Source organism: Parus major, chromosome 4 (genome assembly GCF_001522545.3).
Source record: "Parus major isolate Abel chromosome 4, Parus_major1.1, whole genome shotgun sequence".
NCBI lineage: Eukaryota > Metazoa > Chordata > Aves > Passeriformes > Paridae > Parus > Parus major.
In genome coordinates, this window is record NC_031771.1 from 37,002,760 (window position 1) to 37,063,844 (window position 61,085).

At 39.1% G+C, this 61,085-nt stretch overlaps 2 protein-coding genes across 4 annotated transcripts; one reads left to right on the forward strand and one right to left on the reverse strand.

Moving 5' to 3' along the window:
* Positions 1-480: 480 nt before the first annotated feature.
* On the reverse strand, positions 481-23,773 carry RWDD4 (RWD domain containing 4). 3 transcript variants are annotated; one of them, XM_033513362.1, is made up of 9 exons: positions 23,758-23,773; positions 23,626-23,667; positions 23,292-23,372; positions 20,749-20,858; positions 20,496-20,640; positions 19,604-19,718; positions 18,324-18,373; positions 18,154-18,156; positions 481-510 (listed from the first exon to the last, which is right to left on the reverse strand). In XM_033513362.1, the coding sequence occupies exons 2-9, from the start codon at positions 23,647-23,649 to the stop codon at positions 496-498; spliced, it is 543 nt and encodes a 180-aa protein (XP_033369253.1). In that variant the 5' UTR covers positions 23,650-23,667; positions 23,758-23,773; the 3' UTR covers positions 481-495. The 3 variants fall into 3 exon arrangements, with proteins under 3 accessions (XP_033369253.1, XP_018862009.1, XP_015481311.1); XM_015625825.2 differs by lacking the exon at positions 481-510 and adding an exon at positions 17,033-17,364; XM_019006464.2 differs by lacking the exons at positions 481-510; positions 23,758-23,773 and adding an exon at positions 15,980-17,005.
* A 308-nt stretch (positions 23,774-24,081) lies between these two features.
* Positions 24,082-47,205, forward strand: TRAPPC11 (trafficking protein particle complex 11). Its single transcript, XM_015625487.3, has 29 exons — positions 24,082-24,467; positions 25,434-25,603; positions 26,012-26,082; positions 26,938-27,052; positions 29,092-29,191; positions 29,908-29,981; positions 30,212-30,308; positions 31,113-31,246; positions 31,553-31,700; positions 32,154-32,247; positions 32,598-32,677; positions 32,773-32,851; positions 32,941-32,995; positions 34,066-34,211; positions 35,249-35,310; positions 35,406-35,538; positions 36,149-36,279; positions 36,792-36,947; positions 37,423-37,610; positions 37,814-37,962; positions 39,560-39,681; positions 40,345-40,464; positions 40,826-40,891; positions 40,991-41,147; positions 42,741-42,849; positions 43,097-43,188; positions 44,080-44,213; positions 44,587-44,754; positions 46,227-47,205. The coding sequence occupies exons 1-29, from the start codon at positions 24,261-24,263 to the stop codon at positions 46,269-46,271; spliced, it is 3,402 nt and encodes a 1,133-aa protein (XP_015480973.1). The 5' UTR covers positions 24,082-24,260; the 3' UTR covers positions 46,272-47,205.
* The last annotated feature ends 13,880 nt before the right edge of the window (positions 47,206-61,085 follow it).

Below are 61,085 nucleotides of genomic sequence, written 5' to 3' on the forward strand. Positions count from 1 at the left end.
AATGTGCAGATTTTTAGGATTAGAATACATTTCATTGATCAACAGCATTCATACTATTTGGAGCTTAATTTAAATTATCTTAAAAATCCACATTAAATTTGGTTCATATCACTCGTATTCTCACAAGAATGAATACACTTATTCACAACTTAAGCCCATCTCCTTTGTGACAAGATTTATTCCAGGACATTCAAGTCACTTGGTATTAATTTCATTAATCAAATGGCACGCTGATTTTCATTGCAACTTTGTTACAGATGTTCATGCGAAATGGTAGGAAGTGAAATAATGTGCCATGGTAAAGTGGAAGAGATTATTGAAATAGAATATGGAACAACAGTAGCAATAGTTTGAAATTTCCATTTGCATGATCCTTTCAGAAATCAGAAACAATTCTCCTTTATTAAAAAATGGCAACAGAAGTGAAACCACTCACCTCCGGGGTGAACTGAAAGTAACTGGGCCACATGCCTATGGTCTTCACATTCCAGAGAATTATCTCAGTAGTGTCTGCAACATGGATTAATGCCATGAGATGATAACCCAAATGATTAATGAAGCAGGTGCAAATAAAGTCATTGCAGCAACCCTGGAGAGTGTGAGTAGACAAAGGTGCTAACACTGAAATATTCTACCTGCTGCTCTGTAAGGAACAGCAGAGCTGTTCATAGCAGGAGGGAGGCACTTCATATCAGCAATTGTTTTAAACTCTCTAAGACTATTTGAAAAGAAAACATGCTCCATCAATAATATTTTAGGGTCTAACTTATGTCAGGGTAAAGTGAAGTCAGCCCTGCTGACCCTTCTGAAAGTAGTGGAGTACTACAGGATTTGCTCTTGGAGCAACTGCTGGGCATGATAGGATGCAGGTACCAGAATCTGGAAGGTTTCATGGAGGTGTAAAAGACCTGAAACATCCTGCTTTCAGACAACATGGCTGGATGAAAAAACCTGTGGGTAAAAGCCCAGACTTTTAAAAGCCCAGGAAGAATTAGACACCTGAAGTTGGTGAAAGGCTTCCAGTGTGATTTTCAAAAACTCCAGAAGAATTTAGAAAAGATGACTCCAAAAGAATTTAGAAAAGAAGACCTCATGGGCCACTGCCAAAATATTTTTTAAAATTGGGCACAATTTCCTTTTCTGAAGAAGCAAGAATAAAGTTTCTACACATTTATTAGCTAAAGATCACAGGGAAGTAGTCATTAGTTACAGCTTCTCCCTCAACAGCGGCCACAGAATCCTAACATACCGATTTAACAACCACATCTCCTTTGCTAGCACCAAATACCCTGGCTTCTTTTCTATTTCTGTACAAAACAAGTGTTAATTAAAACAGACAAAAACATACCTGTAGCCTTAATGTATCACACTACTAAATAAAACCTGAAGACTTAAGTGCATGTATGAGGAAGACTGAACTCTTTCCAGATGTGTATGCTCAACCCAGTGCAAGAGGTATGTGACAATGTCAGGTCCTATACTGTCAGAATCAGCGCAATGAGCAAGGTACCAAATAACCCCCACATGCTCTGATGCAGCCAGATTTGCACTTTTCATAGCAACTACGACATGACTGGAAAGGGGAGGACTGCTCTGGCAGAGACAGTTCAGGAATAAAAACTATCAAATTGCTAAATATGTCAGTTAACTGCATGTTTTAATTCTATAAAAGGTTGTCATGTATGGTAGTTGGGATTTTTAATGTGGTTTGATTTTGCTATTTTCAAAATGTTTTGCCCCATCTCCTGTCTCTGTCTGCACTGAATCTAGATGCAATGTTCATTATGATTTGCTGTCCTCTCAGTGTCATCACCATCTGCAAATCTAGTTTTATATACTTCAGATGTTCCAATGATAAAAGGACTGAATAAGGATACCAGCAGGCACTTTGGATGGCACTTTACAATCTCCTGTATGTATGGTCTATTGCTTCCTTCCCCTTGCAATTAACTCCTGGATTTACCTTTGCAAATTATTTCTGTCTTTAATATAGAGTATTGCCAGTGACTTTTGAAAAATTAAATTAATGTGAGTGGCAGACACTTGTCCTAAACCTCATCCTTCAAGTCCTGCGTAAGCAACATACTGCATAAGTAATTATGACCATCCTTTCCTGTCATTATATGCTATAGAAGTGGTCACCCTTAGGAAACGCATTATTTTTTTACATGACTACAGTATTTACACAGCAAAGATTTATAATGAACCCCCAGCTGACACTGGGAATATGACACCAACTGAGAGAACATTTCTGCATTAGCACAAACCTAGTTCTCAAAAAATTCAGTTTGACAATCTCAAGGAACATGAAGCTGCATGCCACGAAAGAATGCCCTTCAAATTATGTTTGGAAGAAGTACTTGAGTAGCAGTTTGTTAGTGGAAGATACAGAAGGCTGGTGAAGAGACAAGAGAAATCAAACGTACAAAATTTATCATTGGAATCCCTTATAAATTTGGAATTTGTTTATATAATGACAATATATCAATTATCCAGCAATGGAGTAAATATCAAGAAATTATTAACAGACCTGACTTCTCAAAAATAAAATGATGGAAGACTGATGTTCAATTGAATTATGAAGAAGAACTTTTTAATACTGAATTCTCAATGGTGAAAAATACTTTCTACCAGTCTATAAACACAAAGAATATAATCTTTGACTGAATTTCCTGATGTAAGTATGGAGAAATTCCTGTATACAGTTGTATCTGCTGAAGAAAAGGGTTATTTCATGCATCAACAGACATTAATCCATCAGATCAAAACCTTGAAATAATAAAAAAAAATTACAGAGCTGAGTATATTTCCTGACTTTGCAGCTGGCATGTAGTCCTTTCCCTTTCCTGACTTCAGAATGAAGTATGAGGCAATAAAATTCTAAGGGGAAGAGAAGTCAAATAAGAAAACAGAGAATGTGAAAGTATAACCCACACACAAAGCAAAAGAGAAAAATAAATCCAAACAAGAGAGAATTGAAACAGAGATTGAAATGACAGCAGGAATGAAGTACAAAGAGAGAAGTAAAAAGCTGTCAGAAACAATTAGGAGGAACATAAAAAGTAATGAGAAAACCCCTAAAAAAGCAAAGTGAAGGGTCATTTTATAGCTAGTTAACTTGTGAAAGAAATGATATCTCATCATCCAAAAGAGTTGTGGAATTTTCTCCCATTATATTTTCTTTAATTAAGAAAATCCTTAAGTGGACATAAAAAGTGTGTGCAATTTATCCAACAGCCACTGCTGAGAGACACAATTGTAAACTGCATAGTTTAAGGTTTGTTTCAGTTTTGCAAGTAATGAGTCTCCTGCTAATAATTTTTAAATTTTTACCTCTTTTTATTTTCTGCATTTGACAGATTCATTCCAAATGCTGGAAAATACTTATTAGGAGTCCTGACAAGTTATCCTATTATTAACTAAATTCATAAGCAAAATAAATACAGTAATAAGTCCTCCTCTCTGAAATGCTGAAAAAAAAATTGATAATGAGCCCTTCATAAGTTAGACATTTTAAGAAAAGGTATTAAAACCTCATGCTCCAGTGTATAAGGTAGCCTTTAACTGAGGAAGCCAATTAACTAAGCAAAAGTTCATTAGACAGCAATTTGATATAAACTGTCTCATACCTTCCTTTGAAGAACATGACAAAATACCATCAAGGAACAGAAACCTGAGCTGAAACTGAGGTTACTTGATGAGACTGTTTTCATTTTTGCAGGACAAGATTTTGAAACTGAAAAAAATAATGCCTTAGGAAGTCTAAGAGTCCATTAAGCCATAACTGGTGTTGTAGAAAGCAAACTGAATTACTACCTAGGGAAGTTTCTGTCTCCTGTCAGTTACAATTCTCATGACCAATAGATTAACCATGTTGCAGAAGTCAAATGATGCCATAGCACTGAAAATTACAAATGACTCCAGCAGGTAGCATAGAAGCAGTAGGGACCAGATTTGTATAGAATTGCTCAGCTATAATTAGCTGTGTGAGCTTTCCTGCCCTTTTCATATAAAGAAGTCAACTCCACCTCTTCCTAAAGACTACTTTTGTGTGGTCAGCTACAACTCAGAAATGGTATAAGAAGCTGTTCTTGACCATCTCTCTGCTGTTAATCTCTATGTCTCAACATCCATTTATTTCTCTGTGGATGAGTGATTCCAAGTGCAGAAGGAAATGTGTAGAAAAAAGTTCATTTGTCTACAAGGATCAGCACTCCTTCCATACTCTTAAGTCAAAAGAAGATTTATTTTTTCAATGAAATACAAATTGATCTTATGATTTTACAAACTAGAACAATAAATCCCCTTTCACCTTGACCAATTGTTTACCAAAAATAAACACTCCAAGGTGTTCCTGCTTCATTGCCCAAGTCAGTACTGTTTACAGTCAAGAATTTTGAGAGATTTCCTTTTAAAGACTCAGAGAACCTATTCACACTTGCTTCTACCTGGCCTAATTTTCTTAAGGATGACTATTTATTTTCAGTCATTCCTATTTTGTACAATTCTGGTGTCTTTATTCATGTCTCAAGAACAGGATACATAAAAACCAAAGAATGACATGTACATCACAAGTTTTTGCTTTGCCTGCTTTGACACTATAGTGAGGGTTCCCAAAAGAGGTAATAACTTAGCACAGGGAGTCAGACCCTATTTCCTACCTGGTCACCATCTGCTCCCAAGCTAACTTGAGGACAAATGCCCAAATCCAAGGCTCTGTGAAGTGTAAGAGATGACTTTCACCTGACAACCTCCTGGGTATTGAACGTTGCTCCAGAAAATGGCAGATTGGATTTTAGGAAAAAATTCCTCACCAAAAGGGTTGCCAAGAATTGGAACAGGCTGCCCAGGGAAGAAGTTGTGTCACCATCCCTGGAGTTATTTAAAAGACATAGCTGTGGCACTTAGGGACATGGCATAATGATGGACTTGGGTTACTGGTTGTACTCTGATCTCACAGGTCTTTTCCAATCTAAATGATTGTATGAGTCTATGAAAATCAGACTGCTTTTGGCTTCAGCTCCCTCTGGTGGGTAATGCACACTCCAGAGACCAGCAATTACTGCTAAAAGTAACCACCAAAAGTGAAAGAACCTGCAGGTTGCTATATTTTTCTTAAAATACACATAAATATACTGGATGAGCAATGATTACAACAGAGATCAGAGTTAAAGCTGCAACTTCACACATATGTGCTGAGAAATAGAAGATGCAAAGCTCCTATCAGAACAGAAGTCCCTTTGAATTCAGATAAGAGATGGGGGTTTCAGTCCAGGCAGAAACTGGTTTTCAGCATCTAACACTGATTAAAATGAAGAACTAGTTAAACACAGGGTTTTTTATGAGAACATTTGCTCGTATTTCTGTTCTTGGCTGATACTTTGAGCTGTCCTGGTTTCAGCTGGGATGGAGTTAATTTGTTTCCTGGTAGCTGGTGCAGTGCTGTGTTTGGAATTCAGTATGAGAATGATGTTGATAACACACCAATGTTTGGTTGTTGCCAAGCACTGCTTACCCCAAGTAAAGGACTTTTCAGCATCCCAGGCTCTGCCAGTGAGGAAGTGCATAAAAAGGTGTGAGGGAGAATGGCCAGGACAGCTGGCATGAACTGGCCAAAGGGATATTCCATACCATGGAATGTCATGCTCAGGACATAAACTCAGAGAAAGTTGGTCAAGGGCTGGTCAGGGACAGGCTGGACATTGGTCAGCAGGTGGTGAGCAATTGGACTGTGGACCTCTTGTCCTTCTTGGGGTTTATTATTCTCTCTCCATTACAATTATTTCTATTATTACTATTTTTAGTTGTATATTTAATTCTTTTTCAGTTCATTAACTATTCTTATTTCAGCCCATGAGCTTCGGGGTTTTTTTAGTGATTCTTCTCCTCACCATGAGGAATGGATGGAATGATCAAGCACCTGTGTGATTCTTAGCTGCTGGCTGGGATTGAAGCACAGCAATGGCATAAAGTTTGATGCTCTTCCTAAAAAGCATTTTGTTGCCAGGATTCAGAAAATATTCATTATTTGGCAAACCTCACTCCTCGGAGATTCTTCATTTGTTAAAAGGAATTTAGTTTCTGTGAAAAAGAAAACTATGCTTTTAAATCTGTGATATGTTACCTACAAAACATGTATGCCCACATATTTACCTGCTGAAATAACTGAAATTTAAGTATACTTTATAATTTATATGCTTGGGCACAAATCTAAGTCCTTCCACAAGAACATTGTGCAGACTGTATGGCAGTATCCCAAATACATTGGTTATGATAATGGCAACTTGTGATAATTCTTATGTTAAAATAAAATCAGTAACCTCTCCTCCATACAAAATAGTACTTAAATTTTGATTACCTCATAAAAATGCATGGAAATGTTGCAAACATCAGCAATCTGATAGAAAAGGCTTAGAATGAATCATAAATTTCTGCTTTCACAAGTGGCACTAGGAAATCAAACTTTAATTCTTCCATCCCTGTGTTGTTTTTTCTTTCATTCAGAAGCTTGTTTGTTGGTCTGAATCACATACTGACAGTTTTTTTGGGGAAAAAAACCCCAATGTTCCTGTCAGAAAACTGTAATTGAGTATGAGAACATTTGGGACAAGAATGGTCACATAAATTCACATTCTTCAATGGACCACAACCATACTGTTCAAGCTAAGGACCAATTTAAACTACTGTATAGCCTATTCATTAAATTGCTTATGTAATTACATTACATTTAAAGACAACTCAGTGGATGAGAGGCTGGACATGACCTGGCAATGCGTGCTGGCAGCCCAGAGCCAAACATGTCCTGGGCTGCATCCAAAGCAGTGTGGGCAGGAAAGGGGGTTCTGCCCCTCTGCTCTGCTCTCATGAGACCCCACCTGGAACCCTGCATCCAGCTCTAAGGTTCCCAGCACAAGACATGGACCTGTTGGAGCAAGTATAGGGGAGGGCCACAAAAATGCTCAGAGGGGTGGAGCACATCTCCTATAAAGAAAGACTAAGAGTTGGGGTCATTCAGCTGAGAGAAGAGGAAGTTCTGTGGAGACTGGATTGTGGCCTGTCACTACTTAGAGGGGGCTTCTAATAAAGATGGGGACAAATATTTTAGCAGGGCCAATTGTCCTAGGACAAGGGGTAACTTAAAGAGCACAGATTCAGACTGAATATAAGGAAGAAGATTTTTACAATGGGGGTGGTGAAACACAGGAACAGATTGCCCAGAGAGGTGGTGGATGTTCAGCCCCTGGAAGCATTCAAGGTAAGATTGGATGAGGCTCTGTGGAAGATGTCATTGCAGGGGATTTGGACTAGATGACCCTTAAATGTCCCTTCCAACTATTTTATGATTCCTTGATAACTAAGCTGCAGGCATGTGTTTTTACATCAAAACTTCCATTCTGAAAGAAACTGTAAAACTTACAAAAGACATTTCTTTCTTATGAACATTTTTCTCTTTTTAAAAAAGGAAACCATCCAACTTTCAGGTACAAATAATAACCTGATATCAGAAGCTTTTCCGAAGATATGTAATTCTAATTGGAATTCTAAGCAATGGATAAAATACCCTAGAAACCTCTTGCAGAATTATTTTAATTAGCTCCTCTCCCCTTATGCTGCTTCGTATGTTTGCACTTATATTAAATAACATAAGGTTTTTATGAGGTGAGGGGCTTACATGCAAGTCATATACAGTACAGACAGACATGTTTCTAGACATGGAGGACTCAACCCTCCATGTGGTCTCTGCTGGCTAATTAATCTGGAAATTTCTGAATTCTCCTGCTCATGTATCATGGACTGGGGACAGAGCACATTTGTATGAACCTGCTTACAACACTCATAGTTCTGTGCTAAGAACGAAGTACTAAGTGACTTCATTAGCTCTGATGTACAACCACTTTGAACCACTCAGAGAAAATATCTGATTTTCCTTTGTTCTTAATATAAAACCCAGAAAAGATCCATTTTAAGAAGCTCATGAAATCTGTGGCTTTGCTGTTAAATTATTATTGTGTTATTAAGACTACTCTGCAGTAGTAATTTTATTCTCTGCAGTTAAATAGCATTTCACAGCATGTGTTTTGTTTGGCCAAACTCCAGGCTTTCAGGTCCTCTAGTAGAGCCTGAAGAGTTGCCTGCAGACTGTAAAAAGAGTTGCACATGTTTAAGTGGATTAAAAAGCACATTGAAGAGGAAAAGGCATTTAGGGTTATTGAGAAGTAACATCTATATTACATATTTATTACAGTGGTGACATTCTCACTAAAGTATTGCTTGTCCTACCACAAGATTCTGAGGAGTGCCAAAACCAATGATGTCTTCTAACTTATTACCAAAACAAATCTGTCCCCTCTTTTAGGAAATAATGTATTGCTGATCATTCTGGCTGAATGCCCTTCTCCTAATTTTTGGTTTCTAGTCTCACCTGTCTCCAGAAGCTCAGCGGATGCTTCCTCTCTGAGCATACTCTTGAAATATGTTATGCAGTTTCTGGAAAGTGCTCAGCCATTTGCTCTTAGCTTGCTGCCTGTGCACAGCTCTCTGCTGAAAATATCCCTGAAGAATGTGTTATGAACATGACTAAAAGACAAGCTGTGAGAACATACTGGAAAGTTAAGAAGCTGCTCTAATCATAAAGCATGATTAAAGAACACCATTACTTTGGGTAGGTGCAGCTCTAGCCTACCAAATTGCTACACAGTTTGGCAGATGGACAGATAAGGGTTTGAGACTTATTACCTCTGTTTTAACAAGTATATATCTCAATTGGGAAAGTTACACCATCTCTAAGATGGGGATAAAATCTCATATGCCTATTTGATGGCAGTGTAACCAGCATCATCAATAAAGGCTCAGGGAATATTTTCCTTCAGATAATATCTTCCAATTCTGCACTTCATGCTATAATGAGAAAAGCAGTGCTCATTTAAATATATGATTCATATGCACGATAAAATGTTGAAGGCAACTCTTCAGACTCAGTATTTTTTTTCATGTAAGCACTTAGCAATTAGATTTCCATTGATTAAAGAAGTGAATCACCTTCAGATTAATGTAAAAATAAATTAATCTCTTAACAGATTGGAAGAAAAGAAATGCATATTTATTCTTTAATGAACAACTTCTGAACAGAAGGAATTCAACATTCACTTGGTAGGCTGCAGTTTGTAAGTATTTGCAACAGAATGGACATGGGAAGAGCACATTTCAGGTTTCTTAGGGAACTAGTTAGTGAAATCTCTTGGGAAAATGTTTTTGCAGGTGCTGGGGTCCATCAATGCTAGTCACTTTTTAAACATCACCTCCTAAGAGCACAGGAGCAACAATTCCCAAATGCTGGAAATCAGACAAGGCAGAAGACTAGTTTAGCTGAACAGGGAAACTTCTCTTGGAAATAAGGTGAATAAGGGGAGGTGTATGCCCAGCGGAAGCAAGGTCAGGTGACATGGCAAGAATACAAAGATGTTTCTTGCCACTGTAGGGAGAAAATTTGTGTAGCCAAAGCTCAGCTGGAGATGAAGATGGCCAGAACTGTCGGGGACAATGAAAGGTTTTTGTCAAATATATTAATGGCAATAGGCAGTGAAAAATAACATTGGCCTCTTACAGACTGAGGATGGTTACCTCCCAAACAGGGACAGGGACCAGACAGAAGTGTTTAACACATTCTTTGCCTCTGTCTTCAACACAGATTATAGACCAAGAGGGTTTCGGTGCCATGAGATGGAAGACCATGGCTCATCTCAAGAGTGTTCAACTCCCAGTTGACCCTGAGCAGGATCTGCTGCTTCAGCTGGATCCCTAAAAATCTATGGGGCTTGATGGGATTCATCTGAGAATCCTCAAGGAGCTGGCTGATGTCATTGCAAAACTTCTCTTGATTTTTGAGTAGTTTGGGGAATCCAGAGAGATCCCAGTGGACTGGAATCTGGGTGACACTGTCCTGATTTTCAAGAATGGCAAGAGGGAATACCCTGGAAGCTACAGGCCTGTCAGTCTCATTTCAGTGCCCAGTAAAATAATGGAAAAGATTATTCTGGGAGATACTGAAAAACATCTGGAGGACAGTGCAGCCATCAGTCCCAGCCAACACAGCTTCATGAGAGGGAAATCCTGCTTGTCAAATCTGATTTCCTTCTATTTTGGCTTCCTTCTATTACCTTCTATTGAGGGATGAAGATGAGATATTAAACTGCTCATCTGAAATGCTGGAGTCCAACTCTCTGTTAGAATGAACTTCATTTATACTTTTGATGATTTGCCAGCTCCCAAAAACTGCTGAGTAACACAGGCCTGATTACCATCTGTCTGCACTGCTTTTTTGGTCAGAACTATCTCTTTTGATACCCCATGAGATGCAACATAAGTGTCTGCTTTTGCATTATTTCAGTTAGGTTAATTCTTCCAATTATACCTTTAAGTAATCATAAGGTTTTCTTTCATAATATTCCTGAGATGATGGGATTATCAGGCTTTTGCCCCATAAGACCTGAAAACAATGAAAAAAACCCACATACTCAAGGACACAAATACAAACCTAATCTACATACAGCACAAACGAACCAGGTTTCTTATGGTGTGCATCAGTCAAGACTTTCTATTACTGTCCCTTCCTCTTTTGCATTCTAGATTTACAATATGCCCTTTCTTTACATACCAAAAATAATAATGCACTTAAAGTACCCTAAAAGTATAAATTAAATACAATTCCAAAATTAAAAGCAAATATCTGGAAAACCTTACAACAAATCTTTGATATCTCATTTTGATACTTCAGAATTTCCAGATGTGGCAAAACACGATGGTGATAATTTCTGACACCACCTGGAAGCCCCCCCACGTCAGATCCATCAGCTGGAATTAAAACTTTTATCTTTACAGTAGTTGTATAAACAAGGATAGCATTTTTCCATTAATGCATTTGTTTCTGCCTCTGATTCTAGCACAAATAAGCATACTAAGATCAGGTTGTTGTAAATAAAAAAATAAAAAAAAAAGTCACTGCTGTTTTGATTATTTTTCTGTGTTTGATGGCAGAAGCTTTGAATGAGTCAGAGAAAAAATATTTCTCAAATAAGATAGGTATTCTTAGAGATATTCTTAATCTTTGTACACTGATACAACCTCACCAAGATTGTGTATATGCACATGCATGGCAAATCACATTTTAACCATTCTGCTTACAAGACACACATTTAACTGGAGATTTAAATACTGATGAGCTGGATTTAAATTTGCAAAATGTACATCTAAACCCAAATTTTCTGCACTCCCCTTCCTTCCAGCAGATAAAATCCTGAGCTTGCAACACTCAAAGTATTAAACTACTCAGAATCTTGCAGAAAAGATGAAGCTTTAGATGAGCCTTTAGAGTTGTCTCCACTTCTTCACATAACAGAAATTCCATTTGATTGATATTCAAGAATCCTGCAGCTTCAAATCAAAATTTCTAGATGGGTTCCTGTGTATAACTTCTTTCTGGTGACATTCTTTCCTTCCATCAAAGGTTTACTATTAACACTTTAAAAATATTTTCTCATCTTTTAAAATACCTTAAGAGATATTTTAACATACAGAGAAACAATGTATGTTTATCAACTGTAATTTTTAGAAGACTAACCAACTATGTTCTTAGGGCTTCAGACTTAAGCTGTTCCTTCCTCCTTCTTTCACTCTTGACTTCTACTGTCATCTTTTCTCCTTAAACAGATATCGAAAGAAGTTGAGTATATGCTTTTCATATTTAGCATGTGTCTCCTCATAGAATATCTTTCCCATTTCCTGATCCTGCAAGACAGTGACCTGCCCTGCTTCTTCTGTGTTCATGAGTACAGCATCTAACAGAGTACAGCTTGTGTCTGTGAAACAAAGAGTGTTGTGATAATCACAGAGAGATTCTGCCCAATTTTTTACCAGTCAGAGATTGTAGTAGAGGTCTCAAGTACATACATTTAAAACAGGAGTGACACACTGTACCTTGCACATTATATTGTATGCAGCATGACACAAATTATCTTAATTCATTCCAGGCATGAGGCATAAATACCAGTCAGTAGTTTATATTTTCTTCCTCCCCTACCCAATACACCTTTCTGTATAAAAGCTATGAAGGAAACACACAGTGATGCTGAGTATCTTTTTTTGCCTTTGCTAGGCAGAAAACAAGTGAGGGATATTACTTGTAGGAATGCACCATGAAAAGGGCTAGAGAACCACCATCATGCCATGAAATTAAGAAACACAAGGAAACTGTTCTTGTTGATCTGAGTATACAATTAGTTACTTTATACATATCCTCACCAGCTAATAAGCCAACGTATCACTTACGCTTTGAGCATTTTAAACATCATAATAAGCAAGTTAAAAGAAAAGAAATACACAGAAATAATGGATCCATTTTAAGATAAACTACTAGTTATCTTGTAGAACTTTGCCATTTAATCTCTTTCCGACCGATTGTAAACCAAGTCCAGACAGCCCTTTGTTGACAGCAAACAGGTGAATTTGTTTCACCCAGAGCAGTAACATTGTATCTCCTCTCATCCCCTGAAATGAAAAGGGATGGAACTACAGCTCATTAACAGTGTACTAGAATCTGCACTGACTTCTGTAACAGAAATTTATTGAAAGCAATGGTTAAGTCACATAGCTGTATAGTCAAGCTAAAATATCCATTAGCATTTCTAAGTCACAAATTCACTACATGAAGATAGGCTCTAAAGTAGACTAAACCACTCAGATCCAGACAGTTTTATTAAGCAAATTAATTTGCCTCAATACCTGGCCATCCTGTTCAAAGGTCGACTTTGTTCCAGGGACATTTCTGTTACTTTATTTATTTTCACTGAGTGAAAACTTTTTTCTCTTTTCAGCCTTAGGAGAGTACTAAAACTCAGTTTTTGTATTGCTTTCCCACTAACAGGAACACTAGGATGAAAAGCACTAACCATCTGTTTGGACTCTTCTGGGGGAAAAAACCAACCCACAAACAAACCCAAAAAACCATGTAGTCACAGAAAGAAAATCTTCCTATGAATTCTTTTTCATATAAACATCACATAGGCAGCTTTAATTTTGGCACATCCTCACTTCTGAGTAGGATTATTTCCTTTCCTTTAGCACAATTTAATTTTGGAAATAAATGTCTATATGACATCCTGTACTTTTATCATCTAAAGACATATGGCATGAGGAGGGGAAAGGAAAACCATAATTATGCAATATGCCAGTTAACTAAAACCTGGTAATACTCTGCTGCTGATCCTCACAGAAAAATATAAAATTGATAATGTTGGTCAAAATTTCTTAATTATCTACAGAAGCTGTGTATTTTTTAATTGATGGGCTGCTACCTTTTCCCTGAGCTATTATAAAATCTGTGTCTTCGAGGTCAATGGAAGCATAATTTTCACTATAGGCAGAGATCAAACATTTCTCTACAGTGGAACAACACCTCTCCACGTAACAATGCTTTCTTCACTTTTGTTTAACCTGCAGGAAGTCATAAAATGCATTACTGACAGATACTTGATTTAAAGTAAGATTCTGCTCTGAAGAGCAAATTCATGCAAGACTGTGTTTATTGTCTTTCAATGACATTACAGCAAATGATTGTTTGAGTAAAAGATTTATTTCTTCCTTCTACATTGCTTCTTGAACGATAACTCCCAAACCCAGACTAGGTTAATTTTCCCATTCTGATCATTAGCAGTAATACAGACACTGCAGAAGGAACACTGCCCTCAGAGACAACCTCACTGCTCTCCAGTAAGGCTCTGTAGTTACTGCTTGGCTTTCCCTCTCATTGCTGTAACTTTATCCAATCTCACAACATAAACAGCTTCTAGTGGCTCACCACAGTATGAGTTTTCTAATTTCTGCCCTCTTTTTAGCATGAATACTTTAAACACAACATCTGTAGGAACCACAGGCATGAATGCTCAGACATAATAGTGAGGGACAGCTATGTAACATTTTCAGTCTGATACAGGACACAAGTGTCTGGATGTACATTTTCCTATGTCTTGTGTAATTAAGCCATTTGGAGTCACTCCTCACCTTGCTCTGGATGAAGGAGAGGACAAACAGTTAATGCTTTTCCAGTGCCTAGTCAATATATTTTGTCTTAAGTTATTTCAGAGAGTACACCAGGCTTTCAGAGACTGCTTACACAGGCTCAGAAAGAGAGTAACAGGAAAAATAACAGTCAGGCAAACAGAAATTCTTCTCACAACCACAAAACAGATGCATTCTGAGATGAAGTCAAATCCATGTTGGTGAAAGAAATCAGAGCAACAGAAAGAAAATCTACAATACTCTTGTCCTTTACCATAGCCCAAACTCATGCCAGAATTTAGCTTTTGTTTTGTAGTGTTGTCCTGCAGCAATGAATATTTATCCCCCATGCTCTTCTAGTTTTGCATACAAGGATGTTTTCCCCCATCCACTTCCTCCTCCAATCCACCTAGAACTCTCACACTTCTGGTATTTTCTCTGTTGAATGAACATCTCTGCACTGCATTCTGCTGTTAGCTGCAAGAGCTTAGGGTGCCATACTGTTGAAGGAAACAATTTCCAAAGGGAAATTATTTCTGGTTCAGACCAGTTCAAGGATTTTCACAGCACAGATTTCACAGTATAGCCCAAGATAATTTGTAGTGCCTTAGATGACAGGAGGACAGTTCCCTTACATTTGCACTTTTGTCACAGGTCCTCTATGGAGAAATGCTGGCTTTTTTCCTACTGGTCTTTTACTCACCAAAATGTAATTGCTCATCAGTTGGACACTTTATCTATCCACCCCACATAGAACCAGTCAGAGCAGGACTGCAGAAACCATCAGCCTTGATTTCTGATTCTTGATTTCATAGCGTATCTATGTCAGGCTGGCCAAGGAGGTGAGCAGGAGATGGTAGGCACACACTGCTGACTAATCACAGCTGTCACCTCTCTATTCAACATATTTAAGGGCAGTCTGCTTTACTCCCTGGAATTTGATACATTAGAGTGCAATGGGGCATCTTTGGTCATGGTACCTCAGCATTCTGGACATTTGCTACCTTTAATTTACTCTTACTAGTACTGACACTTGTCTTCTCATGCCAAACAAAGCTCTAAACTGCAAAACTCATTAATTTAAATGTATTCTACGAAAGTAGACTTCAAAGTAAATACATTTACTAACAGAACCAGAGGAGACTCTCCGATATTTTCATGACAGCATGTGATTTACAAGCAGAATAGGAGATGAAAAATCATGCATTTCATAAGGTTAACAAATTACACACAGTAACACTATAAAAAGCAAGAGATCTGGTTCTTATTTGTCCTTCCCCCACCCTCCCTAACTAATCTATTCAGATAAATTGTCATAGCAACTTGATTTATGTACCAAGGATACCAGCAAACACATGTCAATTCCCCTTGGAGAACTTGTGAATAGAGCCCTGCCTGTCCTGGTGTTCTAGAGACTAAAGCTAATGCCCTTCCCTGCTGCAGGTTCACTGTGTGCTCCAGAGCAGCTTCTCCTGGCACTGGCACGCTGTGCTGGGTGCTCTTGCTCAGACTGCAGCCGTGAGCCTCCGGTTCATGTCAAAGGCAAAGCTTTAGAAAAAGCCCTGCCTTTTGTACCTTATGACATTTTACTACACCAGAGTAGAGTTCAAAAAGAAACCAGACTTTCTGAAATGATGGATGCTGTACACAGTGGAGCACACTCTTCTGAAGGGACACTGGAATTTCTCTGTGTGCACTAAACACAATGGATACTGTCCTATGCTCCTGGTAAAGTGACTGACCCCCCTATCAAAAAACAAACACAGCCACCCTGAAGATCATGTAAACATATCACAAGAGGGAAGATAGAATTCTTCCAGCAATTTTTAGGAATGCTTGCTTTGTAATAGAGTCCTTTCAGTTTCAAATTTGCAAAGTGAAAAGTGCAGTAGGCAATGCAGAATTTAAAACAATAAACACATACCACAGCAGATAAATAGGTATTTATTAAAGTTCATCTCAAAACAAACAAAAATAATAAAGGACATTAAGGCATCTTGTATTCAGTAACAGTTCATACAGTAAAGATGACTTCTCCTCCTTATACAAGAGAGCAGATTAGGAAAAAGAAAGGAGCTCTCATGAAGAAGTTCTCCCAATACATTTGATGGATTACTGACTTCCACTGTCCCACCACTTAGTCAGCAAATCCCTCCAAAGAATGCCTATTTCTCCAAAGAAGCAGCTACAAAATCCCAGCACTCGAGACACGTGCAAGAAAGCACTTTTGCCCCTCCTCAGACATCCCACTGTCTGTAAAGATGCACATTGGAGAAATACCAACAGATGGGATATCGTGAAGAATAAAGAAGCTGCACTCCTGCTATAACCACTCATTTTTGAGCAGACTAGAATATTTGGCCTTGCTTTCACTAGTATTTACTATTTCAGCCAGTAACTAGTGAAAACCAGGCCACAAGCTCTAGCCTGTTTTGCAATGCAACAATTTCTATGTTCTCCTTCTAGTTCATACTAGATAGACAAATGACAAAGGTCTTATTTCCATGGAATAATTTATTTTGATGAATTAAGCTGTCAAGCAACCAATCACTGTTATAGTGCTTTTTTTCTTCAATTGGAATAAGAACATCAGGAAATGTTTACAGTATCATTGGGTTCACTTTAGCAGGATTTTACTACAGACTAAATATAAATTAATAAACACTTCAGCACTATTCACTTCACCACACTGGCTCTCTATATCCTTTGTCACATTCCAACTTTCATTTAAGGCAAGTTTGTTGATTTTTCTGAAGATGACCACATGGTCTCTAGATAAACTTGTGTGACTAGATTTACAAGTTAGGAAATCGAGCTTTATAAAATGTTTACTTCAACAAATATGAAAGTTATTAAGAGAGAGATGGTGACTCAGAATTGCACTGTTTTAAAAGGTGGAGTTTCCTTGTACCAAAGTCCTTTATTCATCATCTTTAGAACCAGTTTTGCTTAACTATAAAAGAGACACAAAAAGAAAGTATTCAAAGTTTAGACTGCCATTCCATTTATTAGGAAACAAGAACATTATTGCCATCTCACACTGAACACGTGTATACTTAAATAACAATACAGACTGATTGTGCTACTGTTCCAAGAGACTGAAAAGCACCAAAAGTTAATTCTTAAGCTTAAACACTGAGCTTATCTCCTGATCATGAAAGTTGATTTTAAAACAAACAAACAAACAAACAAACAACAACAAACCCCAGAAAAACCTTAGGGCACGGTTTCTATTTAATTTGAAGGCTCTATCGCAAGCTCTCAAAAAGAAAAAATAACGATGAAATAATGGAACTTTATCTTCACACATCTCTGAAAGAATTCCCATATAGAAATTTAGACAATATAAAAACAGACATTAACTTAGTATTTCTCACCTTTTAAAGCTAGGCTTATAGTTATTAAAAGTAGCATGCCTACCATGAAATCTATCTGAAAACCAAATTTATATCCACTATAAATAGCCACTTTTAACTCAGAAGGACTCTGCCTAAAACAACCTTCATCATTTACTTCCTCTTATTTAACAACTGGAACTTCTTGTTAACTGGTCTTAGGTTTTACAGTGAAAATTACTTCAATTGTGTAAAATAAAATAGTTTGCTTTCAAAATTGTCAAGCAGTGATTTTCACTGAATCAGCAAAGATAAGAGGGTGGAAGAAATCAATACTGAGGGAGCAAATAGAAAAGAATTATTCACTGGAGGAGTTGCAGCAGAGAATGAGGCTTTTAGGAGATAGCAAGGTGCTCCCACTAGGGACAGCTTCCTTTTTATTTCTTACTTATCCGCTGCCCTCCAGAACCTGGCAGCACTACTTACTTTTTTTAAAATCTACTTGTCATATGAAGACAAAATATTTGTAGTGCATTTGGTTAGCAAAGCCCTCTCATCACAAAATTAAAATTTAATTGCTCAGTAAATAAAAAAAGGAACAAATGAAGTTCAAAGAGTGAAGGCCTTCAGACTAATATTCAGAAGAACCAGCATTTTAAAGCTTTTGAGAAATTTGTAAATTAGAATCCAAAATAAGCAGCAGTTCTTACTCTTTCTTACAAATCTTTCTAACAGTAAAAAAAAAAAAGAACTTGAAAATACTTACATGCTGGACACATATAGAAATTAATCAGACATCATAGTCAAATCCAAACATAGGAAGAGAAGTAAGAAAAAAAATTTATCAGATCAGTTTTCTTCAGATATAAGTACAAATATTTTTTAATTTACATACACAGCATGTTCGCAATATTGTATATAATACACTCATTTTACCTTAATTACATCAACCCAGTTCCATCCTCGTGGAAGCTCCCCTTTGTTATCTGCAGAAAAAGGTTTTAATTTCAACACACAGGCTAAGGAAAATATTTTATCTTTCTTCAAAATCAACCCACAAAATTCTAAATATCAAAACCCCTCAATTTCTGCACTCTGAAACCATGAGGACAGAAACAGATTTTAATGTCTTAAACACAGAGTGTTCTTCAACCAACCTCAAAGTGAAAGGAGGAGATGAAATGGCCTTAAGCTGTGCCAGGGGAAGTTCAGATTAGATTTCAAAAAAACATTTTTCACTAAAAGAAAAGGTTAGGTATTGCAGTAAGTGGCTGAGGAAGGTGGTGGAGTCCCCATTAGGGACTCCAGAGGTGTATGGATGTGGCACTTGGGGATAGAGTTAGGAGTGATTATGATGGTGATGGGTTGACAGTTGGATAGAGGAACTTGAAGGTCTCTTCCAACCTTGGCAATTCTCTGATTATGCAATTCAAAGTAATTCAGTTAAAATAAAAACACCTCAGTCCACCTGAAATTCAGTTTAGAAGGTAGCTCAAATATGAGCTGGGCTGACCAGCAACGATGAATTCTGTCAAAGATCTAAATTTTATGCAGCTTTTCCTTTATTCACTTAACATTAAGCTTGCCAATTATGCATCAGGTTAGGTAGATTATATCCAGAAATCGCTATCACAGGGTACAACTTATTGCTACAATAGGATAGTATTATCCAGACTATTATTGAAAACTGAAGGTGAACACCAAAATTAACTGAAGTAATAAACACCTTCAATCAAAATCCTATTTCATTGAAAGCACTAAATATCTGCAGAAGCAGTTATATTTCTAGAATGCAAACTAAATTAGACGTTTTACTTTGGGTTCCAAAAGAAATACTTTTGTTTAGAAACTACATTTTTAATAATGTGAATTATTTATGAGGGTCCGTTAAGAAACTGCATTTTTTGCTGAAAGTGAATTTTTAGAGGTCCCAAGTTCTCTCCTTCCATGAGTGCTTTTTGAAAATTTCATTTTTGTCACAAAATAAAATAAAATAATGACATAATTGAATCATGACTCTATAGAAAGTTCCTGTGACCAAAACTAACATCTCAGGCAAGAATAATTCATCTAAAACAAATAAAATGGAGACCTTAGACTTAAAGTAGCTCATCTTATAAACAAATTCCTAGTTACTCTTTCTCTAGCAAGGTATCCCCAGTATAAAATTTGGATTTTTATACTGATCAAAGCAAAGATTATTATAGCGAACAAACCTGTTTTATCAGCTAGTTTTCGTTTCTGGGTTTTGGATAACTGCTCCTTTTTCTCTTTTTTCTTAGTTGGTGGCACATCAGGAGTTCCAATTGAAATACTATTGCTTACTGAAGTCTGAGAAGGATAAAAGTGGTTGTAAATATTTTGCATATTATTTCCATGGATATCTCTGTGTGATGTGATTACTGAATCTGACAAACTGAAATACCTTGATTGTCAGAAAGAAATAATGCTGTAAGCAGCCTGCAGCTTTTAATCAACATACAATCAAGGGCTGTACTTTTAAAAAACATGTGTTAGGGACTGGAATTATTCTCCTCTAGTTGCAAAGGGCACCTTTTTCACTTTTAAGATTTAATCATGGAGTGTGATTTAGTCTGAATGGATTCAGACTTCTCAAACATAAAAATCCTTCCTCCCTCCTCAAAGCAGATCTGCTACACCATCATGGCAAACAATGGGCTTACACAACCCAAAAGCCACAAATTGACCCAGCCTGACTACTTTAAAAGACACTGGAGGTACACTTATGCAATCCCAGGAAGGCTGCAGTAAATTGCCACCCTTCCAATCTTCAGCAGACACATCTCTGTTTCAGCCTCTTTTAGTTTTGCTTCTGCTCAAAGTCTCCATTTTAATGTTATCCTGTAGGACATAACAGCAGGCTGAAAACATTTTGCTGTAACAGCAAAATAACTATCAAATAGAACAATTATAACCACAGAGCATTGTGGAACCATACTTTGTGTGCCACTTTCAGCCACTAACATATATAACCAATGGACTAATGTACAACTTAGAGAGAATTCTGAAGCATTCAGGTTATAATAATCAGTATTTTTTTTTCCAGTTTTAAAAGCACAAAATTAAAATCAGAATTTATCTACTTACCACAGTGTTAACAGGTTGGTTTTCCATGAACACCTCCTTATTGTCTTTGGCATATTCAAAAAGTGTGTATGTCATTGCAGTTCCAAGATTTGCTTCAACTTCTACCATTAACTTATCCAATATACTTTGCTTAATAGCTGAAGATCTAAAAGAAATCATTAAACTCAACTATAAACTAGACAGAGGTAAAAAGCTTTGCAAACAAAGAGCCCCCACCACAAGACCAAGGAGTGAAGCCATCACAAATACTTACATTGTGTTGTTGAAGAAAGCATCCATTGATATGACTGGTGCTGTTTGTGGATATGTTTCTGGCCAAGAAACTTCTATTAGAAAGGCTTTGGGATCTCCACTTTCACCTATCTGAAGAGGAAAAAACCCAACTTTATAAATCAACAGTTTCCAGTCACTTTCTGAGGATTACAAAGCCAATACAGAAGTTGATTACTTCTTTTAGATCATGAAAATTCCTGGAGACAACTATTGTGATAGTTATCAGTTACAAAATAAACCTGTTACCTAGAAAGAGCATTAAATTTTGGACATCAATATTAACATTTACCCTGCAGTTTTCATTCTTGAAGAAGCAGCAGAAACTGTCAAATCTCTTTTTTATGGTTGGGGTTTTTTAACTCCTTTGTTTTAAAAGCTACTTTGTAGTATCTTCAAGCCAAATATTATACTATCACATATGAGAGCAGAAAATATGAAGCCTTTTTCCCCCCACACACATCTAAGCACAGAGCAATAAGCAAACAAGCCACAGCACAGAAATCCTTGAAATAAGGATGATAATAAACTAGTAACCTAAGATAGCAAAAATAATGGGTAAGAATGTCAATATTTATATCTCATGCCTACAGATATTTTATTTCCCTGTACGAAAGAGTGAGTAGTAAAAGATTTAACATGTCAGTAGAATGAGTCTGCATTAAAAAAGTAATAAATTACAGCATTCTATAGACATACAATCTGAAATAACTGTTTAACATGAGGATTTGGAAGACTAGCACAATAAGATTTCTAAAACCACCCAAAATTATCCCTTATTTGCCTCATTATAAAAATCAGCCTTCATCTAATTATGTAGAATAAAGTGTGTCTACAAGAAAGGTCCTAATCAAGGTAAGGCTATGGTACTTCAAAATTAAAAAAAAAAAAAAAAAGTAAACAAAAAATTGCTACTTTCTTATTTACAACGTATCTTTCAGCAGACTGGACTAACTGGCATTCAAAACCACTTGTTTAGTGGTGAAATAAATAACACTTTAAATTTAGAATATACAACTTTTTTCAAAGCAGCATTTGCAGTTTATTTCCCTTATCTGCACTTCTACCAAGAGCAGAAGTGGCTGGAAGGTTCACAGTGGTCTCTCAGGAAAGGACTGCCTGTGTGCAGAGCAAATCCTGCAAAGCCATACAAATTCTTTCTATCTTCTCATGAACTCACTTGCATTATGACTTCTCAAAATATAAATTCTTCTTCATGGTAAAGATGTATTATCACCTTTGTATGACACTAAGTTTTCTTGTATTTGAGTTATCCTTACTTTTGGCAATTCTTTTTTGTCTAATAAAAATCAGCAATGACCAAACCTAGTGAAATGTAAAATGACACACTTTAGGCTTGTTGGCATGTCATATTTCCCCTTTCAAATAAATTAAATTTATTAAGAATGATCCAATCAATGAAGAAAGGCTGCTCTTACATGGCTGGGATTCTAAGTGCTACTAATTAATTGAGCTGTATCTCATTACAATTAGTGACATTATTCTCAAGTTATTTGAGAAGTCACAGAAAGGTGATTTTAGATGGTTTCTCCCTGAAACAGGCATATGGCATTTTCAGAAGTCTCCCTTCTGTCTCATGGGTGCCTAAGATGTTATCAGTAAAGTTTTCTGGACATCAAAAGATCTGCTTTAGCCTGTTCCCAGAAGAACTTCCGGGTTTTTAAATTTGAGAAAGCTGGTGAGAATTTAATGCCAGAATCCAGTTGTGTACCTTGAGCTCAGCAGTCCCTGTATGTCTCTTCTGACCAGACTGTATCAGTGCACATGCCCAAAGCATTTTGTGGATTTTCTCTTTAGCAGGTAAACAAGACATGACAAACAGTCTTTGGACGAGAGACTGGAACCTTGTGGGTAGCAGCTAACAAAAGCTCCAAATTGTACATAGAAGCATCTCTATAAATCTCTCAATTTCTGACCTATTAGGGTAAATATTACACAGCAGGCTGGCTCCTTCAGAGTGCTTGACAGTTCTGGCTACATAGGGCACACATATACGTATAACATATACATAGAAGTGGGATGCCTGGCTCAGGAATAACTGGCTTGTGGTGCCAAGCAATAGGACAAGAGGCAACGGGCAGAAACTGATGGACAGCAAGTTCCAGTGGGTATAAGGAAGGAATTCTTTACTGTGCAGTGACCGAGCACTGGAACAGACTGTCCAGAAATGTTGTGGAGTCTCCCTTGCTGTAGATTGTCAAGAACCAACTGGACTCAATCCTGTGCCACGTGCTCTAGGATGACCCTGCTTGAGCAGGGAGGTTGGACCAGATCACCCCCTGTGGTCCCTTCCAGCCTGATCCCTTCTGTGATTCTGTAATAAACCCATGCTGGGAGCAGGCTCATACACATGACAGCCTCTGCTACGAAGCATCGTTGTACCGAAGATCCTGAAAAAAACCCCTGTGGATCTATCCTTCACTGCACATCGGTCTTTGGCTTAGAAGCCCCTAGTACGGCAACTACAAGGCAGCAAAATAACTTCAAGGTGCAGCTTCGCCTTACCCTGTACTGGAAGGACACCGGGCTGAGCTCCCTGAAGCACAGGTCTCCCTCGTAGATGGATCGCAGCGCTTCCAGCTCCATCTGCAGCCAGGGCCAGAGCAGGGGTTACCGACCGCAGCCCCGGCACGACGCTCGCACCTGCCGCCCTCCCTGCGCGACGCCGTGCCCGGCCCTGCCGCCGCCCAGCTCCCTCCGCCCGACCCTCGCCCTCTCCAGAGGCCGCCGCTTCCCTCCTGCCCCCGCCACGGGGGGCCGCCCAGCTCCCCGCACGGCTTTCTCTCGCCCTCCCAGCCCTGGTTCCGCTCTCCCTCAGGCAGCGCGGTCCGGCACTCACCTCCTGGTCCTCGTTGGCCGCCATGGCCGGAGCACCCCGCTCCCCGCGCCGCTCCCGTTACCATGGGAACCGCTGTTCTCTCCGCTCCCCGCGCCGCTCCCGTTACCATGGGAACCGCTGTTCTCTCCGCTCCCCGCGCCGCTCCCTCCGGCCCGGCCCGGCCCGGCCCCGCTGCGGCCCGGGCTGGGCGGGCCTGGCTGGCGCGGCCCCGCCGGACTCGCACTGACGCGCCTTCCCCGACGGCAGCGCGGGGCAGGGCGGGCACCGCCCCCTGCCCTGCTATTGGCCGGCTGCGCGTCCCCCCGCGCTTCCTCCTTCCTCTCACTGGCTCCTTAGCAGTGACGTCCCCGCGCGGGCGCTCCTGACTGGTCCGAGGGGTGCAGCGGAGGCGCCGATTGGCCGCTCCCGCTGCCCTTCTGACGCTGCCCAGCTCTCGCTTCCTGAGGCGGCGGCCCGCCCGCGCCGCCTCCCGTGACCCGCGGCCGCTCCCAGCTGGCGCTTCCCGGCGCTTCCCGCCGCAGTGAGCGGCGTTACGGGGAGCACGGGCCCGGGACAGCCGGGCGCTCTTGCGGCCGGTCTGGGCCGCCCTCCCGCCGCCGTCCCGTTGCCTTGTAGGCCGCCGTCCCGGGCGCAGGATGACCCTTCCGACTCACTGGGACTTCCCGGTGGAGCTGTGCTGCCGGCCCATGGCGTTCGTCACGCTCACCGGCCTGGACGTGGTGTACAACGCCGTGCACCGCGCCGTGTGGGACGCCTTCTGCGCCAACCGCAGAGCCGACCGCGTCCCCATCTCCTTCAAAGTGCTGCCCGGCGACCACGAGTACCCCAAGTGCAGGACGAAGGTAGCGAGCGGTGCCGGGCGCGGCTGCGCCCCGTCCTGGCGGGGTCCCGGCCCGCTGCCCCAGCAGCACGAGCCGCCGGGAGCCGGGATGCGGGACTTGGTGCTCCCGCTGGGGAAGGGCTGTGCTCCAGTCTGCCTGGGGTGCAGCCGGCTGGCACCGCGCTCTGCGGGACCTCGGCTGCCTATTCTCCCTGTGTTGGAGGGGAAGTGGGGGAGCTTCAATTCAGGGAAATTGTGAGGTCGAAGGGGAAGCCGAGGTCGTTGTTATAGAGCGCTGTCGGTGGATAGGAAATCTAGGGACGCCTTAGCTCATGAGCCAGAAGCAGAGAAAGCCCGTATGGTTTACTTTTTAAAGTACTTGCTCCTCTTCTACATAGCATTAAGGTACCGTGTAAAGTTTAAGGTTTAATGAAACCCAAAATTTGACTTTGGATAAACTAGATACTTAATGTCTTCTGAAAAAACCCTAGCCTAATCTATAAATCTTTTCTTTTATAAAACGTTTAACTTAAACTGAGTGAAACACAGCAGAAGGATTATCTCTGCTATTCTCTCTGCTTTGCAATAGTAAATTAAGAAGCAACGTGAATGAGTTTAATTATTGGAAAACTACATGATTCCATGATGCTGGCAAAGACAAAGAATCTGAACTGATGTGTCTTTGCACTGTTTGAGACCCCTGTTTTCAGCTGAGCCTAGTATTTCATGGCAGTGTATGAGACATGTTCCTGAACTTGACGATCTTCTCCAGTCTTCCTGGAATCTGTTGTTCTTTGCTGCTGATATCTCAGACATCAGGCCCTGATGCCTGAGCTGTTGAGGGATATGGCTTAATAGGAAGCAAAGGCTTGAGGGGGACAATGTTAAAGGAAAGATGTCAGTGGGAAGAATGTAGAGGTTATGCCTTCTGCTATAAATGTTTGTAAATGGATTTTGTAGCTTGCTTCAATATCCTCAATATTTTCAGAGGACGTCCTATGAGTGGTATATTCCAAAAGGAATCCTGAAGACTGGTTGGATGAACAAACACCTGAATTTGGTTCCAGCACTTGTGGTGGTATTCTATGAACTAGACTGGGATGAGCCACAGTGGAAGGAAAAACAGTTGGAGTGTGCTACTCGAGTTGAAATTGTCAGGTAGATTTTTTTCACTTGTTTCATAATATACTGCAAGCTAATATAAGTGTGAGTTGTAGAATCTGTTTGCATTCTAGAACATATAATTTTTTTTCTTAAATGAAGGGGAACTTGAAATTTGAATTTTAATATACAGCTCAGAGTAAAGAACTTTTTTAATGGTTTATTTGTAAAACTTAAATAAGTAAAAACAGCCCCTGAAATTTTACTTGCTGAACTCAGCACAATTGTTCTGTCCTAAAAGAGGGAAGACTGCATTCTCTGAATGATGGAGCATATCATGTTTGGCTTTTTCACCTTTGTAGCATTCTTCCAGTGCTTCCATCTAGACTGAAATCTTATTGTGTTCTGGTTATTCAGAAATAAGAAGTGAAATCTTGACACTGTGCTATGTTGTCTTCATTTTAGGCAAAGTTTGCAGGGAAGAAATACCAAAGTTGCTGTGGTTTTGATTCAGAAAAAAACACCATTGCCTCCAGGTACTTGAAAACTTTATGCACAGTTGTGAAGTTCTCATTTTTCAGAAGGCCCAGTGGACTGAGCTGACTTTGGTTTGTCACATTATCTGTGGTTCTTCATCTGATGTCATCTACATTCATTAAATGCACTATGACTGCAGGAAGGTGTAAGGATTAAAAGAGCATTCAGAACAGTTGACCTTGAATATTTGATACTTTTATCCCTGACTTCTCCCTCCTAAGTCCAAGTGCATTTTTGATACACAGTATCAGAGATGGTTTATGTGATAATAATCTCACCTGCCTTCTTGTACACAAGTTGCATTTCAAACATTGTTTGAGATCAGGATAACCAGTAAAAAGCATTGAGAACTTAGAGGAAGGATATTTGGTACCTACAGGAGTCTTTCATCTTAACTTGGTTTTAATTAATAAAATTTTGGAGCCACCTGGAACTGTGAAATGTGATACACTTTACATTTTGTAGAACTACTACTTGCTTTCTAGTGTCTGGAAAACCATTTTTTGTTTTATGTTCTGCTGCTATATGTGTTTGTCTTTTCTGGAGGCTATTGTATTTCAAAAGACATGGGATATTTAATTCTGTGAGAGATGAAAAACTTATATCACACTTGTAATTTTTTTTGCTGAAAACTGAAAGAAAGCTTCTGCAATGTGTTCTGCTGGGTGAAGCACATAGTACTCTGAAAGAAGTAAGAAAGAATGGGCTCTTTATTTTATCTTTATTAGATTTTTCAGTACTGTTTAAAACTTTTGATCTACTTAAGGTTCATAACCTGATCTTTATGCTTTTAGAGCTAGTTTGACATTGCAGCACCACATACCACTTACTTATGGTTTCCTTGACTTTACTAGGGGAAGATGTTATTGCTTCAGAGAGGGCTGCAGCTTTATGTAATGCTTGTGACCTTTCTGGAAAATCACTCTTTGTACTTCCACACACTGATCATCTTGTTGGCTATATTATAAGGTAAGTGACTGTAAACCCCTGTCTGACCCTGGGCTGGCTTACACAGCACCAGGCCTGCTGGCAGCTGATGGTGTACATTTGTCTCAAAGCAGAAGAAGGATCTGCACACAAGAGTTAGCAGAGCTTACTGAAGGGGATTTAAGCTAGACTTAAAGTGGGAAAGGGATAAAACCAGTTTCACTAAATATAAGCCTGTGGTCAGCATGCCAGTGTTGGACTGTTGGTGTGCTAGTGAGGGCCTTCATTCTGCTAGCTCAGTGGAGATAGTAGGTGGAAATCCATACGGTGCTGTGTCCCATTCTGGGCACCTCAGTGCAAGAAAGACATTGAGGTGCTAGAGTGTGTCCAGAGAAGGGCCACAGAGCTGGCAAAAGGTCTGGAGCAAAAGCCTTATGAGGAGCAGCTGAGGGAGCTGGAGGTCTCTGGTCTGGAGAAAAGGAGGCTCAGGGAATACATTATTGCTCTCTACAGCTCTCTGAAAGGAGGCTGTAGTGGAATGCAGGGTGGTCTCTTCCCCAGGGCTTCCCTTCAAGCCGTAGGATAAGAAGAAATGGCTTAAGTTGCATCAGGGGAGATTTAGATTGGATATTAGCAAAAATTTCTTCACCAAAGGGATTATCAAGCATTGGAACAGGCTGCCCTAGGGAAGAGGTTGAGTCACCATTGAAGGTGTATTTAAAAGACACATAGATACTGTGCTTAGGGACAGTAGGATGGGCTTAGTGGTAGACTTGGTAACAGGTTGACAGTTGCATTTGATGATCTTAGAAGTCTTTTCCAATCTAAACAATTCCATGATTCTAATGGAGAATTTGAGAGGTCATAGCTTGAGATGAATGCTATGTGGCACACTCATTGTAGACCAGCAATGAATGTTTTAACCCATTTGCTGGAATTCTTCAGGTTATTCTGATGAATTCCTCACAATTTCATTTCTCTGTGAGGTTGGGTAATGACAGTCAGGGATGATGCTCTTAAAAAAGTATTATTAGATATCCCAAGATGTTCCCCAGGTGGAGGTGAAGTTGGCTTTTTTACTTCTACAGTGGTTTTTGCCCTGCTGCTTCTAGATTATTTTCCATACAGATAGGATTTTAGGTTTAACTCTTAGCAGGCTTTTGGTTTCTCCCCTCTTCCACTTCTTGGCCATATCTCTTTTTGTTTATGCTAAATGGCATCTATCTGGTTGCAAATATGATGTCTGTCCAATCCATGCTGCTCACAAGCTGACACTGGAATTGATCAAAATAGAGTAACTATTACTTCTAGCTTTTCATATTTTTTTGATAAATTGAGATTATAATAACACAACTGGCGCTTCAGCCTTTATTTCCTGCCTGTGTCAGTGCTGTTGCATGTATTCCTCTCTTGAATTCTGATCTTGTTCTAGCTGATTTTACTTCTTGATCATACAACATATGTTCTTTAGATCATTCACAGTCTCATATTGCCTTTGTTGTTATTGTCTTCTTTGTCCTCTCCCCCTGTGAGTTGCCTTGGCTTATTTCTCTTGCAGACAAGTTCCAATGTTATCTCTGCAACTGAGGTAGCTGTTGATAATTGGACAGACTGATGAAACCTAGTCTATACCCATGTAATTTTATTTACTGCTATTTTTTCCTTCACAGTCCTTCCCCCACAGTACAGCAAATAAGATGTTGTTCAGACATATTCTGTGAGCCTCAGCAGGATTTTCTTTTTTTGATTTGGGGGCATCTCTCAACTTTCTATTACCTTGCAAAATCAGAATAGCTTATTCTGAGACTATCTTAAATTAAATATTAAAGTTTTTTGTATGAGAAGTTAGCATATAAAGCTCTCAAATGTACTTGTTCTACTTATTACTATCCCGTTTGTGAAAGGTTTTTGTCTGCAGACTGTTACCCTGTGTAGTAGTTTAAAGAGGAGTTTAGTAATACCACAAGGTTCTTTGCCAACACTAAAGTAAACATGATTAAAAGTAACTTATTTTTAAGAACTTCAGAATATCATTGCATGTGGGAGAAACTTTGTGAAACTTATGAACAACTTTGTTGCAGGTTGGAAAATGCTTTCTATGAGCACGCACAGACTTATTATTATACGGAAATAAGAAGAGTTAAATCTCATAAGGAGTTCTTGAACAAAACCACTCATCAGGTAACATTACCCTATTTTTGAAATACTGTGCAAGTTATATTGCATATTAAAACATGAAAATAAGGGTTTGTTGCTTAAATGTTTTTATTCCCCCCTTCCAATTTGAGATGCCCGCTAAGTATAGGACATAAATCTGTATCTATTTTCTGCAATTCAAACTTTAATTTTGATTGCTTTTGTTCTTACATTTGTCTTTCTCACATCATCCTTAGAAGAGCTGTAGGGCAAAGTTGAGTTCTCAGACTAAAAAAATAACTTCTCATTTATCTACATGATTTAACCTATTTGAGTGCAGTATGCTAAGTTGTGGGATGTGCTTCCCGTAGATATTTGGTACTCAGAGTTACACTTAGTTTCAGTTTTTAACTTTCGCTTTTCAAATCTACTCAGACACATTGTGTTCTGTTGCGATTGCCAGCTTCCCTCTCATGGAAGCTGGAATCCAAGTGGTGAGCTCCAAACCACAGTCAGCTCTGTTGGCATAGAGATTTTGGGGTGTTACAAAGCCTCTCCCTTTTGCCAGGATAACAGGCTTTGAATAGATTAAATCTACTGAAAGATCACCGCTCATGGTGCCAGAACTATTAGGAAACAGTTGCACAGTCAATTTTTCAGCTGTATTATGTAAACCTCTGAAGTTACCACCTGTATCTCTTTGTAGGTGACGAGGTATGTTTAGATGTTTGTGAATGGTGTTCACTGGTTGTGTTTTGCAGCTTTTGTTTGTTAGACACCAGTTCAAAATTGCCTTCTTCAGTGAGCTGAAACAGGATACGCAGAATGCTCTCAAGTAAGACTCATGTTATCTTCCCCCATCCTCTCTCCCCCAAATTATTGCTGTGCTATGCTATGAACTGTGACAAATATTTTTCTGAATGCAAAATTATTTAAACATGTATGTAAGGGGCAAGTTCTTCACTGAGAAGAATGCTCTGGTTGGAAGGCTGCTTTTCACTGTTGGCAGTCCTGTTCTAGAACTTTATTATCATGTGTGATTTAACTCTAATTATTCCTGCTTAGGAATTATAGAACTGCATATAATCTTGTGCATGAACTGAGGGCTCATGAAACAAACATGCTGGAAATCAAGACCATGGCAGGATTTATAAATTACAAGGTAACATACTTCTAGTCTTTGACAACTGTTACGTAAAAGAAAAAAGTTGATGCACCTTTAATGGGGAAAGGTTGTAAAGTTCCGTTTTATATTGCTTTTACAGAGATGGTTTAGAAAGAGTTATCATTGGAACACCAATTATGCTCAGACTTGCAGAGACTTCTGAATTCCACACAAAAGAAAGCTCCTTAGCTGAAGTTCGGGATTATCTTGAAGAATTTGAGTTCATTTGAGATGCAGTCTTCTAAAAGACTGGACTATAACTCTCACTCTGTGCAAGGAGAATGAGCACCAGGACTGCTTGTTCCTGGAATGTTTTTGTCTTCTTGCAAAGCTTTGGCCAATATAGTTCAGTTGCTGTTTGTTAGGGGGAAGAAAGTAACTCTGAAAATCAGTCCATGCTTTTGTGGTATTTTGAGGGATTTTAGGTAAAGCAAAACTATTCCACCTCTTACAAAAATCTTGGAGTTGTATTTCATGAAATTCCATTTACGGACTGTAGTCTTCAAAATAGTGATCTTTCTAGAGGCTCTGAAATTCCCTGTTATATTTAGAAGTAAGTTATGCACTCTTCTGTTGATGTCTTGGGCAAGAAGGGGATGATAAATAGCATTAGATGAAATAGAGGACCACATGGTTTCAGGTGTAGTACATTATGGTTTACATCTATTTTTCTTCCTTTGTTTTTTATGCAATTTTTTTCCCTTCAGAAGTATTTAATATTAGCTGGGGGAGTGCTGGGGTTGAGTGCTAATCCTTAGCAGCCTAACAGTGGTTTTTCATCTTATTTTTATTTTTTCCTAGATCTGTCGCCTCTGTTTTCAGCATAATACTCCACTGGATGCTATTGCACAGTTCAGGAAGCATATTGACCTGTGCAAGAAAAAAATAGGAAGTGCAGAACTGGCTTTTGAGCATGCTGCCTGGATGTCTAAACAGTATGTTTTTGCTTAGTAATGTTTTAGATAAACAGTGAACTTCAGAAGGTTTACTTTTCTAGAGAAAATAAAAATTCTTGGTTCTCTAAGAAGAACATAAAATACACTGTCCTGTTTTGCATTGATCATTGACTACTTTTCTCTTTGAATGAACAGAGTACAAACAAATGCAGCCATAGAACTTAGATGCAGAAGTTCAGAGAAATATCACATGCCTTGAGTAACCAGAACTTTTATTTGTAGGGTACCTTTCAGTTCATATTGCTGTTCTGTACATCATCTTGGTTATAAATGTTTTTTAAACAGGTTTCAGGCTTTTGGTGACTTGTTTGATGAAGCAATTAAGCTGGGATTGACAGCAATTCAAACTCAGAATCCAGGTTTCTATTACCAGCAGGCAGCCTACTATGCACAGGAACGGAAACAACTAGCAAGTATGCTTTGTAACCATGATGTAAGTTGGGAGGGAAAAATGCTCTGTAATTAACCAGATAGTGACTTTGCTAATGTAGTCCTAAATGGAAGTGGAACAATCTGTAATATGTGTAAATGAAATCCAAGGGAAGTATATGTGCCTGTGATGAATGTTAACGTTGTGTGTATTTGTAATATATGGAAAGAGTTGCCCCAGAAAATGCATTAGTATTTATGTTATTACAAATAATTCTGACTTTTATTTTTTTAAATTTGTTTTTAATAATTTACTTTCTACATCGCTGGATACTTGAAAACTCACTTTGTTTTTCCAGTATATTTATATATGCACTGTTGCCTGGTGACTTATAGGAAGCAGAGAAACAAGAGCATTAGTACTAGGATATGGGGGGGTTGTTTTCGTGTTTTTCTAACACTTGCCTGGCAGAAGATTAAACAGGAACCTTTTTAATTACCACATTTGAATTTACAGTCCTCTGTGACATATCCCAATCCGGATCCCCTGGAGACACAAACTGGAGTGCTTGACTTCTATGGGCAAAGACCATGGCGGCAAGGAATATTAAGTATGTTTCTCCACTGCTACAGAAATATAAGCTTGAATCCTTATTTGAGATCAGATTAGAAAATGGATAATTTGTGTTAACGTACACATGTTAAATGTTAAAAGATGCAGTATATGGCCTCGATGGTTTAACTGTAATTTTCTGATTTTGGGTAGATTCTTTAAAACAAGGGGAAAGATAGTTGTGTTGTAGAATTTCCCTTCTAGGGAGATAGAGCTGCCTGTGAGGTAAAAGAATATGTGATTGTGTTTGAGTTGAAGCTTGCATTGCATATTGCGCATGTTATAAATTGTTCCCTTTGGGTCTGGGCAGAATTCAGGTTTCATGGATTTTTTCATCATCTTATGCAGGCTTTGATCTTTCTGATCCTGAAAAGGAGAAGATGGGGATTTTATCTCTACAGTTAAAAGAGAAAAATGTTCTTCACTCGGTAAGTCTTACTCTTTAAAAAAAAAAAATCTGTTTCTTTAACATGGCACTAATGTTTGCATATATAATGATATCAGTAATGGTTTTATCTGCTAGGAGCTAATAATCACTTTGTTGAGTAATGCTGTCGCACAGTTCAAGAAATACAAATGTCCAAGAATGAAAAGTCATTTGAGTGAGTATAGATAATCAGATGCATTTTTTAAATTTAATTTTGCTCAGATTTTAATTGTGATCTGGAATTTTTTTCATTTTTTTTTTCAGTGGTTCAAATGGGAGAAGAATATTACTATGCTAAAGATTATGCCAAAGCTTTGAAGTGAGTATCATTCATGATTGCTTCTTTTATGTTCCGTCTTCTCACTGAGACCCCATGTCTTATTGCTATGGAATAATGTTGGAAGCTTGTATGAGATGCTCCTTGTATCTGGCTGTGATTGAAGCACAAGCTATTGAGTCTATGAGCCCCACTTATATTAAAGAAAGTCATGCAGATGAGTCAGTTATTACAGCATAAAAACTTCCTGCTCTGAGCTGTTGTGGGAATTGGCATATTGGGCAAATATCTATTTCTAGCTCATTGATTGAGTGCTGTCTATCTGTCTCTCTTGTTTGAAGTAGGAGAGATGTATTTACTCGATAATAGCTGACTGGACTTTACATGGAAGAGAGTAATGATAGGATAAAGATCAGTTTGTGTCAAACCTGATTGTTCTATGAACAAGCATTTTTTATGTTAGGTAGATTTCTTTTAAGTAGGCTGAAATTCTTGTCTTAAATAGTTGAGAAGAGTTTAAAAATGTCACTTCTTTGCTAGTAACAGCAAACAGTGGTCAGTATTAGGAACAGATTAAGGTGTGTATCAGTTTTGCCTGATAAAGATTGATGCAAATGTTTGGACCTTTGAAACCCTTGAAGGGAGATAGGAACGGGATAGGAAGCAGGAGAGAAAAGAAACATCTTGGCATAAGGAACATTAAATTTCTTCAGTTTGGAAGGGGACTTTATTGTGGGGGTTTTGTTTGCTTTCCTAAGTACTTACTGCATATTCAGTAGTAAGGCATATTTTTAATGCAATATTGGACTAAGGTACTTCTTGTACCCAAGTCCAGTTGCTGTTTTGCTAGTTCTTTATATGAAGACAGATGAGTTTGCTTGTTGTTCTCTTGTGAAAGTTTTTCTAGCTCAAAATAGAAAATTCAGATAATAAATGTTTCTTTATCATAGTTTCATGCTGTTTTTGATAAATCATTGCCTTGTCTAAACAGTAGACTTTTATCTAGCATTGGTATTAGTGAAGATGAATTTTGAATGATACCAGATAAATGCAAGCTTCTAAAAAATATTGGTGAATATAACTTGTTTCCTCTCAACTTTGCTGTGTTGCAGGCTCTTGGATTATGTTATGTGTGAATATCGCAGCGAAGGATGGTGGACCCTCCTCACTTCCATATTGACAACAGCACTCAAATGTTCATATCTGATGGCCCAGCTGAAAGATTATATAATGTACTCTTTAGAGCTACTGGGCAGAGGTATTATTTTAAGAATATTTTGAAATATGACAAATCATTGTCAGACACAGTGCTTACAGTACTTCAAAGTATTTGACTACAAAATAACTGTGTACTTGTGCTGGATTTTTACTGCCTGCTGTGCTACGCTGGGAGTTGCGTTGTCTTTCTCTTCTATTATCAAATTCCTTGCATTCAAACAGACTGTGTCAGGGTGTCTGAGACAGAGCTTCATTTGACACTGTTCAAATAGTGTAACAGGAACTTCCTGAGGTTTGGGATGGGAAAGAACTGTAGTGTAGCTAAAAGAGAAAAACATTTTTCCTAGTAACAAAGCTAACACAATTTTTCTGGACTTTAATACGCTTCTCCCAGATTCTTTATAGAACTGTGCTGATGAAATATGTTTGTGGGATGTTTCAGGGAAAAAATGTAGCATTGGGTGGCTCCACAGTAACAATGTAAGCACTTGGGTCTGTGTAATGCCTGCTCCTTGACAGTGCAGAAATGATCCCTTTTGGGCCCTAAGTTGCTAATACCACTCTTAGTGCAGGTGTGGTAAAAATGGGTTTGCATATTCTTAGAGCTAGCCAGGTTACTCTGCTTTGTATTGAAATTAGAAAATGGTGGGAAACTACCTTTCTTCAAGAAAATAATGGTTATTTTAAGTAGTCCTTGTTTCTTCCTGTCACCTTCTGTAGTTGTTTTTTTCTAGTATTATCTGAGCTGGCCTCTGCGTGTTCCAAACTTGTCTATGCTTTCTTCTGTTTTTAAACATAAACAACGGGGAGGTATAAGTATTATTCTTCTGAGGCTTTGCTCCAATAAATTACAAAATGCTTGTCTAATCAAAAAAATTTTACTTGGTTCCAGTGAAAGTAAGAGATAACATTTAAAATGGGAATGTCCGTTACTAGTAGATTCATGTTAGAATTTTTTTCCCTCTGGAATGTGTTATTTGAAAGATGCAATGTGAGGGAAAGATTTACTATTAAGTTAAAAAAAAAAGAGAGACCCTTGCTTCTGTCTTGTAATCTTTGTTTTGTTCTCTTTATTAGCATCTACTCTTAAAGAAGATCAGAAGTCTCGAGTAGAAAAAAATCTCATAAAAGTTCTGATGGTAAGTGGCAGAACTTCCTTTTAAATAATCCTAAGAGTGGTCAGTGTCTGGTAACCTTCTTTTATTATTCTTTGTAATCCTTTGGCTACATACAGAATGAAAGCCCCGATCCTGAACCTGATTGTGACACTGCTGCTGTGAAAGCATCACAGAAATTGTGGGCTGACCGTGTTTCCTTGGCAGGCAGTAATATTTTTACAATAGAAGTCCAAGATTTTATACCATTTGGTAAGTAAAAAAGCAAATTTACACCAGATCATAAATTTGGATGTAGTTATACCTTGAAAATAATTAATTAGGATGAAAATATGAAGGGTGTATTAAAACTAACAACACTGTTCCAGCCTTGCACTGTTCCTTGTCTAAATCAACGAGATAAGAAATAATGAGAGAAGTCAGTGGTCTCTTATCCCTGATATGGATTGCCAAAGAATTCCCTGCTTTTTGGGAAACCTCTGACATTCTGGTGTGCTTTGAAGTAGGACTGTGAGGAAAGAGGTCAGAATGCGTGCAAAGTAGTATTTGCCATTGAAAAGGCAACATGAGTGACATCCAAATAGAGGACTGTCTATTTTTCTGGTGGGCATCTGCATCTCCTCTCCTGTGCAAAGGTTTTGGCCAAGTGCTGTAAAGTGGATTTCTGTGACAGTGTTAGTAGCCAAATTTGTCCTCTTGCAAAACAGAGTTGTAAAAGTATACACAGAACAGTTCTTGCCACAATCATTTCAGGAGTGTGCTTCTGGAATTTAATGTTATAGTTTATCTGGAATTTAATGTTATAGTTTATGTTTAACACTTCTTGTTTCTTTTTGCTTTTTCTATTCTTTTTTAATTCCAGTACAGTGCAAAGCAAAATTTCTTGCTCCTAGTTTTCATGTTGATGTTCCTGTGCAGTTTGATGTATACTTGAGAGCTGATTGTCCTCATCCTATCAGGTTTTCCAAGCTCTGCATCAGTTTCAATAATCAGGTACCTCTGTTTTAACTATCACTGACCTAATGATAGAAACTTATAATAAGAATGGAATAACATCTTATTGGTTTTAAACATTAAAAAAAAATCAAAATTTTTTTCCAAAAATTATGTTAATACTTAAGCTGAAAGATGTTTGGGTTTTTAATGCATTATCTGTCGCTTTTGACAAGTATATTGATACTGGAATAAGACTCTGAAATGCAGATTAGTTCATCTGTCATATCTGGAATTTTTTATGAAACTTGCTAAGGTTTCAGAAGGATCAGGTTAATGTCTTACATATTCTGATTCATGAAGTTATATTAATATAATGGATATCTTGTGTCAAAGAATTGCAGCGTAATTACTTGCTAGTCTAACTTTGATACTGTGAAAAGTAGGAAAAACCCAGTTTGATCCAGTAGCACAGAGAGCACAGAGCTTTAATATTTGCAATACTGCCATTACACTCTAAAGATGTGTTCTGTCTGAATATATCAACTTTTTTCCCCTCTCCTCCATTGTAGGATTACAATCAATACTGTGTTGTTGAAGAAGCCTATCAGAAAAGTGATATTCTAGAACAGTCATCACAAGGAACAATGTGCTTAGTGCCTGGCAAAACAAGAAAGTTCTCTTTCAAATTTGTTGCAAAAACTGAAGATGTAGGAAAGAAGATTGAGGTTTGTCCATTGTTTTTTACCCTTCTTACTGTTACATACAGTGAACTCAAACTGCATCTAATCTGGCACCAGTTAAAAAGCTACTGCAGTTCTGAATGTCTGAATTCTTGAAACTGAGTAACAAAAGTGAGTGAAACTATTGACAGTGACAAAACACAAAGACAATCAAAAATTGAAGGATTGTTTCAGGAAATTTTCTAACTTCTTTTTAATATGTGCAGTACTGAAAAAGGGAGTGGTGGTATAGTGCTATGGGAGGGTAGAAAATTTCAGCCTATTACACTGCTTGCACCTGAACATGGATGCTTTATCCACTGCTGTTTCATTAAATTAAATCCTGGGGTGGTGAGGTTTTCAGTCCCCAAGCTGTCAGAAGCTTTTTGATGGTACATGTATTTATTATGCATGGAAAGCTGTTTCCTACAATAGGTGGTTGGAAGGCTCACCAATGGATGTTTAAATTTGTGTCTATCAGATCACTTCTGTGGATTTGATCCTGGGAAGTGAATCTGGCCGCTGTGTGATTCTGAACTGGCGAGGAGGAGGGGGAGATGCTTCCTCATCTCAAGAAGCATTGCAGGCAGCACGGTCCTTCAAGCGAAGACCAAAGCTTCCAGACAGTGAAGTGCACTGGGACACGTTGACTATTCAGGCAAGCACGATGTGAGTAATTGGGGTTCCAAACTGGTCTTTTTTATTGAGTTGTTCCCATCATGTTGTTTTTCAGGAGTCTCACATCTCTTAGTTTAATAGGCCACCAGTTGTGGGAGCTTTCTTAAACAGTAAGGTGTTTTAGCCTCCTTTAAATTAGGCTTTAAAGCAGGTTATTTAAGGAAGATACAATAACTGAGTCTTTTCTCTTAAAGGATTATTTCTAGAGTGCCGAACATTTCTGTTCAGCTGCGTCATGAACCTCCAGCCCTGACTAATGAAATGTATTGTTTGATTGTGACAGTCCAGTCACATGAGGAGACAGTGGCCAAAGATGTCAAGCTTACAGCAGGTTTAAAGCCAGGTATTTGGGGATATTTTCTATTAATCCAGCAGTCTCATAATTGACTCCTTTTTGTGGATATTTTCTATTAATCCAGCAGTCTCATAATTGACTCCTTTTTGTGGATGCCATGCAGAGAGATACAGTAAACTGTTTTCTTGCAGTAATTAAAAGCCAAACCAAAGTGAAAGTTGGGAATGATGAAATACTAGTGGTAAGAATAACAGCTAACAGATTCTTCCAGTTACGATTATTTCAACCACTGCTTGTCTGTGGTGCTTACATGGGTATTTTTAGAATATAAATCTTTACAAGTTTGAAAGAAAATGTGAAAGCTTTTGAATTCCTTTCTAACTTTTCATTCAATTTGCTTGTAACTAAATTTTCCTTTTCCCCAGAGATCTTTTTCTTACTGAGCTGAAAGCGCTAGACAGTGATAATTAAATGTTTTCTAAGTATAGACTTTATGCATTTTCTCACACATCCACCCTCCTTATTTTGTTTTCCCTGCCCTGGACAGAATGGTTTGGTTCTTAAACCACTTGAAATTTGGGGAGCAATGGAGCACTGAAGCAGTACTTTTTAAAAAGCAAAGCAAAAAAATGCAAATATTGTACATCTAAGTCCTACCTATCTGTATGTAGAAATTGCTGACAGTTTTCAGTATGCGAAGCCCAAATGTTATACTTGGTATGCCTCTTTTTTAGCAATTATCCTGAAAGACAAAAATATTTTTAAGACACTAACTGGCATATAGGCTGCCATATGTTCCATGTATTTTGAAATAGAACCTTGTTTTCTATAGTGTTGTATGGTTCATTAAAGTCAGTGGAGTATTCTTGAAACTTGTTTAATTGGATGTTTGGGCTTGGCTCCTGAAGCAGTGTTTAATAGATGGTCTTTGTTTTTCTTAGTTTTTTTTATTTTCCTTGCTCGATCTAATTTCTTTAACATGGGATATGCAAGGTCAGTATGGGTTTGCTGATTGTATTAAAAGAACAAGTGAAATCTGACATTTCATTTATTAGCAAGGTGATGTATTTTCCGCAGTTGGAACTCTTTGGCAAGATGTAGCTTGTTTTGCTTTGAAAATTATCCCAGGTAATTGCAGTAATGCCATTATTCTAGTTAAGCTCTGACTGAAGAATGGTGTCATTTAACATCTATACATTTCTTTTTATGTATTTTCAACACCAACTTGAAAGAAAAGTTTAAAAAAATATGTGAAATCATTAAACCATGTTCTTGAAAACAAAGGAGTCACAGAACAGTGAAACTTCCTTTCTACTTCATTATAGAGTATCAAGATAAACTTGGATCACACAGCCCTGTTGTGTTACATAGATGTTAGGGAACATCTAGATATGATTTCTGATTTTTGAGGTTTTTTTTTTTTCCTGGCCAAAGAGATGAAACAAGAAACTTGCAAGGGTGCAAATGCTTCAACTTGGAAAATTTTGAGGTGTTGTCAAATTTATCTTCTGGTGGTACTTTTTAAAGATTCTCTCGACAAAATGAACTCTGTTAATTCCTCATACATTGCTTTTTGAGATTTTTTTTTTGTTTGTTTTTTGACTTTTAGTTATTGTTAGGATGTGAACACTGTTTTTAATCCTAGGACAAGATGCCAACCTGACTCAGAAAACTCAGGTGACTCTTCATGGAACAGATGCATGTGACGACTCTTTTCCTGCACTGCTTCCTGATATCCCTGTAGGAGACTTGCAACCAGGGGAAAAGGTCAAGGCTTAAAAAACCTTACTTCTATATCACACTCAAGAAAATAGGGACCAACTAATAAAAGACTCTCTTAGACAGACTTCAGTTTCCTTTCTGGTATCTGAACCAATAAATTAAGTGCTTATGGCATATTTTGCCTACTGTTTACATGTAGTTTAGTATTCCTTTAATGAGATCACCTTTTGGACTAAATTGGAGATTAAGGTATGTTCTGGGTTTGATGATACAGCTGGGAGATATGAAATAAAGAGGCTAATTTCAACTGCTAATGAAATGCACTGCTTAATGGACAGTAGATAATAGTCAGCAAGTGTGATTCAAGATGGTAGAGGATCAAATATGCATTAAACTGAAGTGACTAGTAAGTTAGAAGTTGGTTGTGTTGTATATTACACAGTTATGGTTCTTTTTTTGTATTGTTAAGTAACAGACAAGAATCTGGAATAAGCAAATCTGGTGATGCAGCTGGAGTTGTGCTGCTCTGGTAAAAATCATTCTCTGTATGATCCACATTGTGCATTGTAGGAGATACATTATGGTCAAAATAATGCCCATTCTACTGTTGTCCTGTTGGACCAAGTCAGATATTAACAACTTTTGGGCAGCCCTAGGCCTAATTAATTTAGTTTAGATATAGCTCATACAGTCTCCTTTATTTTGCAGCTGGAAAAACCAATATACATCCGTTGTGGAACAGTTGGTGCAAGAATGTTTCTGTTTTACATTTCTTACTTAATCAACACTGTTGTTGAGGGGAAAGAAATCCTCTGCAGGTGTCACCGGGTAGGTTTTAAAGATGCACCATTTGCATTTTATAGAGATAAATTTGTGAAATAGAAGAAATACTCTAAAAGCTGAAATTTAATTGCTATCTTAGAACCCTTTCCAGAAGAGAATAAATACTAAATCAGCAGTATGGTAGTTCTTTTTAGCATGAGCAGTTCCATAATTATTAGGAGAAGAAAAGTTTTTTATATTTATTTATAAATATCTTTAAAGATACGTTCTTCCCTTGGGAGGACTTGGTTAAAATAATGATTAGAAGTAACTTTACATTAATAATCTTTGACATCAATAGCCAGGCCTTAAGCTGAATATAACTTTTTTTCCTCTCTTCTTCCCATCCTTTTCATTGCCTCTAAAGGATGAAACTGTAACCATAGACACAGTATTTCCTTTTGATGTTGCTGTGAAATTTGTTTCCACAAAGGTATGTGTTTGAAAAGTTGTTCATGCTTTGGAATCACAGCACTTTGGAGTCACACCTTGTTTAGTGAGAAATAGTCAGAGCTTGTGTGTGTCTTGACAGCTGGAGCACTTGGACAGAGTATTTGCAGATATACCATTTTTACTGATGACGGACATCCTGAGTGCCTCTCCTTGGCCTCTCACGATTGTAACAAGCCAGTTACAGCTGTCAGCTTCCATGACCCCAGTAGATCAACTGGAATCTTTTGTGGAGAATGGTAAGTTTTCTTAGAGTATGTTCTCTATTGGGAGGATACTTTTTGCATTTATTGGGAGTAATAAAGGGGGACATTTTAAATAGTGTTTGCTTTTTGAACTGCAAGTAGAAGAAAGCTGCTTAGTACTCTAGTTGCTTGCCAGAATACAACTTGGACAACAGAATGCTTTAAAATGTAGTTCTGCTTCACTAGGTCAACTAAATAGACTTGGATGATGGATGGTAAACAAAATTCTAAATTAAATAGACATGAGGGAAACCACCTAAAGTACTTCTGAAATGCAACTTGTTACATATCCATATGAAAAGATATTCAGTATTTCCAGTGTTTCTGGGCCATATATATTGCTTTCTGGAATGCAAACACTTTACTATGTAAAGTAATGTATGTACCATATGGTACAAACCAAGGTATGTCCAATAGAGGCAGTGTCCAAAGGCCAGTGATCCATGTCCATGATTGCAGTCACAAAACTGAAAAATGTGAAGCTAGAAAGGGTAGGTTATAAAGAATAACAGGTAGTAACCATGTTTTTTTTAATATTATTGCAGTTTAGTAACTTATTACTTGCATTTTAAAAAGTTATCTTGAAGATCTCAGCCATTAAAACTACAGTGTGTTAGCCTTAAAGTTAAATAAGTGGAGTAATTAAAAGTAGAGCTGATCCAAAATCTTCCAACAAAACATTGTCTTTGCATTTGTGGCATCAGAGATGTGAATTATGTGTTTTGTCAGAATTTTGGATCCAATGAGGTATTCTGGGTGGCTGCCTGACTGTGGGGAAGTTGTCTACTCAAGTGATCAAGGACTTGCAAGGCTCTACTTGCTCTGTTCAAGGGTTGCCTGGCAAAAAGCAATTACTTCCCAGGTCCTTTAGTCTTCAAATTATGACATTTCATCTTCACCTCTGGCACCTTGTGCTTCATGGCTTCTGGTTGATGCTGCTAAAGAGCTAAGTGCCAGGACATATGAACCCTGTAGGTATCAACCGTTCAGCTGTCCATTTTTTGGTTGATGGGGTTTTTTTAAATATTAATGGTAAATTTTGAAAGACTGTACTTCGTACTTAGTACTTTTTAAAAATCACTCTCTACATGAAAAGTACTTTTTTTTTTTTTTTGAGTGGAGAAAAAAGAAAAGAAGAAAAAGTGAGAACTCAGTTTCACTGAAAAGCCAAAAAGCCAGGTCTCATTTGAGAGGGAAAGGGAATGTATCCGTGTTCATTTTAATTTTCAAGCATCAGAGGCATCTTATGCTTATGTCTTGGAATCTGCTGTAGAAGTATAGAATTTGAATTGGCATTATTTTGCTTTTTGTGTGTGTTTATGAACTCTAAATTTGCAGTGACTCATTCTATGCGTACATTACAATATTATAATGCTGTTCAGAAGGTAAAGTGACATTTATTTGTGTATGTTACCCTTTCATGTATTGGAACACTTCCCAATCTATTGGATTTATACATTACGTAGGTATACTTTGCAAAGCACTTCAAAGGCCTTTCTGGCTGAATGTTTGTGTCATATTGCATTTCTAGACTTGGTGGCTTAGGCTGTTTTTATGCTTTGGTTTTAAACAAAATCTTGCTGATAGTTGTTTTACAGACAGGTGAGAGTGCCAGTGAGTGCTTTTGCCTTCGATGTCCTCCAGTTACTAATGCTAGTGGAGTGGCAACTGGATGTTATATAATTTCCTGGAAGAGGTAAGCATCTATTTGCCTTAATAAGGAGAGGAAGTAAGCTCATTTTTTTTTAGGAATGATGGTGGGTTGTTAGTTTGGGTTTTTTTGGGTGTGGGGAGGAGTGCAACAAACAAAAAAGTTTTGTATTTTCCTGTAACAAGCACCATCTAGACTTTGGACCTACTAATTATTATTTAGTTTATATACTTACTTGATACTTTATGTAGTATAATATTCAACATGGTCTGCATTTGACTTTTTCCTGCAGAAGTTCACCTGTGGAAAGTGTACCTGTTGTTAACACAGTCATCACTCTACCACATGTGATTGTAGAGAGCATTCCCCTCCACGTTAATGCAGGTAATATTAATTTGGCAACATACATGTCCCATTTAGAATTTTTAACACTGCCAAAATTTTTACAGCATGCAGAGATTCAATTTACTGTAGCAGAGTACAGAAAAGTGGTGCTGAATATTATGGAGCTAGAGAAAGAAACTGCCTCAAGGCTTGCTCTTCTTTCCCCACTTGAAGGGAAGAGGAGGTAGGTAGTTACACAAATGTGTTCTCCTAAAAGCTGTCAGTGGAGCTGACATAGTACTGGACTTGTGTTATAAGGCAGCACATGGACTGGAGTTACCTCTGCTGGCTTCCCAGTAGCTTTCTCTAGATGCCTGTGGCAACAATTGTTCCATCCACCCACATTCTGGGTGTATCCCAGGAAGAAACAGGCTGGAGAGCTAGAGATGTGTGTTGGCAGGTGAAATGCTTCTCTTCTAGCACTTCACCTGCACAAAAGGAGAGGAGGATTGAAATGCCCACCAAACACACATAATTTCAGTGTTTTCCTCTGCTTGGTTTCATTTGTACTGAGATTCTTCCACTATCCTCCTATCCTGTTACACTTTGAAAGAGCTTCCTGACAGTATCTGATTAGATTTTGGTAAGCTGAAAATAGTCAGCAGCAATGGAAGTGGCTTCCCAGTTAGTATTCTTGGGCAGTGTTGGCAGCTGGGAGGCTTGTAACTAGATGTTGAAACATGGTACTGAAAAACTAATGAAGCTGTGCTCTGTTGTTTAATCTGTTTTTTAAAAAAATTGTCAGAAGTGCTTTAGATGCCTAGTTCTTGCATTTTTTTTCTTAACTTTTCACTGCTTTTTGCAATACTTTTTTTTTTTTTTTTTTTTTTTTGAATGGAACTTGAAGATGTGTTTTGTATTTGAGATTACTTTCTTTCTTTCTTTCCAAAGATCTTCCATCATTTGGTCGAGTCCGAGAGTCCTTACCTGTCAGATATCACCTGCAAAATAAGACCAATTTAGTCCAGGATGTGGAGGTGTCCGTGGAACCCAGCGATGCCTTCATGTTCTCTGGCCTTAAACAGGTATAGAATTGTCACATCCACTGATCCTGCTGGTTTATCTGGTAGTGAGGAATACACTGATCATACACTGATGTACAGAGAGGACAAACTCATTGGTTTTCAGGTGTTTAAAGTATGATAAATTCTGTCTGGAAGACCATATGAATGCAGACTCCCATTTTAAAAAGGCCTAGATGGAAGCCTGCCTAGGGGCTATTTGTCATGTTGTTGTTGGCTAGCATGATGTTTCAGAAGCAATATTTTAACTAGAACTGGAAATTAGTTGCATTCTTTCCAGCTTCAGAAAGTAACCAGTGCATAAATAGAAAGTAAACAGAACTTTCGGACACGGAACTTACCTATGGTTGTGACTTTCTTTTCTTCTTTTTTTAAGATCCGACTAAGAATCCTTCCTGGCACGCAGCAGGAAATGTTATATAACTTCTATCCTCTGATGGCTGGGTATCAGCAGTTACCTTCTCTTCACGTTAACCTGGTGCGATTCCCCAACTTCACCAATCAGTTGCTCAGACGTTTCATACCGACACACATTTTTGTAAAGGTAAGGGGGTGTGAGGAATGACTTGTTTTTAAAGGCTCCCCTTGGGGATGCACAGGCTCTGGGGACAACCACCCAGCTGTGTTCAAAGCTGAGTGTCTCTAAGCAGACTAAAGTGTCCAGCTTGTAACAGGGTTACTCGCTTTGAAAAATCTTGTGTTGTGCATTGGTGTTGTCAGTCAAAATCTTCAGGAAATCTGTTTCAGTGCAGTATGTATTTGGTTGCCATTAGATGAACGAACTGAATGCGTTTGTCATGTTCCTGTTATTTTGTTCCTTGTCTCACTCTAAAATGAGTTAAAATTGCCTCTATTTTAAGCATAGTAGAGTGAGCTAAATAATCAAATACTTTTATTACCGTAATTCATAGCACTTCTGAAATAAGTGTTTGAGCATCGCATATGACTAGGTTCAGAGACACTGTAGCATCCCACACCTCCCTAAATAACTTCTAAAAACACATTCTGTGAGTGAATCAGTCTAGATTTTTTTTTCATAAGTGGTATATCTTTGAATCAGTTCAATCATGCCATGAAAAGCAGACTTTTTGACTCCTCAAGAATCATTTAAATCCATTTTCCCCAAACAGAGGTTTCTCATTCCACTGCTGCTGTCTCCAGAATATTTTGTTCACTGTTTATTCAGACTTTTAACAAGCAAGGAGCCCAAAGACTTGTTTATATGATTTGAGATGGGCTTGCTCAGACATCTGTAATCATGTTTCTAGGAAACAGGCCTGGCTTTATTTCAATTTTATTTTAACCAAAAGAGATAGGCAGAACTTACTTTTTGAGAATGCTGGCAGTCACTGGCTCTTCAAGACTGGTTGTTGGGGTGTCCTCCTAGGTAATTAGAAGAGGCATTTTTTCTCAAAAGCATGGTGTTCATAAAGCTCCTGTGGACTCCCAAGCTTCATGATTCTGTGCTTTACTTTGGAGTTCTCAGAACCTTAGAAAAACTTACTGTAAGGATGCCTTTTCTTCTTTAAAACTTCTTCCTTTCTCTTTCTATCTCTAGTGATGTTGCTTAAAATTCCTCCAAGAAACTGTCAGTCTAATTCCTGTTTTACACCTCAATAATTATTAGTTATCTATAGTGTAGTAATCCTCAGAGCTCTGATCAGCCAGGCCTTGTGCTAAGCTGTGCAGCTGTGTGTGGAGAAGGCATTTAACAGGGCAGTTGAGGAGCTGAGGCCTCTATCAAGTACTCATGGGGCCAAACTGAAATTCCAGTTGGATGTCCTCTGTGTTTGTGCCACTACTGGAAACCTTTAGAAGTAGGATAAGCTTAATGCTACGCTTGGGTACCAGAGTTACATTGGCAACACAGTGTATTGCAGAGTTAGTTTCCTAGTAGTCTATCTTTTCTGTCTGGGTATGGGTTTTTTGACTGGGTTTGGGTTTTTTGAGGGGACTTTGTTTGGGTGGCTTGTTGTTTTTGGTTTTTTTTAATTTTCTCTCTTTATTTTCTTAAAGCCTCAGGGTCGTCAAGCAGATGACAACTCGATTGCAGCTGCATAACTTTGAGACCTGTACCTCTGCACTTAAAGAAATGGGATGTTGCACAGAATATGTAAAGCTCACTTTGGAAACATGGCTTTGATCAAACCATAAGAATTAAATTTTATTTTGAAATTAGTACTCTTAGCAGAACTAATGTTTAAAAAAAACCTAGTGTTTCATAGACTTTCTTTAAGGGATAAACACATGGGGAAATCTTGGTGCTTTATTTAATGGGAGCATTCTTTTGAAGTTAATTTTGAATGTCAAACTCTTTAAAAGTATTATTGAGGCATATTAAGTGTCTGGAGTATTTAAGTGAAGAAATGCTAATTCATTTGACCAAACCTGAAAGATGTTTTCACAGTTAACAGTTTAAGTGCAAAGTCTGTGTTTACTATTAAGAGATTTACAACATTGAAAATTACCATTTTTTACAGAAGTTTGTCCTGTGCCACTTGTGTTGAAGACAGAGCAGGTTGTGCAGTAGCACTGTAATTTACAAATGGTTCTGTCCTACTGTTGCAATTGAGCAGCTTACTAGTCCTTTAAAACCATAACTCTCAAAAGGCACTATTTCTCCTGGGTAAGCCATACATCCAATTTTGAATTCAGCAGCTAGTCTAAATAATAGAGATTCAGTCATACCAGTTGAGCTATCCAACCTGGAGCTGATGTGATTTGGGGTTACTTTTACACACACAGCTTCCAGGTTAAAAACATGTCTTGATAGTCTCCTGCTGTATGAATTTAAAAAATAGACATCCTACTGTTGTACAGCTCTGGATGAACTGGTGTGTAAAGTACAGTAAAATATGTATATATAAAAAATTGCATTGTGAAAATTTGCGTTGTTTAACTTTCTAAATAATTACATTTTGATTGCTTGGGAAATACCTTATTTATTGTCAAAGTGAAGTTCTAATAAACTGCTTGTGACAGAGTACTTCTGAAACTGTGCCTAACTGCATTGCTTTTACAGTTTTTTCCTAACTCTGATTTCACATGTGGGCTGATGCATCCATTTATGGCGCTGAAGTCCAGAATAACAGCTGTGATACTTGAAGGAAAGCGTGAGTGAAGTCCTGAAAAAATATGTATGAGGATATACTGTTTTTCCATGGAGTGCAGAGGTAGTTGTATTATGAGGGTTTTTCCAATGTACAGATGGGGATAAGAAGATGACTGACGAACTGTGCTGGGAAGAACAAATTAACTTCCTTATTCTTTGCTTAAATGTACTGAACCAAGTGCCAGTCATGGAATAGGTATCTTTTTTTATTTTTTTATTATTTTTTTTTTAAGAGTGGAAAATACATTTCTTTTCCAGATGTTTTTTTTCTCCTAAGTAGCCACTCAGGTTGCAGCAATGCTGGCACCTCTGTTACTGCTTCTTAAAAGGCGTGTTGGTGCAAGTAGTGCAAGTATTTGGTGGAGAATTGGGTGCCTTCCCCCACCCCCAAAACAGTCAAGCAGTGGTTTTTAGCCCTTTTGAGAAAGGGGATGGCCTAAAATACTTTCATTGTTACAATAATGTTGAAGTCTTAAGGGAATTGTGTAAATATGTTCTTACTTAAAATTGTGAGTAGTAAGAATAATATGGAAATATAGAAATGCAGAAATGCAGGCATATCCCACACCATGGAAAATGCTTGCTCCTTTGCCATAGTTGCAATTCCTGTTCTTTCATTCACAAAGGGAATCTTTTCATGTTTCGTATGATCTTACTATAGCTGTAAACACTACAAAGCAAATATTTTAGTGTTAATTGTCTCTAAAGTGCTAGGCACACCTTTTATGCTATGTAAATGACTGATGTGAATGAAAACATGCAGCAAGCAGGAACCACCTTGTTAAAAATGCTCGAGAAGTGATTAATGATGACTATCTTTCTGACTCATAAGATTCTAATGCTGAGGGGAATGTTTGTGATTCATAACCCAAATCCCTTTGCAAGTCTTAAGGAGATATATTCACATATATTTTAGTGTAAGTGCAATTTTTATTATTTGCTGTATTTTGAAGAACACCGTTCACACTTCAATGCATACTACACTAGTGTAGCCTAATTTAATTGGAACTAATTAAGTATTAAAGAAAAGAAGATGTTTATAGACTATTTTAAAAATAGCTTTCAGGGAAAAACGATTGAGATGAACATGTTAAAACTGCTACTGAGCTGGAGACCTAGCCCTAGCACTGTAGTTTCCTTATTTGCTACTTGGTGCATGAGATGGGGAGAACTTGTCCCATCTCAGTGCTTGGGAGGGGAAGAACATTTCCCATCATCTCTAATCTGGCCTACAGCAAAGTCTGGAGTGGAGAAAGTACTCTGTTCCTTCTTCTTTGCTTTCAACCACTAAACTCTAGTTATAGGAAGTTAAGGAAAAGTGAAGGTTTAAAAGAAAGATTTTATTTTAGATTGATTTTTAGGGTCTTGTGTTAAGTATTCTCAGATTGTTGATTTGTAAAGGAGTTTGGGGTTCTACCAGCTTCCTTTTTGCATGTCCTAATGAACAAGTTGTTTCTCTTCATTCTTTCTCTGCCTTCACCTGGGAGATTGGAAGCCCCTTGGGGGTGAAGGATACTTCTGCTCAGACCTGCCTTCAGGTCTGAGGTTACTGTGGCTACAGTAGGAAAATTGTCAAAAGCACCTCCTTCCTTAAACCTCCCCTGGTGCTTAATTTTCCAAAAACAGTGAGCTCCTGCCCCTTCTTGTCTTTTCAGGGAAGAAGTTAGGCTAAAGGAGAGCAACATGGGTATCTTACACCAAAGCGCCTTCACAATCCTCCTCCAGGGATGGTTATGACACTACACTTCTACGGCTAAGAGGAGCAATCTCTGCTGTATTCCAAGGGTTAGGCATGCTGCTTGATTAACTGAAGTGGAGGACAGGGAGCTGTGCAGGACTGTATTTAGCTCTCTCAGATTCAGGATGCCCATGCAGAGTGCTTTGCATGTCTCAGCTTTCAGTGTATCATGTGCCCTGACAGACACTTGGCTTAATGGGCTACTGAGGCAGCTCCTGCCCACCAAATAGTTTTGTCCCATTGCCCTGACACACCAGGTTGTAAAAGAGTTCATGATTATATACACTTCTTACCTCACCAGGAATATGATTGTTGAATAGCTGTAAAGTGGGTTGTGTTGTCAATAAAAAATAGTGTACATCTCAATTAATCATTGTGCTTAAAGAAAGTTCAGAAAATAAATTTATATAATGTGTAAAATAATTTCAGATAGTATCTTCTTTAGAGCTCTCTGCAGGGGTGGCTCTGGGTACTGTAGTCTGATAGAACTAGATAAAGGGAAAAGTAGTTTCATTTGCTTTGAAGCTTCTGCTGGAGTAAACCCTAGAGATTGAGAACATAGTAGAAGTGTTAAATGTCACCTAAAACCTGTTTAATCCTGCTAAATTTAAGGGCTAGCATGTAGCTGGGCTACATCTGTCTGCTTGTAAAAATCCACAGAGCTGACTTCAGGTAACATAGGTATAGGCTCATCCTGACTTACTGCAAGCTGGTCAAAACTTATCCCAGCTGTTCTCTAGTTTTGGACATCAGCGGTCTTCTCTACTGCCAAGAATGTCATCCATGCAAGTGATTTGCTGCCTTTTCTGCCAGAGAAGGCTCAACAGGATAGAGCTCACTGCTTTTCAAGAAAATTGTGTGTAGGTTCCCTTCACACTCAGGCAGTGGCCTTCCTGCTTGCTTGCTTGCCCATGCAAACGGGTGCTGACTTCCACAGGGCACCGGGGCCTTCTGTTTGGTGTTACTGTATTTCTTGACACATTTTTTTTTCTTAAAAAGTTCTACAGATTTCCTCTAGAATGAACTCTGATTTCTGCATTTAGTCAGGGAACTAACTGGTCTCTGCCTTTCCAGGGCCCCAGAACTCTGTGGCTGGAATGTCCTTGGCACCTTGGTGCCTTAGCTTTCTGCTTGTTCAGGGCAAAGTACTCCTGGGAAAACCCTTACTTTGTTTCTACAGCACATTGTGTTGGAACCTCCTGTGAAATTGTGTCCATGTATTTTGGTGATTAAAGCCTTCTATGAGATAGCTCCCTCAGCCTCGGTCTAGAAGTGAATGCTGCTTAGCATTGTCCCACATGTGAACATGCATATGCACCCTTTTGCTGTAGAAATACCTAGGCATGGTGCAGGGCTCAGGGAAATTTCCAATCTTCATACAGCTCTGAGACTTGTGTTTGTTTACCCCACAGAGAGTGGTGGATGCTGTGACTGTGCAGTGTGGCAGGATGAGGTACAGCAGCCTTTGTGAAACTCAGTTTTTAATATGGGTTAGGTAAGGGATAAATGTTGCAAATAATAATAGGAATTAATAAGATTTTAGGAAACTAAAACTCTACATGTCTCGGTGCTTTTCTGCCAAAGAGATGGAAAGTGTTGAAGCAAACCCAGGCATTATGTATTTGAATAAAAGCTTGAAATACCCCAAAGATTTATTCAAGACAATAATAATTCCCTCACCTGAACAAAATGTAAATATTTTATTCTAGTTATTTTCAAGAAAATTATGTCAAAATTTCCATGGCAGACCTCTGTATAATTTGCTGAGGAACACGTTACTTTGTGGCAATGTGCCAAATTGATCAAGTTTGTATGGCCATTCTTGTAGGATGTGTTGTATCAATGCAAAACTATGTTAACTATGCATGTTGGTTACCATCATCTCAATTTGCCAGTGGGATGGGATGATCTGAGAGTGAGACGTTTATCCCTGGAAAGTAAGCTAAAACTTGTAGGTGACACTTCTTTGCCTGCTTTTAGAAGTAGCTAAGAAGTGTGTGATTCCATTGGAATGTTCAAAGCTGACCTTAAGGCTGAAGTTTCAGTTAATCTTTCTAGAAGTGTAACTGCTTCTCCTCCAACAGTGGTTTTACTTTAGAACATGCACATACTTTCCCCACGTAAATCATTTTGCATACAAAAGTTTAACTTTTCTGTCTTATCTGTACTCTTTAGCAATTACTGTGGGATTTTAATATTTTAAAGTAGGTAAGGGTAAATCTTGAACTAGTAATTTTTATTTTTTTTTTACCTTTTTTTTTTTGCTAACCAGTATTTAAACTACTCATTTACCAAACTATTTTAATAAGTAATTATCTGAAATATGTTGAATCCAGTTGGTTCTCATTATGTAGCTTTTATATGCATATATGTATATGTACTCATACCTATGTATGCCAGTGAAATAAATAAATTCCAGTAGAACAACAATGAATACCCAAATGAGGCTAAAACCCCTTATATTTCAATTCCTTGTCCCACACAGAAGACATTCCAATAGCCTGCAGCTTGGGATGAATTTAGCCTGATTTTTCTTTACATTAGATTTCAGGATGCCATAATAGAAATCTTCTTGGCACCTGTTTTAATGATCAGTAGAGGTGGGGGTGGCTGTCTTGCACCCTCAGCCAGGGGTATTCCAAGTGTAAACAAAACCATGCAGCTGCTTTACAGCAGCTGGTAGTTCGTCCCTCCAGAGTCACCAGCTGGAAATCTGGTATAAACACATACATACACATATATAGATATCTACATCCTCTGTTTTGTAACTGACATCAAGGAATCCCACCTCGGCATCTCCTGGAAGCTTGGTACTGGGACATAAGTGCTCAGTAATGGATTACTTTCTCAAAATAGTCTACAACTGACTGTGCAAACACTTGTAATAATAAATATCAAAACACATATGATAATTACAGAGGGAAGGAAAAGAGAAATGTTCTCAAAGATATCAGAATGCTCCCTGTTTAGTTTTCCATACAATGGTTTTTCTGTGCACCAACATTAGGAATTTATAAAGCAAAATAAAGTTGATTTAGTCCAGCTTTCAAGCACCAGGAAAAATGCCAATTATTCTCTATCTACTACAAAATGGCCTTATAAGATGTTTATAAAATATTTACCTGGCTAGAAGGTTGCAAAGAAGAGGTCAGACAAAAGTTATCTTTAGTAACATCTCACTCTCTCTTGGGGTCACTGCTCTTCCACTGAAGACTTTTATGTGGCTAACGTAACAATTGCTTGCATTAATTTATAACCTCAAAGGTACTCATCACTTACAGTGGATTTTGACTTGAGAAACTTTTAGTTCAAGTACTTTTATAGCCCAGGAACAAAAGGGATGCTGATAAGAATGATTAATGAATTCAGTGAAGGACTTTTTAGGTAGTGAGAGAGGAATGCTCTTATCCCCTCAGCCACGTACTACTGTGTACACCAGCTAATTTTAACAGAAATGTTTTTCTAATTCCTGGGTTTGTTATATTTCCCTAAGAAGTCATGCTTTTTGCAGGAGCAACCTGATATTGTTCCACTGACTGGAAAGGACCTGTGCCCATTTGCATCTGGGGGGAACTGGCATGATGTTCTTTGTGCCATGGTTACTCCATGATGAGATGAAGCGTGCACGGCTGAGTGGAGGACATGGGATTTATGTAGAGGATTGCTAGAGGAAAACCAGCATTAGTTATGTGCATGATCAGTTATGAGCTATCCATGATGAGCAGATAGCATAGTATTTTCTGAAGGGAAATAGAGATGTACAGCTATGATTAAGTTTTGTGTTTGTTACTGTAATGCAAATAATTGTGGTGAACTTTGGCTTGTGATTGCTGTCCTATTTCTAGGTTAATTAATTTGATGTTTTATTAGTTTATCCATGTGAGAAGATATACAAATGCAGGCTATTGCTGCCTGACTTCACTGGAAGTAACCTGCCTTCTTAGGCTGTAAAACCAATGGCTGTCTCCTGAAAAGCATGATCGGGATGTCTTGGAGTTTCCTCTACCCCATCTACATAGGCTGAGAGGAAGATAGATTTGATTGAAAGATTAATGCAGGGACAAACTGAATGCTGGGGTCTGTAATGGTTAAACAGCATGAAAGAAAAACCCAACAGGCCATGGAAAGAGGACTAGGCAAGGAATCCTGAGGAGCTGTAGACCAGGAGTAGTGATGAACCCTGACTGTGAAGTACTCTTGCCTGCTTTGAAGCCTGAAGAAGATTTGCTTGGGACTGTGATCCTTAAGAAGAGGGCTGATCTAGGCATCCCCTCTTTACCTTGGCCTGGATGCCTCCTCCCCTTCTTATCCTTCAGCAATGGAGAAGAGGAAGTTAACCAATGGAAGCCAAACTCCTAGGACTACCTAAACCAGCACTAGTGGAGCAGTGGGTCTGCCAGGATATTCTCAAGTTAGCTTCTGTCCTTGGTTTTCAGTGCCTGCTGGGTACTCCTGTTGATGTTCTTCTGCTGTCAGCTGTACCCTTTTGTGCTTTCAGGTTTCCCCCAAGGCTGCCCGCAGCTAAGGATGAGGGGTGAGACACGGTGCCACCAAGACACACCCCCACAGATGGCCACAGACTTCATGCACATTGCTGTGTGTGTCAAAAAGATCAGGTTTGAAAACAAAAGCTGCTGAGGCTGAGATTAGCAGCAAACCCAACTGTTCCTGCTCCCCTCTGTCCAGCACCATCCAGTGGCACCTGCTGAAGCAGGATTGCCACAGTCACCAACCAGTCAGAGCAGGGTTGCCTCCAGCTCTGTTCTCCACAGGGGTCCTTCCAGGTACACCGCCTCAAGGGTTTTGAACAATGAGTTAGTGTGAGTTAAAAAGGAAACAAGGAAACCCTAGGATTTCTTCTCTCCTTCCCCCCTTCCAATGCCTGGGTTGCTGTGATCCTCCTGGAAACCACCCAGCCTTTGAAAGCAGCAGTAGGTTGGCCTCAAAAAGGGTCAAAAGTCAAGTATGGGTTGACCACAGGCAGTTGCTGCAGCATCTCTGAATGTGTTTTTTCAGTGTGTGGAAGCAGTTAGTACAACAGGTGGCTGTTTGGGTTGGTAACTTGTAGCATTTCCTATGGCAAAGAGAAGGAAAAGCCTAAAGGATTTTTTTCTAAATTTAACACACACCCTGGCAAAACTCTTCCCATAAAACCCATGGTAAAAACTACTCATTCCCACCTCTTCCTTGCAAAGAAATGATCTGATTTTTGGCTACTAACAAGTAATTCTCTTCTACACAACTATGAAGCAGTCATGTGTCCATTTTTATACAAACAGGGAACCTGATTTCAAAACCAAGACAAAATTAATTTATAGACATCATCTTTATTACCTTAGCAGGAAACTGTATTTTCTCCTGAGTCTGACATTTGCCAATGGAGTGGGCTCAGATTTAGTTACTGAAAAGTATATTGCCAAAGAAATAACCCAGGAAAGCTTACCTGATATGTCTTATGGTCCTGCCACTGAGCTTTGAGCTTTTGATGAACTTTCCTTTCTGAGCTCAACCTTATCCTGGTGGGACTGGGATCTCTCCCCAGAACCACAGCACTGCCGTGGTGATTGAGGTCAGCCTCTGCTCTCTTCCACAGTTATCTCAGCTGCATTCTGGGAATGGCAGGGAAGCACATGGTGGCATTGCATAGAGGTCCCTAGGCAAAGCATGAAAATGGAGGGAGGGGAGAGGAGAGAGGAAAGAAACTGCCCACCATGCCTGAGATGTTTAAAATATTATCAGTAAGCTGATAATGGCTAATAGAAGAACAAAAGCTAAACTTTCTGCTTTGGCCTGGTGTTGGGTCCATGGATAATCTTCAAAGAGGAGCTACAAAATTTAAAAGGAATTAAGCTCTGGGAAATGTTAAATCTGACACATCTGGTTTACAAAAGGGTTTGTTGTTTTTTTTCTGGATGCTGCTGTGTTTTCATTTTCTGTTGGAGTGCCAAAGGCAATTCTCTGTCAAACGTAGACTCTTGACCTTCTAGTCGGGATGACAAGAAAGTCATCCTTGGGTGTGTCCACACCTGTCAGACAATATTAGGCAGAAAATAGAGCTGTCTGTCTTCTTTAGCTAAAATGGTTTCACAAATAGTTCATAAATGCCTGTCTTCACAGAGAAGTGCTTGTATCTTGGTGCACTCAACATTGAGATTGATGACAACTGGGGTCATTGGTTAAACTGTCTAATCCTGACAAGCCAAAGCAAAGAGAAGAGGCAGGAGAGTAGCACGGTGGCTGCTTAAAATTACCTCAAGAGAGACCAGTCCTGAGAGCAGGCAGGGCTAGTGAGGCAACTGGCAGGTCTTTGCTGTGACTCACCCACTAGATCCCGCTGCATGGAGACACTGCCTCACAGACATGTACAGGCTGTACTTGAGGATCAACACTTGGGACATTGGGCAGGTTTACCTCAGCTCCCATAAAATAAAAGCAGAGCTTGCAACTGTAATTACAGCTATTATAGAAGGTCTAATACAAGGGAGCAATGTTCAGGAGATGGGAGCCAAATTGCTCTTTATGCAGAAGGTTTAGCTCTAATGAAGGGCTATTAAACCAGGAATAAATTCTCTTACATCCACCCCACCCCCCTTTTCACCAATTCCTTGTTGCCGAAGGGGACCTGAAGGCGAGCATCTAGCCCATCAGCATTCATATTTGTCTCTTTGCTCTGAGTGAAATGAAATGATGGAGGAGTGAAGCAGCTAGCTGATGGCTGGCCGACACCATAACCTGAAAGTGTGCCAGTTCTTGGCACTCACCTGACGGGCACAAAACCAGTCCTGTGGCCACAAAACCAGGAAGAGCTGTGGCAGGTCCTGTTGGAGAAGGAGTCTGTTACCTCTCTCCCTACGCACATGAACATTTGCTGCACTATTCCACCAACCTTCACCAGTTAAAAGAGCAAGAGGGAATGTTTCACAGCACGGTGTAACAGGTATTGGTCTGTTTTTAGAAGTAATAGTTGTTTATTGTAGGCAAATGTAAGGTGCCTGTTACTCTCATATTTTTAAAACAAGCATGGCTTTGACTGAACTAGTTCATCAAGGGCAAGCAGCTTAAGGCCTGAAGTGAAAAGACAGACCGTTGTTGAATTGAGAAAAATGAAAAAGAAATTTCTGTGAAGGAAGAAGAGGAAAAAAAAAAAAAAAGCATGATGGTAATTTTTTTCTCAGGGATACTTTGTCCCTTCCTAGAGGCATCTGTATCAAGTGAGGAAACATCAAAAATTGGTATTCTGATCCAGAAAAGACATAGATGAGCTGGTGGGTTGGTAGTGGCTGGAGAAGCAGCAAGAAGAGCAGAGAATCAAAACCCAAGGTGGGCATGTTATCCAACATTTTTTGCTGCCTCCAGCATTCCCCTACCTGCAAAGACAGTGGTAGGGGTCAGTTCTGCTTCCCACAGGCATTTTCCTGTGCTTGATTGTAGAAACCCTCTTCCTTCAAAGCTCTATGGGTGGGAAAGACAAGCCTTTGGTTTAGGGATGCCCAGAGGGAGGCTGTAAGCCAGGGTCACGTTTTCTGAACTCGGTCATGGTTGGTGGATCAGTGCACAGAAGGTGGGAAGATGTCAGAGGCTGGGTACATAGAGCAAGCCCATCATTCAGCCTGTGCTTCCTGGCAGGAAGAGCAAGAATGTTGTGGCACAGGTGGAGCCTCCTTGTGTCTTGATATATCCCTGTGCTGTGTTTCGGTATGGGTGTCTGCCTATCTGTCTAAAGAGCAGGGCAAAGTATCAAAGGACTTTCATCTGAAACCAACAACACTGACTGCTTTCACTTTGCCCAGTCAGAAAGGAGGAGCTGCCATCCAAAAACTGGCAAGACAAATGACCATAGAGCTTTCCCCTGCTGTGATCAAGGAATTCTCAGAGAAGCCAACGTGCACCAACTTGTTCTTCAAGCACCTCATACCAGCTCGCCCCATGCCAGTGGAAGTCCCTCACCTCTTCCTGCAGGGATGAGGTGTATCGTTGCCTTGCACTTGTTTATAGCTGCAGTTTGAGTTAGAGACATGGTATTCCTACCCTTTTCAAGTTCATGTCAGCTCTTCAGCTCAGACCAATGTCTACTTGTCACCCACAGCTCTGTCACCAGAGGAAAGCAAAAGCTGCTTACAAAGCCATGTCCAGCTCTGGTTCTCTCACCCTGTGTACTGATCAGCCTGTCTGCAGAGTGTCTTATGGTGCAGAATCCTGATTTAATTTTTTTTTTTTATTTTACCCAAGGTAAGCATTGTAATAGCAGCTCCTGATTAAATTATTCTGAAAAGTAGAAGAGTTAATTTAATTGTTCATTTAGAAGTGGTCAGCTCTGCCTACCTTGCTTTCTTGCTTAGGCACAAAATGTACTTCTCAAATGAAAGTGTGGAGTCACAGGTCATCATTTGCTCATTTTGGCTCACAGTCTAATGGAGTCCCTACATGAAAACTGAGCCAGTACAGGTTGGAGCTCTTGGCTGTGCGAGTTGCGTGAACAAAGATTTCCCTTTATCTCACTTTGCCTATGTATGCATTTACATTTGCATACGCTTAGGGGTATAGGTATCTCACTGGAATTTTGTTCTGAGTGCAGTTTTGCACTACCCCCAGCACCTACAGGACTTGCCTTGTACTACATGAGAAGGGACTGTAGGAGTAAACCTATTCAAAGCAGAGAAAATTCAGATTAAAATGCTGAGGCTGGGGAAGAACTTCTGATCTCCTTGGTCTGACTTTGGCATCATTAATTTGGCAATACGAGATCTGCCAGGGATCAACCACATGCCTTTTCTAGGCTGGCTCAGGCTGCAGGCTGTAAAGGGAAATATGAAAAATGGTGGAGAAATAGATTTTATTGCCCTTTCTTCCAAAGCACTCATGAAAATTAATGGCCATTTCATTCACAAGCTCTTTCCATTACTGGTAGGGGAATCATAAAAACAAACCCTAGTTCTTTTTGCACGTCAGTGCCTGAGCTGCCTCAGTGTGTTTTCAGTAGTTCTTGCAAGGCAATGTGACAAGCAGATATTTTTGAACGCAAACTGGTGTGCCATTTCCACAATTAAAATTGCATGTTTCCTTCAAGTATTGGTTCCTTTATGGCTTCAGTAGAGTACAATTTCAGAGTCTGAAATAAATCCAGTCTTGGTCAAATATATCCTCTAAGCCCCCACCTTAGTGTCTGGCTGTAGTCTGGCCAAAAGCAATCATCAATACTATAGCAGGGAAGAGACAAATATAGGTGGGAAGGCACATCAAAACATCACTAGAAAAAGAATTTGGAAAGTCAAGATATAAATATACCCTTCTCTTGCCTCTATTATTTTACAATTATGAATTTCCCATGCAGAAAATCTATTCTGGCCCCTTTAACCCACACTGCTGTTGTCAGCTGTACACCTTTTTTTTTTTTTTCCTTAAAAAGCATCTATAAGTCTTGTTTCCCTCTTTTCAAATTCATACATAAATAAAATTAAAGGGCTTTCCAATCCAGGTGTTTTAGTGCTGTGTTATTTACACGTCTAAACATAGGCACCTGAGTTTCAATATGAGAAACCTGTACCCTGTATTGCACATATTCTGTGAGTAAAGTGGGAACTTGTTTTCAGTGGCTGCTGGGAGGTGATTTTCCTTCTAGCCAGTTGTAACTTCCCCAGTATGTGTAGGCTATTGTTAAGCAGACAATAGATAATAGTCTACCTAACAGCTCACCTATCCAAGCAGCACTCACCTAGCTGCAAATGTTTAACGCTGTTGCCAAAGATTTTCCTGAAGAGGAAGAGAGACACACCTGCCCATAACCTGGGATCTCCTCTCCTCCCTTGGGTCGCATCCTGCCCCCAGGATCCTTCTTGATGCCAGCGTGTCTGAGTCAGGTAAAAGCACAGAGCTTAAAAATTATGCAGTCAGCTATTTCCTGCTCTGTTTATTAGTTGGGTGTTTAGTTTGGACCTAGCTCATCACTCTTCATGCAGGAAACTCCCATTGACTTCACTGGGAACACTGTCTGAGCAAGGATTTCTGAGCAGGGCTTCTTGATGGAGGATGGCAGGACAGGACTGAGCACAGAAGTACTTGGCTTCTACCAGAGCAGAGACAGTGCTGATTTTTAATAGCAGGCCTCAAAGGACTTCACAAATCTGAGAAGTATTATTATCCCTGAATTGCAAAAACTGGTTACCATAACAAAAAGGCAAAGCTAAACAATGTAGTGTTTCAGGAGTTCTTGGTGGCAAGTAAGTATCATCATGTGATGTGATGCAAACTAGGTGAATGTAGAGTGATATTTACCTACAAAGGATGCCACATTTCTGGGAAGAGTTTTAAGGAACAACTACTAATATGCCCCTTCCACCATTTTGCTTTCCTTAGGTGCAAGTTCCCACCACTGTTCATGACCTGCTGTTTTAGAGGATTCACTCTTCTAAGATTGCTCCTGGCTTTTCTCACAGTATGACAAGAAGAGCAGCATCCAGCTTGTGTGTTACTAACACATCTGCTCCTGGCCCTTCCCTATGCACCTGCAGCAGCAAAGCCAGACCCAGCTGACATTGACTCCATGTCCAGGAAAGTCTAGCCAGGCTCATGTAACTCTTGAATGGGGCAGGAGGAGGGCATAACTCTTCTCAAAATTTATTATTGAGGTCTCCATGCTCTGGTCTCATTAAAGCTGCAGTCAGTGTCGTTTCTGACAGCACAGTTGCACTGAGCTGTGCAACAGCACCACCAGTATACATGTTTAAAAAAATATCCTGTCAGAAATTTCCTAAAAGACCATCCTGTAGCTGGTGGTTTTGTGCCAAACATGCTTCTACCACCACCTGAAAACCCACAAAATTGTAAGAGAAGCTTCTTCCCATGAGAGACAACTGGGCTGGGAAGTATCCGGGATTGTCTTAACAGGTGGTAACACTGGATGGACAGTTGGAGGGAAGGAATCATTTCTACTAGTATAAAATGACTAGAGAGACTTAAAAAATATTTTCCTAATAGGAAATAGTCTTCCAAACCTCCCCTGGAAGGCACTTACTAACATACTACCTGAGTACTGCATCTGAAGCAGATCACTTCCTGACTTTCTGGGTAGGCTGTGAAATTCTGAAACTTGCCTTACTATGTACAATTCAACGATGCACAATCACTATATATTCCTCCTCATCCTTGATTTTCCATTCTGTGGCTTTGGATGAATTCTGGGGGAATACCTTTTTCCCAGGAAGTTTTCAGTGAGGCAATGTTTGCAGCAGACAGAGATGCCACTCCTGAGCTATGGTTCAGTACAGACAGCCAGAGAACACAGCTCTGTCAGGTTTGTTTGGTTTTCTGCTCCCATCCAGAATGAACAACACCTTTTGCTGCAGACCTCCTGCACCACTGATGCATTTCGAAGAGACATGTCCAAATCTTCAGGGATTTCCTCCTGCTGGCAATGTAAACTTCTGCTTTTCCAAACACTTCAGAGGCACTTAGGAGTTCGTCTTCACCTGCTTTCATAATTTGGCCATAAGAAGATTGTAGGCTTTCTTCTCACTTGTATTTCTACTGGGAAATACCAGATGGGCTTTAGTCTGGCTATAGATGTTGATATCTTGGAACACGTCCCTTGAAGTGAGTGAATGAAAACTAAAGAGATACTACTCAACACCAAACCCACAAGTAAAAAATGTAAACCAACAAAAATAAACCAAACACCTCGAGTTCTGAGGATAAAAAATGTTTGACTCAATAAAGAGATGGAAAAAAAGGGAAGTAATGAATGATGAACAGTTTACTCAGTCACATATTTGTTGTCCACAGCCTATCCCCTGGCCTGAGAGTTTCTTAACCAGGCCCTCAAGATCTTTCTTAGGCAATCCTGGCACTGGCTTCTGTGGGGACAGCGCCTAACCCCTAGCACACAGTGTATTTTGGTTTGTGCCCCAGTTTCCTCTGACAAGTGCTGGACAAATTACTGCATGCCCTCTTTCATTGTCTTGTCATCACACGCGTGTGACACTACATGTGTGCAAGCTGCGGAGAGGGGCAGCATGCTGGAAAGGAGAGG

Excerpts from the sequence above, each read along its gene's own strand:
- RWDD4 (XM_015625825.2), bottom strand. The coding sequence starts at position 23,649 with ATGGCGGCCAACGAGGACCAGGAG. Across the intron at positions 20,641-20,748 it reads GCTTTCTTCAACAACACAAT|ATCTTCAGCTATTAAGCAAA; the intron begins GTAAGTATTTGT and ends GATTTCTTTTAG. Across the intron at positions 19,719-20,495 it reads ACCAACCTGTTAACACTGTG|ACTTCAGTAAGCAATAGTAT; the intron begins GTAAGTAGATAA and ends TATCCTTCTCAG.
- TRAPPC11 (XM_015625487.3), top strand. The coding sequence starts at position 24,261 with ATGACCCTTCCGACTCACTGGGACTTCCCGGTGGAGCTGTGCTGCCGG. Across the intron at positions 31,701-32,153 it reads GTATGCTTTGTAACCATGAT|TCCTCTGTGACATATCCCAA; the intron begins GTAAGTTGGGAG and ends TTGAATTTACAG. Across the intron at positions 37,611-37,813 it reads ACTATTCAGGCAAGCACGAT|GATTATTTCTAGAGTGCCGA; the intron begins GTGAGTAATTGG and ends TTTCTCTTAAAG.